General features: G+C 48.1%; 1 protein-coding gene across 1 annotated transcript; it reads right to left on the bottom strand.

The window, feature by feature from the left end:
- Positions 1-53,933: 53,933 nt before the first annotated feature.
- Positions 53,934-55,397, bottom strand: LOC131209413 (protein fork head). The gene has a single exon (XM_058202480.1). It carries the CDS (start codon positions 55,395-55,397, stop codon positions 53,934-53,936), a length of 1,464 nt encoding a protein of 487 aa, XP_058058463.1.
- Between the last annotated feature and the right edge of the window lie 16,692 nt (positions 55,398-72,089).

Raw genomic sequence — 72,089 nt, 5'->3', positions numbered from 1 at the left:
GTCGGAGGGGCATCACTGCAAACAGTGGCCAGAAAGAAGATTTCTGGCCGTTCGAAAGTGTGTCTCGAAGCCACCACGGTGAGGCGGAAAATGCCGCCACCCCCCGAGGCAGAGACAAAGTCACCCAGCATCCACAGCATCAGGAGCCGAGGAGCTGAGAGCAAGACAACAACCGAGCCGAAAAACAAAAAAAAGCAACAAGGCATAATAAAGCACCAGCAACACACACGCAGCGACAACCGCACACGCCGGAGCTTTCGCCGGAGCAAAGAATAAGGCGGAGCTAAACAAACAAATATGGCCGTTTTTATTTCTCCTCCTCGCACGGAGACGCACGAACCCGGGCGCACGAAACGTGACCACGGCCACGGGGGCCCGAGGCCCGGGGAGATGTTTTATTTTAATATCTCGGAGAAAATGTCGGCCGAGGAAAGTCGGCGTTGATGGGCTGGAAATTAAAGGCGGCAAAGCGCGACCCGCCAAGATTGAGCAGCGTGTTTTCATTATCGTGACGAGACGAGGAAACCCACAACCCGGGCCACCGGGAGTGATGTCGTTAATGGAGACTTTTATCATTATTACGAGGTGAGCCGTCGATCGGAGGGAACCGGGGAGAGTTCCTGGAAGCTGCCTCGTGTGTGTGGGAAATGTTATATATTTACTTCTTCGTAAAAAAATGGTCGTATGCAAGGAGCCAGAGAAAGAGATTACATATTAATTTGCTTTGACGACAATTTGTTCCCTTACGATGGAGTAAGCTGTCTTGGTGGATGTGAGGATGACATCAAATGTTTTTAAAATGTGGCATCGAATTGAAATCAAACACAAGACGCAACAATGTACCCACTAGCCAAAATTTGCCAGAAGCTTAAACGAACGTATCCGATAGAGTTCCCGACGAAAGAAACAGTCTAGATACGAGGGCTGTTCAAAATTGTTTGCGACATTTGCATTCTGATTTTCCATTTTTAAATGGCGTTAGGTTGCTACACATGTCAGTGACTTATAGTGAAAATTACGGCCATTTTTTATGCTCAGTTAATTTTTTGTTTTGCTTGAGTGTGTTTTGGCCAATCGTCGATTTTTTTGTACTCCAAAACTAATTGACCACGAAGAGGTAATTTCAGTTTTGAAAACAGGAAAATGTCACAAGGGGGAAAATCTGGGAAACACGGTATTGGTAGGCATCATTTGTGGGCAAAAAATTCGAGCAATACACTGTTTAAGCTAAAAATTCACGCAGAATCCACGATGCTTGAGCCGGGGCGCGACAGCCAATTTTCGGTTTCCCATATATTCCTTATTGACTGCTCTATCCTTTGGCAACGACTCATAATGCAATTCTGCAATCAAAGAAAACTGTAAGCAAAACTGTTCCCATTCGATCAAACATGGTTTTTCGACGTTCACATCTTCTAGGCATTCTAAAAAAAATTTGAAGCACCAATAAGAGCTGCTTTTGGTCTTAATAGCTTCACCATAAGCCACAGTCAACATTTCGCATGCGTTCGCGCTCCTAATTTCATTTTTCACAAAACATTTGAGAAAGATTCTGCGCCATCTTTTTTTCGGAGTAGAGTCAAAAATTGAGTGATTACTCAAAATGGCCGAACTTTGCACCATAAGTTACTACACAAGTCACCTAGTCGCTACACATGTCACCAACCTAACGCCATTAAAAAATCGGATATACGTAGCCCGCGGAAATGCAAATGTCGCAAACATTTTTGAACAGCCCTCGTACATGATAAATTTTCCTTTCTAATTCACCAATTTTTTTCACGCATTCTTATTGCGATTGACGGATTAAATCACACAGAATGCGCGTAACCCATTCTTTTATCGCATCAATTTGCAAAGGTAGCGCCCGAAGTGGCAAACGAAGGATACATAAACATTGAGCCTCCAAACAAACACGAACCTGTGCCCGGCCAAACAACGCACTTTGGTCTAGTCTCTTGCCGGCACAACAACTTCCGCTGAAAAAGGATAATGGAAACGGAGTGAAATGAAGTGTGTAGCTGCTTCTTAGTGTGGGAGAAAAATGAAAACATACAACAATCAGCAATCGAAAAAGGATACACAAAAGCACGAGAGCCGGAGAAGTGTAACAATCGGTTTTGTTGCAGTTTGCCAGCCCGTGCATCTTGCACCCTTCCGTTCCGAGTGGATTTACCGGCGGCACAAAAGGTCAATGAAAAAAATCGCACTTGGAACATTATTTATAAGCACACGCTCCGGCGTGAAGGAGCACGGAGCGAACGAACGCAAAGCCGGCACCACATGACGGGACACGCGGGACGCGGCAGCGAAATCGGAAAGCGCATAAGTGCTCCTTCATGCTACTATTGGCTACACTTCAGCGGCGAGCCTTCTCGTGGGCAATTGAAACTAATCGTTACAATAATGTTCGGCCCCGGGTTCGGTGGGAGCTCCGCTGCTCCTATTACTCCCTCGCGCCGCACGCCTCGTTTATGTTGCGTGCCTGTTGGGTGTGAGTTTTTTTGTGGTGGGTCGTGTGGGCCGTGTGGGCCGTTTGTCGCCTGCAGCATCCGGTGCAGATCGGCCTGAAATGGTAATAATGGCGGTTAATGTTTTTGGGCTATTTGTGAAAATTGAGTAATTCTCGGCCCAACGTGGCCCCGGCCGGCGAGGACTTTCGGTGGGAGATTGTACACATTTTAACTATCAATAAAGAAGAAGTGTGGAACTGGTGCAGTGCTGGTTGCCGGGCCCGGACCGTTCATAAAAATGAAAAGGGGTAGAGCGCTTGAGAGCATAAGAGACTTCACGCCGAACAGAGAACGGAAAGAGTGGAAAACGTACTTCAGGCGGGTCAAACGGTATCCCGGTTCCGCCTGGGCACACTGCCCGGGGTTTGGTGGTTCGGGTCTCGCCGACGAGAACTGTAAAAAATATGTTTACCAATTAAGATTCAAGTGCTTGTGGTAACAGTGGCAACGACAAGGGCCCCTTCGACGGCCATCGTTACAAAGAAACAAGGAAGGCCCGAAAGAGGTCGCGATCGGCGCGAGGTCGAACGACATTTAATTTCCAGTCGGTGGCCGGTGACAAACTAGGTTGATTCGGGAAAGTAATGAAAACAACATCCTGATCGGGCCACCGACGAACCTGCTTGCCACTAAAACACCAGGACAGACGTTAGAAAGCGGGCAGTGATTAGGAGTTGTGTTTTAGGACCCTGACGTGGCCTCCGGCTCCAAATAGTTATCTGCAGTGTGGGGCCTCGACTGCTCGACAGCGTAGTGCTTCTAATTGAAGGCCCACCTAAGCAAATAGTCTTTCGAGTACGACTCCGGCCGGGGCGGCAGCAACCGAAAACGGCAGCAGCATCTTTGTTATCGTCTTTCGGACCGTGACCAGGCGTCTTGGCAGCGGGCCGTTTTGGAGTGCGGCACCCACAGTTCCCAGTTAACACCCGGGGACCCGTCGAGACACAAGCCTACACGTCCGTCCTAGCTCCGGCCCCGCTGTATGATCTCGTGTGCTCCGTCCGGCCTAATGATGTTTGCTCAGCTTGATAATCGTTTCAGGCTTCGCCACGGTACTCGTATGTGTCGTACCTTTTTACCCGTTGCTCCTTGCTGCCACGGGCCACCAGGCCCGGTTACGGCCCCGAGTACACCGGACATCCCGGTCCCGGGTGCTTGCTTTCTTGCGCCGGCGGACACGACGGAAAAGCTCGTCTTGGCGAAGCGTCCGGGCTTTCGATTGAAGCCATCCATCTTGAAGGTGTTGGCCGCCGTTACAATGGCCTTTCGGAAGCCGGCATAGGACTGGTTGTAAACTGTTGTGCCTTTATGCCACAATTAAATGTAAAAGAATCGACCAGCGCCGTTCTGTTTGCTCAGATGCAGGGCACCGGTGCAGCGGCTTTTCCCTACACGGACAGCAGGGAACATAATGATTATCACTTTCACGCATCATTCATGGCTACCGAGGCCCATGCCTAGCTCATCTAGATCCTATTCCTTATTGCTAAGGACGCAGGAGCGACGCAATGACACCTTTTTCCCTTCCGAAGCCAAACGTCATGCCAAACGGTGACACAGGAAGTTGCCTTTGGCAGTAAGAAAAGGTCATTCTCCAGGAACGGCGTTTTCGGACACTGGACTACAAAATCAGGCGGGATCTACATCCGGTTCCTTGTGGGATGCGAGCAAAACATCTTTTATGTGGCAGACAAAACATGTTTTTCGACCAAAAACGAAGAAGAATAGCTGAGGAATATAATAAAAGTGTCATCTTGCGATGGGTCTACGAAGTTTGTTTTGATGTCCGAATGTAATGACGATGTGTTTTGGCACTCGTTCGGTCCAGCAAGCAACACGCCCGTCAAGAATACAAATAGTATATGCATTTTAAATCCATATATTACGCAACGCTGCGCAAGTGCTTTTAGCATATCCGGAACTGGATCCACGTAAAAGAAGGATGCGATTAATCCGAAATCGAATCAGTTAGTGAGAGCGTGCTTCGTGTTTGTTTTAATAAAGAATCCTACGCCTAGAGGGCCATGTTTTGATCCGAAAGGACTTCAAAGCCCACAGCACAGCACAACGCACGGTTCCGGGGGCAAATTTCGTGTCCTTTCTTCATTTCCGCCCGGAAGATGTCCTGAAAAATGTTCGTTACCCATTGTTCCCGCTCCGGCAGGAACCGTGTTGCCGGTGCTTGGTGAGCGAGTGAAGCCGATTCTTTCTCCCGGGGCAAAGGGAGCAGACCGCACCGTAAAGATTAACTCGAGTTTAAATTACTGAGGGTACGGAACGAATTGAAAAGGTATAAAGGGCGGACAGAGATTGTTACAGCGCTTGAACGATTAGAAATGGGCTCTGGCATGGAAAGCTTTGGGCCAATGTAATTTCTTTTATTTTACAGCTAGACACTGAACTTGTATCCTATGCTCCGTGCAGTGCCTCGGGCAACGGAAGCAAACAGAACTGCCTCGAGGCACAACCGATCAATCCTTTATAACAATCGGCGAGTATTAGACTGAGATTGTGTTTACATTACCGACTGTTGCTTAACCTGTTATAAAGTAAAGAACAGAAATTGGTAGCACAAAATAGTAGAGCTGCTCGAACAATTTGGTGTAAAGGTGTGGTTAGCTGAGACATGTCGACCTTGAAATGTGCGCCCCGAACGCTCATCGCATTTCAAATCGCTCACATTTGCCCCTATCCTAATCCTCGGTCCCGTTCACTCTTACCGGCCTGGGCTGAGGTTTTCCCATTCTCACCAAACCGTGCGTAAAGTTCTGGCCGATATAGACATTATCTGTAGCCAAAAAAGGTGTCTACCATTGAAGATAAATATGCTCCACGTCTTGGCACGCCGCCCGGCACCCACCCAGCGCCCAGTATCAGCAGGTTCTACATTACTGGCTGTTTGATGTACTAATATTTAGACTTACACGTACGCCAGCCACGCACCATATACACCACGCTACATTCGATCGGAATGTCATTTAGAGGGTTGACGGCTATTGAGGCCCGGCGTAAGGCCGGCATAATGCGCTCTATTGTGATCAAACACTTGATACTATCTGGTGCAGCTCACCACGGGTTTGTTTGCCTTTTTCTATTGAATTGACTTTTCACTAACCTACATTAATAGTATCAAATAGTACGGTGCTTGGTGTGGCGGGCATGTTTGGCGCTCTCTATATCTATATGCTTTCGGTTGTGTGTACTTTCCATGTATCTTAAACAAATCGTCAAATAATTTGCATGCTCGTGAGGCAAATACTTGCCGCGCGGCAACGGGTGCCAACGTTTGTATTTGGGCCTGTCGGCCGGTAGTCTGCTTCTAAATATTTACCACCACCGTCTTCATCAACCAGACTTTATTTTGGACCAAAAGCGTTGCTTCTTCAAAAAAAGCGCTCTTTGCCGAACAAATTTATTATTTTGAACCGAAAAAACTGATTCAATCAGTGAGAAGAGTTCAACTCGCTAATAATGTTGCACACGGCTGGTTCGGGTCCTTTAATCACCCGGCGCCAGTTAAATTGAATTGTAATTGCGAAACTGAATTATGCGCGCAGAGGAATCAGTTTTTGTACCGGCGCCTGTAATGCGATAATAAATTGCGCCGCTTTCGCCCGGGAGTGTGAATGAATTGTAATGCGATTTTCGTTGCAATGACGGCCCGGAAGTCCTGCCAGGTTCGGTGACTTCACGCTTGGCCCCCCGGAGAGACGCTTGCCAGCAAATTATATTAAATCAATTTCGTCCGGACAATGACGATCCGGCGTCGGAAGGTCCTTTGTCGCAGGTAACGGTGACGGAAGCGTAGAATTAATGCCATTAGTACAATGTAACAACTTCATAGCGCTTGCCGCTGCGGGCTCGATGTCTAGTCTAGTGGTTTCTCCTCTTCCTTTTTTTGTTCGCTCCTTTAGCCAGAAGGCTTAAATCCTTAATATCTGTAAGTTGCGTGGCCGGCCAGCGTGCGGTATCGGGGCCCTTCGGCGCGGGGTTGACGCATTGCGCGATGCTCTGCGATAGCGCCAGGGGACACATGGGCCAAGCGAACGAACGGGCGGACAGAAAAAAAGAGAAACCGAAGGTCCTGGCTGCGAGAGCCGGCACTGAGCGCGCCCGGCGATGAATTCATCCCTTTGGCCAAAAACCGAGCCTTCGAGCGTGCCCGGTGTGGGCACGCAGGCACTGTTTGTGTGCATAGGATGGATGAATGAATGGATGGATGTGTGGTACGATGGCAGATGTTTGATCATTAATGTTTGTTTGCTCTTCCCGACAACGCGTAAAGGTAAAAATGTGCTTTCGCCCGGCCAGGGGACACGCACACACTGGTAGTAGTGTGGCTGGTGACGATGGATGCGCTGCTGGTGGTGGTGGTAATTGGTCCGTTCGGCATGCGCCTGGGCCGGAGCCGGAAACTGTTTGCATGTTGGACCCCGCCGGTAGTGGGACTTCATAAAAATGGGCTTTTGAAAATGCAGGCCCGCTCCCGGTTCCGGGCCCCTGGCCGAGGATTTAAATCAAAAGAAAATTAATTTCCCTACGCGTTGCGCGTGGCCCGCCCGAAAGAAGTAAAGTTGTTAGGCCGAAAACTGTATTACAGCCTGACCGGTGGAGCGATATTAAATCGTTGCTCGATTTTCTCTCAACAAAAAAGGACCCCGCATCGTGATTGTAGCCTGCAAAGTGTCCTTTTCTTTGGTGGAAATTGTTTGAACAAAAAATGGATTTAAGGACACTCTAGCAATTGACAATCTGATTCGAAATTAATTGAGAAAAATGTTTCCACAATACCTACTTTCATTAAATACTTGTTTGGTTTTCCACCTTAATGCGCCACGGTGGGTTCGTGACGAGTTCCATCACTTTCCATCTGCAACAATAATCACCTGGACCGCGGCTCATATGGTGCTGTTTACCCAACGGTAATGTATTAGATTATCTCTCCGCGAAGCGACACGATATTATAATAAAAATTTTAATGCCTGCGGCTGTTCCGGGCCCTCCTGAATTTCTCACCGACCGGGCGAAAGCCGTCGCCGCCCCACCTAATGTGGACGTCGCGAACCGTGCGCCCGGTTCCATCTCATAAATAGAAATGGCCACTTGAGTTGCGCGTGCTTCGGGGCTTCATTACATTGAACTTTATTATCGGCGGCAACGGCCACAACTACGACGACGGCGTTGACCAACATTGGCGTACGGTGCGCCACGTGCCGTCAGTTTTAATTTAAAACTCAACCCCACCGTTGGGATCGGCCGAGGCACGGCGAGGCGCGGGTGCTCAGGTTTCGATCGTTTATTGTTTTATTTTATGCAGCAACACATGTCCACCGCCGGAAGGGGTGCGCACGGCGGGGCGTTATCAGCACTGCGCCATACGATCGACAAAGACGACGCGAAGGATGTGTGAGGATGTGATTTGTCACCCGGCATTAGACGCTAATGATTGATCATTACATGCGCATTTGGGTTCCGAGTCACAGAGGGACAGAGAGAGAGAGAGTGAGTGGTGCGGTCAAGAGCATAGCGAAGTAACACAACCCTGGACGGGGGCCTGTTTTGTTCACGTCGACAATAGCTCGGACCTCCGGATCGGTAGGCGAGATATTTCTCAGACCCCTGTGGTGCCCAAACACCCAAAAGGGTCCTGTAATGCTATGATGTAAGGCCTGTTGTCTGCACCGCGGGATGTCTCTGCTCCGATCGGTTGCTCGTTTGTGTTACAGAATTGACCATGAAGAATTGATTTACAGCACAGCAGGAGCAGAAGCTAGAGATCGCGTGGAGATACCGATGTGGCCATCGATGAAACCGATAGTGTCAACGAGGGGTGGCCTTGGCTGGTAAAGGTTAATTGAATTTACTCTCGACTCTCTGTCTCTCTCTCTCTCTCTCCCAGTAGTAGGGTGAAGGTATAGAAGTGAAGCGAAACGGAACGATTTAATGTTGCGCATTGAGTTATGGTTAACAATGCTCACACCTCACGCTCTGGATCACACCCAACGGCCAGGTATTGGGACTTTTCTAAAGTGCATTGTGAATTTGCTCACCGTTTCGGGCAGCACGCAGCTAGTCAATGTGTTCAGCTCGTGAATGTGTTCGACCGCAGCAGTTGTCCCGAGGCATTCGAGTTTTCACCAGACCGATCGGGCAGCTGGCGAATCCTTCGCAAATCGTTTCCAACCATCTTACCTCGTTATTCACGAAAACTAATATCATCGCGCCTTAAACGATCATCATCAAAGCTTCCCAAACGTTGAAATTTTGAATGAAGCAATTTAAAAAACGAAATAATTTAAAATAAGTAGTTTTCACGGTTTGAAATAAAATGTTATTATTCAGTATGGCTCTCCTAAAAATCAACACACTTGTTCCAAGGAGGCTCCAATTTATAAATTCCATCCCTGAAGCGAAAAACCGGAATGGATTCAAAATACGGTTCCACAGCTGTTATAACATCATCATTTGATGAAAACTGCTATTCATGCTTAATTTTTTTTGGGTTTGAAAACAGACGGAAGTCGCTAGCGGTCAAATCTGGTGAGTACGGTGGATACTGCACCGATTCGAACTTTAATTCATGTGTTTTAGTCATTTTCAAAATGCTCTAATCTAGTTTGGCTCTAGTTGAAGTCTAGTACGGCCACGTTTAAACTCAGAAACACCCCGTTTAACCGCCAAATAAAATACTTATACACTTTCAACATTCGTTCATAAATGTCCTTTGCCTTCAAACCGCAAAAAAAATCAATCACTATATGATACTTTATTTTTTCCGTCGTAAAAAATACTGCGACACGTCGATACTAAATGGCTTTAAAAAAAAATTAAGTGACCGATTGAAATGAAACTTCACATACGTTCATATGAAGAGTTTCCCAATATAATAACAACAAAATTAGCCTCGTAGCAGCGCCCTACGTTATCGAGGCTACGAACTTATTGAACACCTTAGTATGTCCTTTGTCTTTTTGTTTTCATGAGTCTGAAAGTGTAGAATGACTTGTAGAACGATTCTTTCGACCTTCCTTTGCGCTTCCAACAATAGGTTATCACAACTTACGTTAGTGACTGTCGGCCAGCGTTCGATAGTCATCCACATGTTTGATGCCAAACACTTTGAAGAAGGCGCGTGGCCTGCAGCATTGGTATCGAACGAATTTCACTCTAGCCCGGGCGTATCCTGGCCCTAACTCGTCAACTCGGGCTGGCAGGCCTAGCAAATTCATCGAGCAAATGCAAACAACGTTTTGCAATTTTCCATTTATGCATGTTTTGTTTAAACGGAACTAATATATGGAACACAGCGGGTCGACCGGTCGTCGAGTCGGGGAATGGAACGTGTAGCTCTCCGCACTCAATTTCACAGTGCCGAGACATTGCATGTTGATGAAGCCCGTCGTACTTGCCTGGACTTACGAACGCCTCCGTTTGACAGGATCCAACAGCGATCCGACCGAGACTGCATGATTGAGGCGAGTCCCGCATGTGCATCGTCCACGCACCGTCCACGGTAGAGTTTGTTTTCGATATAAAATCATTTTGTTTTATATTGTTTGTGCTGTACCGGGCAAACCAGGCTCAAACTAAGGCTCAAGACACATCCTGTTTGTACAACTGCGCAGCGCAGCCCAGCGGTCCGGATGTTCCGATGCGCCCAGGAGCGAGTGCGGACGGCCCGTGGAACAAGGAGTCCTCAAGTGAGGGCCGACAGCCGTGCGATGACGAATGTCCTGTCGGCTGCCGAGAGATACATTGTCGGTTTCAGAGTGACGAAAAAAAGCGACCATCCGGACGGAGGTAAAGCTGCGAAAGTGGTCAATACATACCGGTTCGATGTCGATGCCAGCCGATTGGGACCACTTCACTGTCACTAACTGACGGTGTTGGCAAGTAGTTTGCTGGAGCGCTTCAAAGAGCGAGGAAGGAACGGATGCAACCGAGTCCTGTACGTGCCTGGTATTGGTAGAAAATGGAATAAAATAATACATCACTTCACCGCGTGCGCCGTGTCGGTGCGGCCACTGCTTCAAGTGCCATTCACGTCAGGCTCAGGAGCAGCATGGGCAGAAAAGGTTGGCAGCAATATTTTCACCTTTTTCCGGTGCCAAGGCCCGAACACTCCAGCTGATTCTCGAGGGACACGTCGACATTGGCGTGGTGATGCTCGTCGGGTTCCGAAACAGTAGAATTGCACACATTTTATGACATGACCACTGATGCACCACTGATGTTGAAGAAGCTCAACATAACCAGCCATTAAACATCTGCGACGGGAAGCGCTTCGGAATGCCTTTCCAAATTCAGTCAATTGGATTGTTGCAAGATAATCAACTAATTTGGAACTAATTCTGAGTCTATTGTGTCAACACAACGCCAGTCACCACGACGGTGGCCAGCAGACATGCAGCGGCACTTTCACTTGCCCGATTCGATTTGCATCCGGACCGGCCAACCGAGACACCGTTCGAAGGACGTCAAACAGTTTGTGGGATAAATTTTTCCCCATCACTAACGGGGTCGAGGTCAGTCACGGGAACATCACTTTGCCGTCACCGTCATCATCACCATCATCAGCACCATCATCGCCGCCATCATCATCGGCCTGATCGACGAGACGCGTCCGCAGATAAGATGGTTTATGGACATTTTTCATTCAAGCACTCTAAAGATGAGCAAATATTGATGTTTGGCAAAGAACCACTGCACGCAGCCACTCGCGAACTATGTTTATGTGCGCCCTGTGTATGGGAGCATCTGTCGGTGTGCGGTGAAATGGAGCACTGTCCTTGCGGCCCGGCTGGCTGGCTGGCTGGCTGACTGGCTGCGTCAGTCAGCTCGAATCGGACTTATTCCTAGAAGGACCTGTTGTTTGTCAAGTCTTGCCGGTCTGTGTGTGAGCGTTATTTTTTCTGGCGCTATCGTCAGTGATTTTCCGAAGGTTGGCGAAAACACTGCGCCCCGATATCTGGCCAGCATCCGCAAAAGGACTTCGGCGGTTCTGGCAGAATGCGAGTTGTTTGCGAGTCGTTAAAAAAATCTCATTTCAATTTGGAACGCCAAGCCATCATTCCTCGCCGAGAACCGTAGCTTTTATCCGCGTTAATGTCTGCTTGGTTTGTAACAACACAAACCGTAATTTATTAAGTTTCACTCGGACTGATCGGAGCGAAATAGAAGCGCCTAATAAACAGTTCTCGTTCAGTTGCCGGATGAAGCGATTTTCCACTATCTAATGCCGGCCAAGATGCCGCTCGAGCTCGAGGCCGATGAGATTCGTCAAGTGTCGAGTGCGATACGTGGGGGTTTTCCCTGCCGAAAATTCCAGCTTATAAAAAGAGTGTACCAGATGTTGGAGTACCGATGGAAACACATAGCACAACTCGGCAACTCGGCCCGACCGTGCCGTGGTCCTGTGGCGCAAATGGGAATTGTTGTTCGTGCTAAATGCACAAACAACAATAATACACCCGTGGTGGTGGTAGGGACTTTCCGTAATTCTTCGGGGTTGAACTAAGGAAAACCACAATGGCTGCACAGCATCATGTCACCATGTGGTTTTGCACTTGACTAAAACAATAATCTCTTCTCGTGTTTTCGGGGTGTTCCGGGGGAAGCAGACTGTATAGCGTCTGCAAGGTGCTTGTCGATCTGCATCTCGCACCGAGGGGTTAGTCAGGTGGCCCTGCTGTGACCAGGCTGGTCTCTGTGGGCTGGAAGGCACTTTTTCTCTCTTTCCGTTTTCTAATAAAACATTTCCCCTTCTGGGCTGACGCAACGTGATACTTTTATTTAGTCGATAAATATGTTTTTCATCGAGTCTGCGAAAGCCACAGCTAAACTACCGCATGGTACATAATGAAACCGGTGGTAGGAGCTACTAGGCAGCCCGGCAATTCCCAAGGCGGTCTGGATCGGGACGGTCTGCTCGCTATAATCTGCGGTAATGATGGTTTGGTCCTTTTGGACCCTCTGACATTAATTCTTAGACCTAACAATGCCTCCGTTTAGAACCGAGTTCACTCGTACGGAACTGCAACCTAAAAAATAAAACGTTTGGCTTTCAGTGGATACATGCACAACAATAAATAACAGAATATGGTTATGCTCTGTTAGGGCTGTAGGTATCTAACTTAGAAATTAACAATTAGCGAACAAACAAAAATATATCAAGAAGTGTTTTTGACCTACAGGCCGGTTTCTTCAGTTTTAGTTTGCTTTTTATAACGTTACCGTTACAGTTACTGTTGAAATGTTTATTTTAAAAAAAAGTTTCTTTTTATGGTAAATCTTTCAGTAACATTTCAATTAAAAGTAAGATGTCAAAAAACAAGCTACAAAACATTTTTAAAAAGTTAGAAAAGATTTGAGAGAAAGAAAGTTCACGCTCTTACTCAAGCATTTTACCAAGCTTGGGCAGGATTCGCCAGCAGAAAGTTTGGCCAATGTGCTCGAGCGGTTTCCCGTGTTTTCCTACACTGCGCGGACTCTCCGGACGCACTGGGGCCGTGCGGACCGGCCGACAGTGTGGTCGTGGTTGGTTGGCAAAAGTAGTAGCATTATAATTTTAATTAACAAAGTTTTTCGGTACGTACGCTGTGTAAACGGCCAGAGTATTTTAATAGAAAATATTTTAGAAAGCTTACCTCCGGCGACGAAGGAGCATTAAGTCCGGCACGGCGAACGCACGAAAAGAAGCCGATCGGTCGGCGAAGCCGACGGCAGTGTTGGCAGGGTACGACGCGTAAAGGCTCCGTAACTCCCCAGCACAGCGAAAATTGGGCGAATTTTGCATCCTTTTCCCGTAGGCCCTCCCAGAAGCGCCTGGCCTCCGGCGGGGTGGCTCGAAATTATTCTATTACATTAGAAACGGAACCAAGCACCGGAAGGGTGGGTATGTGCGCGCGGGTAGAACCGTGTACCAAGACGGAAGTACAAAGTTTCTTAGCGGTCCGTACACGATGGGGCGCTCGCTGGCCACCCGGAACAGAATGGGAAGGATGATGCTGGTGATATGATGATGATGATGATGAAAATTGTTAATTAAGATTATGGCGGCCGTTGCAGGCTGAAAAGTTTGACGTCAAGGAGCTTTGTCAAGAAGATTCATCAAAACCGGCGCCATGTCGGACGATTTCGCATTTTCCTGTTTGACGTGAATGAAAAATGTAGCGAGCTCCAGAATTCATGAAACTTCGTGTTACGTCCTTAAAATTTAATTTTATTTCTATGCATCTCAAATTTTGCCGATTGAAATTGCGTCGATCAATAATTAGCTTATGTATCCTGTAATCAGTTTCAGTATAAGTTCTTTTCGCTATTCTTTCTTGAATGTTTCTATCTGCAAACATAATCTACTTGCATCGAAACTACTTTCGATAAGCATTGGTGTCTTATCAACTAACTTTCAATGAACTCAAAGACTATAATCGAATGATTCTTTAAAGGTCATACCCGTTTCGGGTTTTTGTTTGTAAGGGAGAGGAAGAGATTAGATAGTTTAAACTTAAACATATTTCAGTAAATTAATATAAAAAACTTGTTGACCAATCAAAGGACGTTGCAGTTGAGTGGTTGAGGGTTGAGTGGATAAATTAGATTGAGTAACATATAACCACACCCAAAACCACCAAAGACAATAATTTCCTTTATTGAGGTTACGCTCATGAGGCGTAATCAACATTGAATAGTTTACCTTTACATTAACATTTACAGTATTTTACATTTTCGTAACCTTTTTTAAACTATACCAACATTACCGAAATACAAAGAAGAAGCTTTGGATGTTTTATTTTGACATTTTTGGACGCTATTACTGTCCTGAAAATATTAGTATAGGGACACATTGTCTTCCAGGCTAAGGTGGATGCTCCGTGAATGATTTATCAATGTTATTTCCAACAAGATTGAAAGATTGGTTAGGTTAAATTCTTACCGATTGGTTATGTTGTTATTATTAAGGAGCATCTATTAAAAATAGACTCTTAGATCAACTTAAAATTGGGACCCAAATCACGCTCAGGCTCGTCCGAAGCGGTGTCGTCGTTATTATTTGAACCAGAATGAGCTGCCCTAGGTTCATTTGCTTTAAGATCTACGATGGAAATGCACTCATCTCTGTGCCATTCGCACCGTTCGGAGGTGCAAAAGTTGCAATGCTCCCGCCTCATCGGATGGCTCTTCTGTGGTGTGGGTGTTTCTTTCTGTGGTCGCGTTCAGCTAAACGACGGCCGCTGCACCGTGCCGCGCCGTTCGCAGGCTTTTCCGGGAAGAGAGCCCAGCAGAGGTCCTGTACGCCGGGACCCGGACGCAGAAAGTGTAAGCAAAGAAAGAGCAAGAGGAAACTTTACAAGTGCAAACAGTCGGTGACTCCTCGGTGTCCGCGGTGCACCAGGCACCGAACGTGACAAGGATGCGGCTGTGACTGAGCGAGCGTCGGTAAATATCTGACCACTCCGTGTGGCCGCATCCAACGCAGCGCCGGCCAAACGACAATTGCCGCAGTTTTCGGGGCGATGCGTCTCACGAGACTTGCCCTCCGGGCCTGGCCCCTCCCGCCAGCCGTCTTCCAAGCAGAGTTCTTCGCTGCGAAGGATGTGGACCACTGGATGATAAACCGGGGCCCACCCCGGGGGCGATCCATGCAGGCCGACTGCAGCGCCACCGTGAATGTAATCACTGAAATGACTTTTTTCGTAACTTACGTGTTTAGGCGACGGTGTCTGTCTGCCTCCCTTCCTGCCTGCGCCCACCGGGCTGCCCATTAAACAATTCGAAACGCCATCTGTGGGCACGCGGAAAATTCTTCTTGGAATGGCCTCCGCGAAATGGCCGTGACACGCCGGGTTGGTCGGGTTTTAATGCGGATGTGTGCCGTGGGCAAACCGAGCACGTTTTCTCGCCTGCAGAAAGCCGCTTTCGGAGGGCGCGATGCGTCGGCGGCCGCTGACGGCCGCATCGTGTGCACTTGCACCACTTAGTCGCGGGTGCAGTTTCACTTTTTGACTTCTCCTCGGAGGCCAGCCTTTCGAACGACTTGTCTCTGCTCCGGCAATCGCCGGCAAAGACAGCGTGCCAAGGAGAGGGTTACAAAAAGCGAACAGGACCGTCGCGCGGTTTGCTGTAATTTAAGTGAGCACACGGACCACGGGCGTATCCTGCGCCGTGCTCCAGTGTGTTGCTAATTGTGTAATGTATTTTTTTGCCAAAGCAGTTCTGCTGCAGTCAAAGGGGCTGGTTATGCGATCGTTTGCATTCCTTACGTTCCGTCCTTGAGAGTGAGCCGAGGTTCGGAAAAACTGTTGCACCAATTTTTCGTCGCATTTTGTTTGGCCAGCGTTCCGGAATGTCGAGTATTTCGCTGCCCGAGAAGTGCGTGCTGCTGTGTGGAAAATATGTAGTACGCAAACAGTGCAACGGTGGTCAGCGCAATGCAGTCACGGTTATTCTAAGCCATCGACGTTACCAACATAATTAACGTTGTTTGGAAGGTGCTTAAACGTTTACATACCATAGCACGTACAGTGGATAGCGAAAAGAAGTTTAGCTCAAGAACATAAAAGAAACAAAATATGGGGAAGAAGAATTTACTTTAGTCAACCAAAAATCAATCAAACACATAGTTTTGCTCTATTTAAGGATCATTCATATAAATGAAAAAAGTTCAATGCCTAATTGGAACTACATATAGTTTAGTATCCGCCAAATATTGACAAACGGTATGTTACTGTCAAACAGTACTTCCTACAATCCTCTAGTGATATTGTAGACTTGAATTGTATTGTATTGTGGACGAGGTTTCTTGAATGTTGCTGGCTTATTCTGTAAAATTACGTGGTGCCTTTTGAGCCACTCGATGTTTCACTAAAGCCCACAATTTTTTTAACAGGGGACAAGTCTGTGATTGTTTACATGTGGCAATTTTTTAGTTACGTGGTCGGATTTTCCTGCATCTTTCACCCTACGTCGGGTGCTTCTTTATTCTCTGATCGAAGCTGTTGTTGAATATTTGTGACGGATAGACGAAGGTTTGTAGTTGAGATGTTCGCTATATGTTTATGAATTCGTTTATCAACTAAATTTACTAAACTAAATTTAGTTGCTTTATTACCGTACAAAACGTACGAAATTTGTATGAAGATCTGGAAAATTGAAGCTCCTAACTTCAGCTAAATTTGTTTTCGTTTACGGCATTGTTTCAAATTCACCTCTGCTTACAAATGGCCGTGGAGTGTACGATATTAAATCTAAATGTCCCTTACTCGTCCCATCTTAAAAAAGCGATTCTAAAACAAGACTCATATTTTCACATATTATTCAAACGTTCCGTAGCTAAACTGCTTTTTGCTGTCCACTATACGTTGAGTTCCTGAAGAAATTAGTTTAACTTAAAGTGCTTTTTCTGATTGGGTTAGGTTCTCTGTTAATTTCGCAGAAAGAATGGTTCAAAGTGTCACAGAATTTACATCACACAAGTTTCGATCACTTGTCAATGGTTACATAACCCAACAAAGTTTCTACGACCATAGAGACATCCTCGGCAGCCAACCGTGCGTGTCATAGGATGACTCCGAAAATGGATTAAAAAGGATAGTGCACCCCGAACGAGCGAACGTGAATCGATCAAAGGCCGTAAAATGGTTTCACCGAACTGCCAGCAGGAGGATGCGGTCGTCGACAACGCATCGTAATATTATAAAACAAACATTTCCCAAATCCACTCTGTGGCCCAGCGAACCCCCGGCTCAGCCACCACCATCCTACGGTGTTCCGAACGAAACATGGACCCACGGGGCACTACAGAGTATGCGGCGCATCATCATTTTACCATCTTGTCAACGCGCCACTGGCCTCCGGTTAGTTTTTGAGTGGCGTTTCGTTGCTGCGGAATATTCGCCCGGTCACTATTTTCTCCTTGTACCGACGCCATTTGCCTTGACTTCCAAGTCTGCATGACTCAATCCGGGGCCCGATCGTTTCATCTGCCTCACCATCTCTGCGTCACGCGCACCCTGCACGATAGATAAGCGGGCGAATCCCTAGCTGCTACTTTTTTCCCTAGCTGACCCCCTCGTATCAGGCCCGACTGGGACGCCCGGTGGTGTGCATGCCACCCCGCTGTATGGCGGGACAGTCTGTAAACATTTTCCATAAATTATAATCCCAGCTAGTTCGGTGTGGAGAGACCCACAACGTGCGATGATGATCGAAGGTATGCAGATGGTGAGCATGAGCAGTAGTCTATCCGGTTGGTTATAAGCCGTGGTTTTGTTTTAGATGCAAAGTAGAATATACAGTTTTGGCAAACTTTATTCGGTTTAGTTTGAAAGACGAAACAGTTATTTTATTTTGTGCTTGGAAAGCATATTAAGCATTAACAAAAGCCGTTTTTGGGCCCTAAAATTAGGGGGCACGTTTTATTATTAGTTCTTACTTCTTTTATCTTGAACTTTGGTTGTTCTGATTCGTTTTATCATAGCACAAACCGTGGAGAAAGGCAGAAACATCTAGCGCTCATCCGATTGCAGCGCTTCGGTTTACCATGGCCAATCTCCGCAATAAACAAACCATTGAAAGTTAATTTGTTTAAATTTTCGTCATGCTTTTTTTGCGTGCGTACGCCGGCGCATAAAAGGGCCACGCGTGTGCTGATGCCGAAAGTAAATATGAAGTTCCGCGAGGTTCGCCCGCGGGGCGCGAATCGCGACCGACTTCCGCCGTCCGGAGTTTCGCCATATTGTGCGAAACTGTTTAAAACCGACTACAAAGAGTAATTTCCGCCGTGCCACGATCGAAGTTGAGCTCTCTCATTAAAAACTGCTCCTCGTGTCGTGTTGGCCTCATCCGTAGCCGCTGCTCTTTCATCGGCCGTGGCCATCTAATGGGCAGGGCGAGGCCAGGGAGATACGTTTATAAATTGCGTCTCCATTGCACGTCGGACGCTGAGGCTCGAATCGAACGAAAGACGGTACCTGGCCGATGGGCCGATGGAGTGCCATCATACTCGAAACTTATTAAAATTACTGCCATCGCCCCTGATGCATGGTGGTTTTTAAGTGAACCGAGAAACGCACGATAAATGTGCGCCACAACAAAGGCTCTCGATCCCGCTGGCCAGGTGAAAAGCTGCCGATGATGGCACTGATGACAACGCTGATGCATAAGTTAGCATCGGCGTGGTTGTATGTTTTCACTGAAGGACCCACTGAGGTACATCGATGCTTTGATCTTTACCGTCGTCGCCGTCGTCGTCGTCGTCAATTGACCGGCAGACTTTGGTGACTTCGTTTCGCGGAACCGGTTTCGTGTTTGCCAAAGGTGAAGTGGACTTAAGTGAAAATGCATTTTTCTTTACTTTGGAACCCCGTCGGAGGCCTCGCCTCTAAGTACCGGTAATGATAAACTGCAGTGGTGAGATGAGTACTTCGACGATGGCGGTGACGTTCGGATGGTTCGGATTTATGGTAAGATTTTTTGTAGAAACTTCGTTTTCTGTGCCGTGTCAATGTGAAAGGAATTGAAGTATGGAAACTCCATTAGAATATTACATAATATAAAAGTTGGACCAATGCAAAAATGTATAATAAATATTCCTATAAACTTCATTTCAAAATAGTATAAAAGCTTAAATTAGAGAACACTGATTTAATTTTGGCCCCCATCTCACGGGAAGGCTTCACGCCAAGCGAATGCAAACAATATTTCCGCCAGCGCGCACTTGCAAGAAACAAACTATCTTACAAACTTCAAACAGTCCGACAATTTAAATGCGAGTTGCTAGAGATTAAATTAGAATCCACGGCTGGTGAACGACAAACATGCACCCTAAAACAGCAGGAAAAAAAAGATTCACCGTCACCATCATCGTCGTCCGGGAAAATGGCGAGAGATTTCATTTTAAAAATCGCGCATTTGGCGCTCCCATTCGCAACCGCCCATCGCGCATCACTCGGCAAGTTCCACCCCGGAACGGGGAACGGTATTTTGCGTTTGCGAGACTAACCGCTTTTCCCGTACCTTTCCCTGAATAGCAAATGAGCCGCGCCGGGAGCCGAGTTGAAACGAGTGGCTTAAAAAACGGGTTGAAGAAAGGATACATTTTTAATTGAATTCGTGACTTCGGTACTAGAAATACGGAATGGTTCGCTTCGGAGCATAAAACTTAATTACTTCCAATGCTGTTGTTTTTATTTCATTAAAAGAAGATTTTGAGCGATAGATTTGTGGAACAATTTTTAAGACGAGCGTGGTCCGGAACCGGAAAGGTATGAAAGGCTCACTGAAGTTCTTACAAGACTTGATCGAAATTTAATTACAAGAGCTCCCACGCCAGAACGCCATTATCGCGCCCGGCCCGGTGATGGGCGTTTGTTTAACGAATGTTTGGAGCCTTTGTGCGTAGATTCACTTGAAAAGCATTCAGCTTTGATAGCATCTTTTTATGTATTTGTTGGGCAAAATTTCGAATAAAATTTGTGCAAAGAATTCGACGCGAAAAACACATCTATGTTATACAAAAGTGGAAAAAAATATGTCTAATGCAATAAATGAACTAACGAGCGCAACAGCAAATGGTTGCGACTACTTGCACTACTCCCGAGTAGAATGTACTAAACTCAACTGCAATTATGTTAACAGGGTAATCATTAACAATATCCAAACGGTGCGTGCGAGAGTGCTCCGAGGACAATCGACACACGACGGCCCGTATGGCTCAGATCATAAAAAAACTGAAAGTAAAGCATAAAAATCATATCTGTGGCACCCCACGGCGGCCGTGGCGAGCGCGTATTGCGCGATCGCTCTCTCGGAAACTTATTTGCCGAAAGATAATAATGTTGAGTATTTGGGAAAATATTGATTTAGATTTTCGGGATTTGCAAACCAATTAGGTAATTCAGGCGCGAGAGCAGCGCAACGCGATGCAGCGGTGGGCAGACGGATAAGGCTAACGCTGTGCGGTGGTGTAGGCGGCGCGGATGCCATGAAGGAACTGTGGTAGGCGTGCATAAAATGCGCACGGACCGCGAACCGTCCGCGAAGCCGCCACCGGAGGTGGTGGAAAATTGCTAATAAAGAAGCCGAATTTCACTGTTTATCGTAGGCTTTGGTCATCAAATAAACGATGTTTGCGTTCCGCTGCGATGGTGCTCGGTAAAATTCGGAAAAGTGAGGCTTCCGCTGGGTCGGCTCATGCTGGCGAGGCGAGGGTTTGTGCTATAGAACAAAACCATGCCAAAAACACGGAACTGGTGAACACTGACTTTATGGTTGTTATCATCGTTCTGGTATTCTGGAACTGACCGACGCTTCGTTAAAATAATGTTGAGAAAGTTCGGTTTTTATATAATAATATGAATAGAAAAACGCGTGTCCTAAAGTTATACATTTTTTATACGTATTAGGAGATGCACAATAGCAAAGCACCGGCCAAGGTTCCATACACGAGCACCCCCAGCATGGTGAATGTTTCACAAAGCACTTACATTTTCGATGTTTCTGCAACATAACCGAGAACAGGGGCTCAGCAACGATGAAACAGATTTTTGCTCCAGGCACTTCGGAATTCCCGACATCAGGTATCCTCGCCCGGTTTGAAAAGATTAAGGCCACACCCGACCTGGCCGATCCCGATGCTGGAACAGAAGTTATTTGCACTTATTCTTTGATTGAAAAGTTCAACGCATCACTGGCACTATCCATCGTGCACGACCATCCTCTGGCCGACGAACTTGGGAGCTTAATCCATTCACGTGATTTGTAGCGCCCCGAAGGCCGTACCGTAGGCTGACGGACAGGATGGACAGATGAACGTGGTGGTCGAGTCTCTATGAAGCAATGAATATTATATCGCATATGGTGCTAAAGAGAGGCACGGGGAAGATAGCGGTCGGTAGAGTAACTGCTCCCAGTTAAAACATATAACGGACATATGGCGTCGTTCTTGCATACCTAAACTATGTATGCACAAAACGAACCATACATAAGACAACTAGTTTTATGTGAATTGTATTATTTTGTATTGTGTTCTGCTTGAGTGGACTGATCGAACATTGCAAATGTATAATGTACACCGTTTTGAACTTTGATATTTTAATTCTTCAACAAATAAATTTTTTCGAAAGGTAACTAAAAATAAAATTTAATGTAATGCAGAATTTAAAAACGTCAGCAATCATTGAATCACGCCCTAAACTCTATTTGCAATAGGTTAAGAAGAATGATATTATTTTTTTCCAGTTTCAAATTATGATCAAAATGATTGCTTATTCGATGTCCTGGGAGCTTACACAATAATGATTTAAAATCACCTTATCTGGATCAATGCTAAACAAGCTCGAGGACCACAGTTGATAGAAAGACCGTAGAAAGACAGTTATTAACGACCGTATTAGGCGAAAATAATTATGAGTGAATTATAATGAACAACAAAAACAGTGAACTAAGTGGATTGAGTGAAGAGATTTTTATGGGAATTTTGGGAGTCCACTCCCAAGTTAACTAGAAAAAAATATAATGAAACTATTTTGAACAAATAATACGAAACGCAGCAACGCAACGAAAAGGCAACGAAAATTTTTGAACAAAACCCTCAGTAACAATCAAATTGAAATGAAATTGAGTACGTTACAGTATAAGATAAACGGTTTGTTGATTTCTGTTTAGTTTGTTTAATGGATTTTCTCTCCTCATTCAGTTGTTCGCTTACCTTTTCCGGTAATATACAACCGCTACATGTGCCTCGTAGGGAAATGTGCCGTACCATTGGCCGGATGGCCATGTTGTGCCAAGGCAGAGAAAATTGTTAAGATAAAGAGTCGTAAACTACAAGACAAGCTGTAACACTTCCTTTAACAAGACACTGACGGCCCATCCTCTACGGTCGAGGTCTTGTTACAAAGTGATCAACCCATCATCCGTGTTCCGTTCATAATCGTTTCTCATCGACAATGCGAAGCCTTCGCTAAGGAGGACACAGTGACGGCAAAGGTTGTATAATTTGTTTGTGCAATCGGTTTGCATCCAGATGCTAGATTTAGCCCCAGGTTGCTGATGGACGGCCGGACGACACTCCCGGATCAACGTTTCGAAGTCGGTTACTCGCCGTTGCTTTATCGCCGTTGACTACGGCATGATGGAAGCTTGACCCTATGATTGACCAACGTTGCCCGAAGTATCTGAAAAATAATCAAACGAATGACGAATGACGCGAAACGAATTAAAGACCGCCATTCAGTATCAAAGCATGATTCTAATGTATCACCAGATCATCATTATCCTCTGGCATTGTCGAGAAGAAACATGCTTCCCAAACTATTGCGCACTTAGCATGTTCCAATAGTCTTCAATATATTGGAACCTGCCTGCTCCATTGTTAATGCACCACCATCAACCTGAACGCTGGATATCCTGTCGCAAAGTGCATAAGCAAATACTCATCTCAATCGACCACAAAAAAGACAGCGAGGCCAGCGAAGCCACGCCCGAGCGCTGGTGCTCTTTTCCCAAATTACCGATGGCTGAGAAATGGGCCACTCAATTGTAGCCGCCACAACCGCCGGGCGCACCAATTTTCGGTTGACAGATGCGGTTCTGCTGCTCCGTGGAGCCCTGGAGACAGCAGAATCTTAAAACAAAATTTTTGTTCACAAATATTTGACGGGAACAAATGAAATAAAATATTGAAATATGATACGATATTCTCGCCGAACCGTGGCCTTTTCGGTCTGCATGCCGCTCGACCAATCGAAACCATTATTTTGAAGCGTTTCCTCTTCGGAAGGCCGCAATGGACACAGCGGCCACCCCGCTACCCTCGCTACCCCCGCGGTCCTCGGTACGGAATTAATGTGACCGACGGTGCTTTTTGTGATCTTGTGCAGGATTATTTGGTGAAGCAACGGATGACACGGCGGCAATGATGATGGTTGGCAGTATTTGGGCTTTTTTTTGGGATGAACTCGAATTGAAAACATTACCACCATCCCCAATAGCGAAAAAGAAAAAGAAACGGACACTCTTGGGAAACGCGATGCGACGCCAGATCAATATGGTTGGAACGAGGGAAACGTTTTAAAATAATGGATTCGTTGACGAATGTTTGATGAGCGGTCGCCATTTTGACGGTAGATTGGTTTTAGTTATTCGATAGTCTCGCCCTGACCGCCTCAAGGCACTCTTCCATCGCTCAAGACCCTGATTCGGGAGATGGTCGATCATTTGAATCATGTTTATTTTTGTGGTTAAAACGATTAACTGACGCGCCTGCATCGTTGAACAACGGAAAAAAACTCACATTCGCAATTCCGTTTAGCATAGTTGAAACAATTTGCGATACGTTTTTTTATTGTAAACTCATCACAAAAGAATATCGATAAAATATTTAGTTCCAATTCGTTTTTTACGGTATAAAAGGAGAAAAATTGAGATGGACTTTTCAGCTCAAGCCATTAACCCGGAATTTAATTTTAAACGCTCTCCAAAGCATTTTTTTTCGTCAAGCGACAATGAACTTTACATGTTTGTTGTAAGCTTACCGAAGGGTGTGGGCCCGAATGAGCGAGGCAGTAAAAATTCCGAAAAGAAATATCCTTTCGCCTTCATCGCGCGTTGGGATGGTACAATAAAGTTCATTTATTAATATGTCCGTCCATACGATTAACGAATCGGAGTATTTGCACTAGATAAGGCAATCCGTGTATCACGGAGCGTGCTTCAAACGGAACTTCTCAGCGCGTCTGGCACAGGCGCGTGTGTGTCTTTGTAGTTGAGTTTACCTTCCGAGAGATGCAATAAGAAGCGTCGAGTTTAAGACCGTCTTCTACAACGCCCGGCCACGTTCGTTCGTTCCATTCCCGGGGCCGGAATGGCAAAAAGTGCTATAAAATGCAAACGGCGCAGAGAACAGATTTTTCGCCCTGGCCGTGGCTCGTCCGGAGCGGACGCTGTCGCAGGAGTTTTTCTTGAAAGTTTCTTTTTTATTATTTGAAACGAAAAAAACGCGCTATTTGCACAACAGGCTACCGAGGCGGAGTGCCTGGGTTCGTGCTGATAACAGTTCCCGGTTCCCAGTTCGTCTCCGGGACCGGGGGCTTCGGGCCAAGGTTTCGCTCTCTCGGTTCCGACTCCAGCTGCATTCCGTACACCACGCGCGGATGCACATGGGGTGTGTTGCAGGACAGGGAGGCGCAGATATCACGCCACCAGCCCATCGACCGGGGCGTGTTGCGCTGAACGCATGGAGAACCTCGCACCGGACACACAGGTATCGCTGGCCAGACAGGCTATGCACCGAGTTCACAAACAAAACCTGGCCCCAACTAGCTCGCAAGCGTCTAGGCAAATACTTTCAAATAAAATAATTAATTAGATATAAAAGCTGTCAAACAACATGACGGGCCTTTGTTCCGGCGGAACGTTCGCATGCTCGTTGCACTCCAGAGCTGAGCCGAGCCGGTGGTCAGCTCAGGATCACCACATCAGTGGATGCATTTGAGGCCGTCGGTCGGTTGGTCGACCGGCTCATCCGTCGGGTTGTTGCGGAAAATCAGTGGGCAGAAGCATTTTGTGGCACATGCAAACCACCTCAATCGAGCCACTGGCCAGACCCCGTTCAGGCCACCGGACACACCGGTGCCGCCATTTTATCGGATGCGTTTGAGCAAATAACATAATTTGTTGATTAATTAAGCGAAGGTCCTAGCGAAATGCGAACCATTGACCGTTGACGAAAGAGTGCACAATTTAGTTTAACAATTTGGTAAGATCTAATCACAGTAAGGCGTGGCGAGTGACCTTTCACGCGTACGTCATCTAGCTAATGGACGTCCCCGGCGGCGTATTTCTTCAACAAAAATAACCGTTTAATCGATCATAATCTTTGATGCATGGGCGAGCGCTAGCGTTGAGCCAACACAATCGAAACCAAAATGGATTTTCCACCAACCAATTTTCCGATTGGGAAAATGATAGAACGTTGCCAGCCGCGAAAAATGGTGTGCTAGCTGCGGGGCCCTTTTTTATTTGCCTTCAATAAAGGCCACCGCCAGCTCTCGGTGGCGCGCTGCGAGTTCGGCGCACTCGGTCGCAGAAAAAGCTTAATCAATCAATCTAATCAACATCCCCGAAAACGATTTATGTATTTTTGGTTTCCATTTGCCCACTGAGCCAATTAATCGAAAAATGCATGCCAGGTTGTCTGACGGTGGCTGCCCGGTGCGCTTGATGGTGGGCTTGGCCAAATAGAAGGCTCCGCGGCACGGCACGGCCACGGCCTAAACAGTTGATCCCGGCCACATTAATCGACAGCGACCGACACCACCGACGGTATGTTGACACTGGCTACGAGGCAAACATTAATGAATGCCAAATGAGCGGCAATTCGTTTCGAGGCTGGCTGGCTGGAGGCTTTGGAAAATTTCAGCCCGGGAGCGGGCAAATCGGTTTATACCGATTGGTTTCCCACGCCAACGTTCGAGGCAGTGGCACGATTCTTTGAAGTGCTTAGATAAGTACCACAAAATGGGCTTTCTTTTCAATGTTTTTTGGTTTTTGCAGTTGAGCGTGAATCATTTTCGATTTCATGTAAAATAGTACGTTAGTACGCGACTCATTTCTTTCGAGCAATAGAACAAGTGGAAGCACTCTTCTCCGTTTGGCCGTCGTGTTGTTGGAGAGAAAAAGGTTTATCTTGCTTTACTTGATTCTTGGGCAAACTGTAGCCTTGTGTGCTAGAGTGTGCGGCGGTGTGTACAAGCCGCTAATTGGATAAACCATCATGTTTAATGTTGACCGACAAGCAATTGAGCATGGCGAGTGGTTTTCACAAACGCCACCCATTGCAGAAATGTCAAATTTGCTAGGCCGGTGGCACCAGTGGCCGACCATTACACATACACCATGCTACCGTTTTCGTCTTTTCTAAGTCGTATCTTAACGGAGGGCTGTTTGGCGGACCCCTATTTGCCAGCCGAAAGGTGATAAACATTATCTGCCTGCCTGCGTCTGACGCTTCAAACGATCGGGTGATCTGGAAAGATCCCTCAAGATCTGCCCGTGTCTCGTTGCGAAAGTGAACTAGTTTGCTGGGCAAACCGGGGTACCGGAGTGGCCGGCCTGTTGACCACAGATCAAATGTACCAAGTTTACCACGGGAAAATATTTTCCTACTCACCGAAGTATGTATACACGCAGTGTTGGCTCGTTTTTTTTTTGGTGTGTACACTAAAGCGTTCGCGCGACTCGACCGACATCTGTGTGCGTATCGTTTAAATATGATTAAAATGTTATTATAATGTGAACTGAATGTTGTCCAATCACAAATATTTATTGAAACATAGAAGCGGTGCAGAGGGCGGGAACGGCGACAAAGAAGGCAAAAAATGCACCTGAATGGCCGCCGCCGCCGTGGAATGGAACGTGCCGCCCGCCACTGTTGATACTTTTGATGTCGCTTTTGCTCAAATTGTATTAATCCCTTTTTTCACATGCATCCCAACCGTCCCAGCATCCAGCACCCATTACTACAAACAGCGGCGAGCGTGTTAGCATTTTACGGGTGGTTTTTCAGTCAATTTAACGACGGTTGGCTTACCAACAAGTCACTGTGACGAGGGGCTTCTCTCGATTTCGGTTTAAGCGCCTGCAGTTCAATTTAATTTAAAGAAAGCTCAGGTTCGTTTCTGCACATGATTATCATGTCTCACTTGGCGTTTTCGGAGTGCCCTCCAAATGATCATCAAAATACGAATATTATGTTGGAGTCACCATAAGACCTCACAATGGATCTGACGTAGGACAAGTGATCGATCTTTCCAGGATTGATTAGCCGAATGGTAGTTTCAATCTTTCACTTTCTTTCGGTTTGTTTCTCCCTTTAAGAACTGATCAATGTGCGTTGCCATTCGTGACTGAATCAATATAATATCTACCAGATCTGCAAGAACGGATCTACCAAAACAAGGTATCTATTTCTTTTGAAAAAGTCTTTAATGCGTCCTTTTGTTCATTTATGTCACACAAATATGGACCTTCTTTTTTCTTTTTAAAGCACGACTATGACTATGACGTATTGATTAATTCTATAGCTTAATTCTATCAACATATCTTACGCGTGGCGCGTGGTATTTCCACCAACGCGCGAACGCCTCCGAATCCCGACCTTGCTCGGTTTTTATTATAAACATCGTTCAAAAACAAAGGTCAAGTAAATTCACTGAAACATTAAATATACAGTTCAAACATGTGGTAATGGTTTCGTCTTTCGCACCTGATGCTCTTCATTCAAGCTAAAGTATTTTTTTTCAATAACTTTCAGATTTTTTTCAATAACAGCATAAACCAGAATAACATGTTCTTTTCACCGTAGTTTATTCACATATTCAGAAATGGTAGAAAAATATTCGTTCGCATTCAAAGCCTGTTCGAAGTAATACAATTTCACGCTATTTCAACTTATTAAACAGTCCAATGTTTTTTTTGACAATATTCAGCACTTGTTCAACATCTGTCTGATAGCGATGCTCATGATTTGAAGAATAGTTTCAATGTCGCCGGATTCTTGTTTCATTTCGTTTCGCTTACAGAATTCTGTCCCCAGTTGGCATCTTTCGCTTGAACTGTGTTATGATCCATTTTTAATTACTTTAACAACCATTTGGTACTAGTTAACGGTGGAATGTAGTTACCATTTAATACCATCATTTTTTTTTTAGTTGTAATGGAAAAATGAGTCTATGTTTTTCAATAGTAATGCGTTAGTTACTTGAAACATGTGTAACTTTAATTAGAAATCAACACCCTGTGTCAAAGGGATGGACAAGTTTTCACTGTGCCTTTTCTACAATACTGCGAGCAGCATATGTTTGCACAAAGTATGTAACAAATAGATTTAGTGGCGTCAAATTATTTCGATGGCAAACAATTAACAAAAGCGAAGCTTATGCAAACCGAGCGACCAAATGGCGCAACAACGATTCATGTGCCACCTGTGCGTAAACAAATGTCAAGCAAATTATTGTGACAACCGACCGGCAACGTTGTATGAGAAATGGCTTCGGGCATATATTTTTATAGTGCCTGTGTGCCTACCGCTCCTCAGGTGACTTAAATCCCTATTGCCTACGCGGTTCGAAACCACCCGGAACCGCCGCCCCACGGGGCCCTTTTTGCCGGTTCCGTTCAACAATAACGGTGCCAATTTTTGTGCCTATTGCGGTCGGGCAACGCCGGTGCGCAGAAAAAACGGGCCGACGGTAGAATAATTGCTGTCATAAATAAATTAGCTGCCCAACAGCAGTGCACGGCTTGTGAACTTTTATCCAATTTGTGCCCGATTTTACATGCAAGCCCTTTTTTTTATTTGTGTACACGCAACATGGTTGCAATGGGCGGCCACGCCACCGATTGTTGGTTGATTTTTGCGAATCCACGCCAAACAAGTTCGCACCATCCGGTCGCATCGATCGGATGGCGAAGGCATTTATTGGAGGAAATTTGTGTGTCGCGTAAATGTGTAACAATGTGCTTTTGAAATGTTTATGCAACCGCTCATTTCCCGGCGCGCCGGCTTTGTGGCCGCCCGTTCGCCGAAGAGCTGGCCAATCAGCGGACTAATGGAGCGTATATTTCCGACTGCAATTGAAGCATCGGCCGGCTGCATTGCTGCTCGCCGGTGGCTGGTTGTGCCAGCGAAGCCAGCAGAAACACTACAACGCTTGTTTGCCCAGGGTCGCATATATTTGTTGGCGGTGTGGCCCGACACGGGAATGCTGCTCATATGTGGTGCTCCTTGTTCTGCCTTAGTTGTCGTTGACTCTCCACAATCGGAATGATGCCTCCCGTGTGGTTTCTGTTCGCGGTAAAATTGTGCACGGTTAGAACAAACACGCATAAATAATTGTTTATCCTAATATTAATATTTATGCTTTTAAATATTTCATCTAACCAAATAGCTTAGGCTATTTTATACAAATATTACTTTTTCGCAATCTGAGTTTCAATCCCGCTTCCTGCCGGACTCGTTTCGAAGCTACCTGAAAGCATGCTGATTAATTTGTTACATTTTCCTAGTTATAACTGAGGGATCCGAATGCTATTTCTGTATTGTAACGATTTGTTAAAAAAATTTAAGCAATTGAAACTTTGCAGTAAGCTTAAAATTGTTCGTTCATTTTAAAGGATTTGTGTTCCAGAACATACTCGAGGTGTATTGAATTGCGCTTTGGTTGGTTCAAAATTAACTGAAAAATAAAGTCAAATTGAGGCTATTTACACTCAAGCGCAATATTCCTCATTCTTGGAAGCATAACACGGGGCTATAGTCTAACATTTCATATCTCAACCAAACCAATACCATTCTAACAAAAAGCGAACCAAAAGTCCTTACGGTGAGTTTTGGGATTGTAGAAATCGTGATTGTCCAGAAGCAAACCTGATGGGAAACCACAGTTCCAGCGAACGATCTATCAGCGGGTTGAAAAGGCCAGTTGACAGTTTATTCAAAGCAAACTGATTGTTCCAACGGAATGGGTTTGCAACTCGGCCCGCTCGGGTGCTGGTCATCAATAAGCGAAACGCTAAACGCACCGAGGTTTCGCCGTTGGCGAAGATCCTTGTACCGTTCCGTGACTTTTGGCGTACCAACCAACACGGCCGGTCGGGTGGTACACGCAATCAAGAAAAACGTGGCGCCCGATATGAAGACCATTGTTTGAGGATAAATATCATTAATCGGATCATTGACGACCGTTCGGTTGCTCGCTTCGGCCGGCCGGCCGGTAAACAGTGGTGGCATTATTTTTTGATTCGACTACAAATACGGCCGACCGATCGATTTTTCGGGGTGGAAAATCCGGCGCTCTTGTGGACGGTAAAAATATTTGCCTACGAATTAGCCGGTGCCGCGCTTTGTTTCTGATTTCGTTTCGACTTGACGCGCTACGCTGTGTTATGCTTTGCTATGTTTTATATTTATTTGCCAACCGTTTGCTGGCCGGTATTTGGTCAAGGTACGGTGCCGCGGTCGGATTCTCTCACCGGCGAAGATCTGCCCCGATCCGAAAGCTTAATGGCATCAGGAAATTGGGACTTTCCACAAGGGCCAGCGCAGACTCACAGCGCCCGGACAAACAAGGGCTCCACCGCTAGTGACAAGATTGGAAACTGATCGGAAGAAATGAAAAAAGTGGTGCCGACAACATCCCAATTGTTTCACGGGACCATCTTCACCGGCGAGCGACGGCGAGTTCGATCCGCTTCATTTGCCATTCCTGCGCTGGCGAACTTTTCGCATCCGGCTCCGGCTTGGAATGCTTCACGAGCTTGCCAAAGTCCTTCCAGCAGCGAGTGCGGATTGCGAGTAAGTTAAAAAATGAAGATAAACGAACTACGAACAAAAAGCGTGTAGAAAGTGTGCGATGATGATGGAGAAACAAAAAGGACAAAACATGGCCACCGACTCTTCGCGTTCCCCCCCCTCGGAGATGGCTGGCCGCTCCGCGACATCCGGAACGCCCTGCGCACGCCAGGCCAGGCCAGGCCGCGTGTATCTATTTATTTCGCTCTTTTCCTTTCTTTTCCGTCGTTATCAAAATCACTCATCAAATATTTGAAGATGACTCTATATATTATTAAGTTGTGTAATAAGACGAGTGTTTAGATTTCGATTTTTTGCCCTGCTCCGCCGAGCACTTCCTCTTATTGGAAGAGGAGCTTTTCTCGGATTGCTTTTGCCGTTCGGTTCCGTTCCGGATGTATCTACACGCCGGGCGTTCCGCTGGCCTGGAGCGGAACGACGCGTTCGAGGGACGAGCAACAGTCACCGTCGTAGGAGCCGTCTGCTTACATTCGGCGGAGCAGAAGCTCTCTCGCTCGCACCCGGCCATCTCGCTTGGTGGCACCGAAACTGCGCACAACGACCCAGCGAAGATCCTTCGGGCACACGACACTCTCGACTTTCGGGTGGCCATTCTGCTCGACGCCCGGAATTTCAAACGATTACACGAAGGACGCGACTTCTGCGACAATCTAATTTCATGCAAATTGCAAAAATGCCTCCTAATGGTTTACCATAAATCTGGCAAGAAAGTGGCCGCACTTTGTGCCCTCTAAAAAAACATGGAACTTGGAACCACGCTGCACCTGGTTTTGTTTAAATGGGACTGTCTGTCCGCATGGGGTTCTCTAACTATTTAACACTTCATTTACCACCGCGTGCCTTAGTTTCACATTATGGTGGACACAAAATTTAAAAATAAATAGTTCGCCTCGGCCCGCCAGTAACACGGAGCGCGAATGTTTGACGGCAGTGCATGAGCATGTTTACCGGGAAAATATTTGCCAGAAAATGGTATGTCTATATGATGACGGCAAATAATTTGCCTCTTGCGGCGCCCCCGACGGAACGATCCACTTTTGGGGCGGACCGAAATCGCGGGTTTATTGAAAATCGAAGGAAAAGCTCCGACCACAAGGCGGGAGTACCGCGAAGTACCACGATGGCAGCGAAGATTCGGGCGGCTCACGAAGCAATGAGCTATCGGAAAATATTGCACCTATCGGCCACGAGTTTCGTTTCATATTGGCAGATTAAAGTACAATATTGCTTATTTATTGCATCGTAGACTATTAGAGTGAAGTTCGTTAGTTCGTAAATTTTACCGCTTAACAGGCATAGCTGATGTCGCAGAGGGATTCAATCTGTTCAAGGCGAGCCCTTTTTTGACCAGCTGAGCACCGGTCGGTCGTACAGTTTTTAAATAACGAGCATATGTTGCCGTGGACCCGTGGCAATTGGTGCCCCAAGCTGGCCAGTGTTTAACCTTCCATAATTCATTACACGCTCTAAATTCATCGGACCAATCTAATAAACAAATCAACAGATTATAAATCACCGTACGAAATGTGGGCATGTGGGCCTGGCCCGGGAATCGGGCATGTGGCGCAGTGCGTGCAAGAACTTTAAACCTGATTATGCTGCCGCTGCGTCGTTGCATCGACGGGCGATGACGCGTGAGTGAGGGTGTAAACCCGTCACTTTGTCGCAGTTTGCTCTCGCCTCAGCGTTCTGGCCCGTTCTGCGCTCATTATCACCCGTGCGGGGCCGTGGTTCAGCGGGGCACAAGGAAAACATTGTCACCACCCTCCTGCAGGAAAACGGTTACAACTTTTCCCGTTCTCGATTCACCGTCTGGCTACGGTGCACCGACAGCGATCGAAGTGCTCTGGCCCTGGAGGGAAGTCTTAACCCCCGAGTGCTGCCAGGCCAGGCCCGGACATGGCACCCCTGTGCGAGGGCCGACTACACGAATCGTGAGCGTTTGGGGTTTGTTCGTTTGTAATCGCGACAAATCCTTCGGCCGGGGACTTGAAAATAACGAGCGGTGGCACCGGGCCGAGCTTAAAGATGACGCCCGACCAGACCAGGAGGGTGTGACGATGTGACGAAGCCGTGAGGCGGGAAGTTTTAGGCGACGGCAGCGAGGGGAAACAGCATAAACAAACAAATGCCGCAACAACAATTACACTCATTGTATTCTATTTAAATTAATCCACCCTCTACTGGGATGCGCGTAAATATGTCGCCCGGTTTTTGGGGCTTTTCGTCATACGTTCTGACGTTCGACATTTCAGTCTTGGTAGCAAATTAAGCTGCCCTGGCCCCTCGTCCTGTCGTTATTGTTCCAGTTTAGTAAGAGCTTTTGCTCAGCGAACATCGCAGGTTATTTTGTTTAATTTACCGCAAAAAGCCACACATCCAGCTATTTGCTATTTACAGGTTTTATTAAAGGTAAACAATTTATCTAATAACAAATAGACAACAGAACTGGAAAACTATACACAAAAAGTCACCATAACTCCGGCTCAATATAACTGGTTGGAGAAAAAGAAATCCATTATTTTCTCATGAGTTGGCTGTAGTGAGATATCGTAAAGTATCGATCACACATTGAGAACTTTATGCTCGTTCTGAAGATTACATTTCACATCAAACAAATTCTTTTTAATCCATTCGATGGTCAGTTAACAACGTCAAAATTCAGCACATTTTACAGGAAATTGCACTTACAGGAATTACATACATTTTGAATTCGCCGATCTCGTTCAAGCATTTTTCATGATAGAGACGCACTTCGTACAGTTGTCGTCGAACATGTCAATAAAATCAAAGGAATAAAATAAAGGAAGTTGATCGGCATGTTAGTAATCGTATCGCCCAGGAGTTAAAAATCGTACACCAAACAGTTTTAAGCCTTTCGTGCAAAAGTGGATGGAAAAAGAAGGGAGGCATACCAATTAACATAAGAAACATGATGGATCGAATTTTCATCTGTTAAGTTTTGGTCAAACGAAATAAAATCGATTTTTTAAACGAAAAGTGTGAGAAATGGCTCTCATATCACAATATTGTGCGAAAGTGATCGTGATCAAAGCGAAGTGAAGTAGCCCAACCGGTGGCCAAACCAGGATTAACCAGGGCCCAGGAAGATTCAACTATGTATTTGGTAGGAATTGAAAGGAATAATTTATTATGAGTTCCTTCCGTGTGGTCAAATAATTTCGATCAGCCCCTTTTTTCACATAGGAAAACTTCCTGAAAGATAAGAAATCGCCAATATACTAGAGTGTTTTGCCAATAAGAACCAATACTTTTATGAAACAGGCTTCAAGAAGTTTAAAGAGGCAACAGCTCGGATATGACGAAACTTTTTAAATGAAGTTTGGACACAAAAATAATGGTCTTCTCTTTCCGCAGACCCAAGTATGTTTGAATGATCCAATTTCGGTTCCACCGACTTTGACAACGGCGTGTTAGTGCTTGCCACTTGCCAGAACCTCCAGCTTCCAATATCTTACGCACTTCGGTGCAATAAATCCCTGCGTAAACTGCCCTGGCTTCCGCAGAACACTTTCGGTACGCGTTATCCTTCTCGGCGGCCGATGGCTTCAATATGTCTTTGCCTTATCTTGGTCGAACGAGCAGCCCCGGACCAGTGGCGGACCGATTTGTCTTCATTTGAGCGATCAGTCCAGCTTAACGACGTGCCACACTGATGGCGGTCGCCAAATCCCTGCCCATGCCGAAGCCCATGCGCTCCGGCAGGAGGAAAGCTCTCGAAACGAGATAAAGGATGTCGCCACGGATGGCCAACCGGTTTCGGTATCGGACGCCCCTGCGGCAGCCAGCGATGCGCAATCTGTCCGCAATCGCCCCGGCCCGCAGCCACGCGTACGCGATGCAGTGGCAATAAAATAATAATGACAGTTATCCAGCTTTAACATCCACCCTCCAGTGCCTGTCGCATTATCCTTCGTGACATGGCCGGTCGGCTAAGCGCGGCGGTATCCGCTTTGTTTTGCGTTTTTCCGAGACCAAACCGTTTTTTGGCACTCTCCTGGCGTTCCGGGGCGCCCTCGAGTTGCCTACGGAGAACCTCGAAGTGGAACGATTTGATTGCTGCATGAATTATTTCCAGGCCATACTTTCGGCCAGGCGAACGGGAAGAGTTTCTGCCCGCCAGTCCGTCAGGCACCGGGCTTCCAGTCATGGGGCTTCGACCGGGCTTTCGTCCTTTTTTGCCATTAGTGGTTGGCCCTATTACTACCATTTAACTGACGTTCGGCTCAGTGCGTTGTCCAGTTCGGCCGTAGCTCGGTCGAAGCAGAGACCCCATCAGACTCTACGCCAGCGGCATCAAGTGGCTCGCAAATTGAAGAGAAATGTAGTTTCCTTTCCGTTTTAATCCACTGCTTCCACGGCAAGGATCACTGGGCCCGCCTGGGGAGGAGTCGCTGGCCCGGGTTTCGGGTGCGTAACATCTTTCTGGTAGGCACAGTTTAACGGGGCCCTCGAGAGCTGCTCGTACTGCGACGTCAAGCCACGACCGAGCCACCACTAAGGGGCGACAGGCCCCGGCCGGGCGAGAAGAAAAACTTTTCAAACGCTAGAGAACTCAAATATTTGTTCAATTGACTATTTATAAACTAGAGCACCTGTTCAAATTTTTCGCTCGCCGTATGGCCCGTCCGCGGCACTCGCGACGGCGGCCACGCAGTGCCGTGTTTTTCGTCGTTCGGCGGCCGTCCAGCATAGGAGCCCGACGCCAGGCACGGCACGGCAATGTGTTTTCTTTGCCTTTCTATGTTGTTCTGGCCCGGCTGGCGGTTGTAGGTGGCAGCCGGGCCGGGCCAGGCCAGGAGCCACCATACCGTTGGCGTGCTCTACGCACCGCACATAACACACAAAAAGAAACATGCGCCACATCGAAAGACACGGCACCACGGGCGCAATAAACGGTGGCCGTCGCTTTTTTGCTCGCTCGACTTTTCATAAACTCACTCACAACAACGGCACAACCGCCCGGAACTCCCGGAGATGCTTGCGCGTGCCTCGAACACCCACTCGGTTTTTATGTGGCTCCCGGCGAAGCATATTTCATGGCATATTTCCGCTTGCTACGCTATTTCCGGCCACAGCTGATCGGCTTCCGGGCACCAGATGGTCAAGCACCGGGGCTGCTACTTGCAGCAGGTCGCTGATTAACTTTTGCCGCACGTACCTGCCGTGTGTGCCGGACCCCCAAAAAGTCCGCTCGAGTCCACGTTGCTGAAGTTGAGGTCTAGGACACGGCCCGGCCCGCCCGAAGATGACGCGGCCAATGGGCGCCGAGTGCTGAGTACTTTATGTCAAACGCTGATGTAGGGCTATTTGCGAAAAATATTCAATGTCCAACCTGTTTTTTTTTGTTGAGCCCAGTGGCCCGATCCGGAACCTGGGTGCCGGTCCTCCGGGGGACGGGATTTGAGTTGTAGTGACATGATTGCTCGGCGCTGTGCTGCGTAGTGGTGATATCTTTATTTGCTTTAATTAGAGTGCATCCGACAAGGATTGATGTGAAGGGCCGCGTATGGTTAACGGTGTTTGCACTCCGTTTGTAGATGGTATCGCGCACCGTCGTATGACGGATGTGTCCTTACGTTCGATTTAAAAATGCAATCTTCACCGGCACACGGCAGTGGGTGGCTGGTCCGTTGAGTTCAGCCTGTGTCTTGACACTGCTCTCGAACAAATGAAATGAAATGTACACGCAACCTTAAAACAAATATAATATTTAGGAAACTAATTTAATATTTAAAAAAAACACAGTGGCCAAATAGTAAGAGGAATTGCGATTTTCAACTTGTTGGTGGTTCTGATAAGGGCGAATGTTTCTATTTCTAAGTCGTAAACACTGTCACCAACATCTGTGTTTGCGAAATGGGTCCTTGTGTAAACAGTTAACAGTGACTCTATCTGAAACAAGAGTTTATGTTGTACAAAATTGTAGAAAAAGTTCAAATAAAGTCGGGGAAGCGTTGAAATTAATTACTGCTCCAAAATCATTGATCAATCAATTGTCCGAGACATTACTGAACTTGTTTGAATATCGACAGGATCACTGGAATCCGTTTTAAGTGTCCATTTGGGCCTAAGTAAAGTGAAATGTAGGACGTGATATTGAACGTTGGACGTTGGAACGATAGAACATTGGTCTGTTGGAAACTAAGTAGAGAAAAACGTTGGCACAAGTTTATTGCATCCGGGGCGTTACTACTTTAAGGGTGACGAAAACAATTTAGAAGAATAAATTTAAAAAAATGGAGTTAAAAACCAATTCTTGTTAGTTTTTGCCCACAGTAGTAAAGAGTTTTAAAAAAGGACCCCACGAAAAAGGCTAAATTGTCATTATGCTGCTTATTTCGCACAACTGTCAAGATAAAATTCCTAGTCATCATTCACTTGTTGGGATTTGAGAAAAAAGGCGTCTCAAATCTTAGTTGCACGTTTAGTATAGTCTTACCCACTATGCAACATTACTACAGCATATAATCATCCATTGTCTGTATTGAACTTTGACATATCCATTAACCTTAAATTATCTATTTCTTCACTTTCTGATCTGCTCTTTGTCTTTATTGTAATCTCTTTAATCTAGCTTTAAATTGTTGTTTCGTTAAGTCTGAGAGTCAACAAGAACGCTTAACCCGTTGACTTTAATTAAATTAATTAAAAAATAAACATATAAATAAAATAACACAACGACTGCTGCTGATAAACAATGTTAATTCTATGCTGTGTGCATCCGACACAAGTTTAAATAGCAAACTTCAAATCGAAAGAACGAAATGAACGAAAAAATCATAAGTTGGTCCGGGTTATCTTGTCTCAAATGCGCAATCTCGGCCTATGCCATGCTGCGCATCTAGAAATGATCATGGGATTCGTCCAATTCTATTAGCATCGTAAAAATAACTTCGTTGCATCGATCGTAAGTTACATTGATATTGAACCCACTGCCCTGATAGTCTCCGATAGGGACGAGGCCGTAGAAATTTACAATCGTTTCACAACAGCATATCGATTTCACAGTGCAAACGTCCGAATGGTCTTTTAACTGTGGCCAGATTAGCGCGAACGGTGTTGCAGTCACTGTAACTTTACAGTAATGATACTGCAACATTTTAACGCTTAAGCCTTTCGGGGCGTGTGCACGGGAACGAGATGCTCGGCTAGGTGCATGGCGTGCACTGAGGCCCTGGATTTAGCCAGCTGGGTTCGGTCGGGAGCCAGCCAACCCAACACAGAGCCCTGTTCCATTAGTTTGTAGCCACTATCAATTTACACCTCCGGTGGCGGCCGTTTCCGTTTCGTGAGCAATCGACCGTGAAATAGAGCACAATTGCACATTTGCAGCTTACTGTGACGTGTGCTGGCAGCTTTTCCCTTCACGGGCCCACCAATGCCCGGCCCGGTGTTTGGGTGTGTAGGATAAGGACCACAGCTCCCGAACGTCGGCGCACGACAGAGACGGAGCGACCGAACCGGACCGAAGGCGCAGAAGATTAAGACCCCGATTTATGCATTGTGACGGGATTATGGCTATTTAGTGGATCATTGGGAGGAATGTTTTTATTCGCGTTTTTATGTCAGCGCGCCGGGATTTCGGGGCGCGACTCACTCGGGGGTGCTGTGAATTCAATCGACTGGCAAAAGCGGTTCTTCGCCTTTGATTCGCTGCCCTATTGAGCACCTAACAAAGCACCTCCGTGGCTGTGATGCATAGAAGGACATCGACGGGCTCTCGGGAAGGACCTCGGGGGCCCGTACCGGCCCGCTGAACCACCAACATCAGTACACTCCCACCCCATTTGGGTCGATAAAAATCATGAACATATGATATAAATAAACTATCAAGGCGTCGCAGCATACCCTCGGTCCTGGCGACCCTTTCGACGCGGGAAGGGCACCGGCCGCGGCACCGGAACCGGAGGGTTGACGGGCTCTCTGTCGGCCCCTTTTCCGGATGACGGAGGATTTGCCAAAAAGCAGGAAACGCTTCATGATAATCGTTCCGGATCGCGTACCAGGGACCAGGGACGCGGTGGACAGTCCCGGCCCAGCACACGGAGGAGGTTTGATTTAATGTATTAATTATTTGCTGTAAGCGCGGGGCGGACGGGTGCTTTTCCCCCGAGGGGATGGCAAGGTTCTTCGTTCTGGTTTTCCGCGTTCATTCCACTTCTCACCCGTTCCTGGCACCGGTCTCCGGCACCGGTGAGGGTGATTTTAATTTGATTTTATTATTGCATCCCAATCCGGCGCCGGCTCGCGGTGTCGTGGCGTTTGCGGCAGGACTCTCACCGCTCGCAAGACCGGCTGTTGGACCTTCTTCGGCCCGAGGACGAGGTGATGATTGATCCTGCCAGGGGCTGACCGGCGTGCCGCGGACGGGGTCTATTTTTGTGCGGTGCGTTTTCTCGGTTTATATCGTTAATTGAGTGCTGGTTTAGCGGGGGTTGTTTTGGTTCCATTATTGTTATGTTTCACTTTGTGACGCACTTTGTGTGTGTCGGAGGGCGATCGACGGGGCGGCGGGACCACGTGAGGCGTTGAAAGGACCAATGCACGGAGGGGTGAGGGCGCACTGAAAGGTGAATGTGTGGCGGGAATTAGCACGCTTGTTTGGTTCTCCAAAGAGATGCGCTCCCGATGATAGTATTATTGATTGCGTGAGTGAATGCGTGGCCACGGAAGTGTGATGAATCAATTGGTAAAAGGTAGACATCACACATCAGATCAGAAACCAAACACCGAATTCAATTTATATTGATTCTAAACAATGATAAAATGGAAATGTTTGCCTTTAGCTGTTGAAGCCGGCTGTACAAATGTACGGATAAGATTTGGTGCACCACAAAACGCACCTGTTTGGCATTTATTTCTCCCCTATCAATCAAAAAATATACCTTATGATTATCCATTAAATTTCAATATTATTCAACCCATTATTAAATCTTTGGACTTTTAAAGTAACACATGTTAGTGAAACTAAAGCAATGACTTACCCGTTAATTGTTGGTTTAAGTAAATGAGAAGAACGAACTAATTTTGTTCAAATATGTATCGGTTTTAGATTTGCACTTCTAAGAACGGCCCAGTTCGTTCCCTAAGATCCCTAAGATGAACAAACAAGTTCTTAGCTCAATGTCTGGCCAGTATTCCAACGTTTCGTTTTCATTGGCAAGAAATGGAAAGGTCGAATACTGAGTCTTGGGCACACTTCTAAATTGGTTCAATGGTTAAAGGTTTGCTGTCACATCTGTGGCGACATCGATTAGTGATCGACTTGGATTGTTGCTCATAGTTTAATAAGAGACATTCATTTACATACCAACCTTCCACGGGTCTAGCCGTTTATTCAAACTGTGGTTCCTGCGTCTCCAAACATAGTACAGAAAATGATTACTCAAAGGATTCAGTAAATCTTTGGACTTTACAGGCTTCAGAACCATCAGAAACATCTTTAACATCCAAATACTGGATCGGAATTTACCAATTTAAAGTTGCTATATGGAAATGAAAAACTTGTTAATCAAAAAGAAATGAGAAAAATGTATTACTTGTTGTTAAACTTACTGGCATCTGGCTATTGTTTGAGATTTTTCAAATGTAACAACAACCATTTAAGCTTAACGATAACTGTTGACCGTAGATTAAGCTGCGTTCATCGTTCTCGTATTGCGGTGCGTATGATTTGTAAAATGGTTTCCCATGGCTAATGTATTTCTAATATTCAGTGGTACATTTATTTAATTGTAAACCAAACAAGTACTGTATGGTGGATCCCAGCTACGGACACCTAACCGCTTGAGACCGCTTCGCACCCGTGCTTCGTAGTGCTTCATATCCACATTTTCCACTGACCGTCGTTCCCTTACGTTCTGAAACAATCGATAAACGGATTGATTAATCACCCAATCAAAGAAGAGTCTCTCGTGCATGCTACACTCGATCAGCGGACTCAGTGCCTCCCTGGCGCAGAATCCTGTCGCATCGGTTCGCCATTGGCACCTTCTCCAATCCGCTGGCGACTTTCACCGTCACCGAGGGGGACACATCATCGTCTCGAAAAAGAAAACGTGTATATTGATTGAATTTGCTTCCAATGTGCAAACATTCGTTCATCATCATCATCATCATCGGCAGCGTCGGTGCGCTTGGTTCAATGACGTGCAAATCACCCGACCGATCGTGCGAAGCGATGACAAGTGTCACGGAATTGTGGAAGGAAGCGCTCGGCAGCAATCTCAGCTCTCGAACCAGCGGATGGCGCAAAAATCGAGCTGGAGAAAACATAAAATTAAAATGAGCTTGCCGGGGACAAAATGGCGCCCCGCGGGCACCGTGCGCGAATCCGGTTGGAAAAATGCCAAAACTTTCCGGTCCGGCCAAGCCGAGCCTCGGCGGACTCGGCCGGCTAGGAGTAGCTTCGAGCGAACCAATTTGCATGATGAAGCGTGCACCTGGAGCGTGCGGCAAATGTGCCCGTTCTGCCGATCCTTCGCAGCCTTTCGGAGCTCGGCCGCGCTCGGAAGGTTCGATCGATTGATGTCAATTTGACGCATTCCGTCCCCGTTCGGTGCGGCCCCCCTTGTTTGCCGGCATAATCAGACTTTTTGAATGCTTGATTTATCAATATTATCCAACGTTGATTGAGAGCCGCTCGGTGCCGGTTGTTCGTCCGCGAGGGACTAGGGATTCAGCATAAGTCTCGCCATCACTTTTCCACGAAGCAATCGGCCAAACACTCGAAGGTAGCGACCACCGATTGAGCCATCCGGAAAGGACGCACTAATTAAAACCGTGTTACTGCCAGTTCGATTTTGCCCGATTGTTTCGATAGTGCAGCCCCGGTGCACGGTGCCACGTGTAAAATTTCATATCATAAAGCGACACGCACTGCACGCGGGTCCGTCGGTTCCGAATTGCCGAAGTGCAGCCTGGGCCGTTGCAAAACGCCGTACAACAAACATCGAAAAACTGTCACTTGACCACACAGCCTTCGAACGGGCCAGCCTCGGACAAAGGATACCGTCGACTGCCGGTGGCCGACGGGTTGCTGCCAGCCATGGCGCTGGGACGGAGAAAACACGCATAAACGATAATTACTTGGGTGTTGGGTGTGTGTTTGGATAGTGTCCGGGACCGGGCGGATCGAAAGCTCGAGTCTGCCGGCCGGCCAACCGTCCAGCCGGTGACGTAGTCGAGACGGGCCGGAACGAGCATGTCCGGCCTGGGCGGGAAACACACAGCCTTACAGCGCTGTGGACGAACCTGGTGCTAAGTAAGCTTTTTCGTGCCACGATACGAGGAGTGCACCACGTTTCGTTCTTTGTTCGGAGACTCATTTCAAAATGGCGAATGGTAATGATGACTGTTTACCTTTCACACGTCGACTGTTCGACGAAAGACCCAGAGCCAAGAGCCAAGCGCACAAAAGTCTAGTCGATTCGTGCCAAGATGACTGATTAATTTCCACCCCAAGTAACGCACGGCGCCTGATTGCCTGATTTGCCAACAATTGTTCACGGAATAAGGGGCGGCTCAGTCGAATCGTTCGAATAAGGTGTGAAATTGTGACAATTTGCATGACAAAATATTTACGCACGAGAGACGCAACATTGTCGCTGGGAAAATATTCGAACGCAGACCGACAGTCTCAGTCCGTCGCGATAAACTGCATCGTTGCATACTTTTAACATCGCAAAGGAATTTCCCAAGACCACCCAACTCACAAGCGAAAATTCGACCTCTTCCCTGCATGCTCGTGAAAGTCCTCGTGAAATGAACCTCTCTATTTTAACGACACCGAAACGATAATGAAAATCAATCGAAATTAAATTACATTTTTTGCGGTCCATCCCAGCGATAGCAATCAAGTCCCAACAGCTCAACTCGAGAGACGCAACAATGCGTTGATGGAAGATCGAAAGAAATCGACAAAACTCTCGCTGGCAATGGACCGTGTAACCCGTGATGGCTGCCCGAGCTGCCCGTTTGCCGCATTCGAGTCGCATGGCGAAGCTGGTGAGGGTTGCTGGTGACAAAAAACGTCTCACCATCTTCCGACACGCCACGGAGCGCAAATTGAATTATTCTTGCTTCTTGCTAAAAGCGTAATTTTCATTTGTTGCGTTCGAAAGAACAAAAAGTAGTTCATTAGCTCGCTTAATCGATCACCAATTAAAAGGTTACGATAATGTTTGGTTTAATCTTGTCCGATCGAACGACCGTTTTCGATTATCGGTTGCAAACTTAATTTAAAACAAATTAATTCGACTCAAAGTTTTAAGCTCACCGGACCCCTCGCTCAATGTTTTTTCGTGTTTGTTCTTGTGCGTTTCTTTTATTCGATTGTCAGAGTAAAATAAAATACCGAAAATATCTATTGATAAAACAACTATTTTTCCTGCTCTTCCATTTTTGAGTATTTGTAAGAGCCTCTAGCTCGGTCGTTTTAACTCCACGAACATCCATCTAGTGTAAACAGGGCCAAGTTTCCCAACTGCATCGCAAACGAAGAATTTCACCGTCTTATCGGAAACGAAAACGGAAAACAAATACCCACTAAACGGCACAGATCTGTCCCACTTTCGTATAAAGCATCACCTCGGAAGTCCCTCGGACAGTCGGTCGAGACCCCGCTCGAGTTTGGGTAATAGATCGAGTAGGAAAGTCATTTTATAAAGATTTGGTTTATCACCTTTCCAGTTTATTTGGAAATTTTTGTTTATTGAACTAATATTTGTGTTGGAAATTTTCCTCCGTGCTCCGTGCCGTACATGCGGTCGTCCTTGTTCCGCCTCGATATCACTCCCTTAACCCGTTTCGCACACTCGGCCGGTCGCCAGGCGCTCCAGCGCCCAGCTCTATCTTCTCCTTTTGTTGACTTGTTCGACGTCTTCTGGGAGAGCGCTATGGAAATTCCGGCCGACCATGCCGACCGCCGTGACCAACTGATCAAACGAACGGTGCTGGCCCGGATAAGGACACCGGGGCGTCCACAAGTCCACACTATCAGCATCGAACACTATAAGCCAGGGCATTTGATGCATGCGATTAAAAGGAAAGGTAAACTTGACAAACCCCAAACACACAGCCAAAGCTGCCGGAGAAAACAACGTCTCGTGCCGGCGTAGCCTCGTGTTTGCGCACTAGTTGTTCAGCATTGTTGCGAATGCAGTTGCGGCAGGGAAGCTTTCGTATTTTACCGCTTTTGTGTCGAACAAGTGTCAGAAACATTTACTTAAACGGTGTGTGATTGATGCATTTTCCCGGTCTCTTTGTAAGCGGTGAGGCCACTCGTTTCAACACAAGAAACTAAACCTCGGCGTTTTTTTGCCCTGTTTGGTCTCTCAACTAAATCGACTTACTTTTTAATCAGTGAAGCTGTTCCGTGGTTCCGCTCGTGTCGAGATGCTGTCTTTAAAATAATTCTTCATGTTTTAATCATAACCATGGCAGCTCAACAGTTGTCCCGAAAGTGGCGAAGGAACAGTTTTTCGCTCGCTTGTTCTGAGTAAACCCCTGACACATCGCCACCACAGAGTTTCCGGTTAAAGGGATGCGATCGATTGCGGCCGGTGGAAAAAGCACCGGAGAAACAACCTGCCTTCTAGTGCCGTCGACGATAGTAGCGACTTCGGCCGCACCGGCAATCTACCACGGCGGCTGTTCGTCCTCCTAGACTGGTGACGACAGCCCCCAACGGCACCATCTAGAGCAAACAGGGCGCAAGATATGGACAGAAACAACTGCGAAGCGTATTTGTCGATAAACAACATTTTCTGTTTGATTTAGAATCGATTTTTGTTTGATTTCTTCATAAAGTTGCTGCTGCCACTGTCGGCGTTGTTGCTGGCGTAGCTGCGCCAGGCGAAGGACGCGTAAAGACGCGAGACATGTTGATGCGCCGGTGCCAGGCCGCAAACAGGCCGAAGCCATGACATTGGCATTGAATCTTCGATTCGGTTCAGCGCACGGCACCGGACCTCGGACCTGCACGAGCTCCGTTGGAGCCCAACGGCATTCTGATGCCATTCAAAGGTTCCACATCGACCACTAACCGTCGGTCGTCGGTCTTAATCGCCGACGGAGGCGGATTTGTTGACCAACGGGTGACTATTTACTAACGAAAGTGACAATTGGTGCCTTGAAGGCATGTTTTAATTGTCACCTTGCGACAACAATTGCGCCGATTGTACCGAGCGAAGGTGAAAGCTGAGGCGTTGTGCCTTACGGCACGATTTGCGGATTGGTACGCCGCGATTAGCCGATCCATTTGCTGTGATCGATGCGGCGGCTTGTGCTTTTGTTGAGATCAGAAAACAGGGTGTTGACCATTAATTGAACATTTCATAAAAATGGTTAAATCGACTGACATCTTTTGGGAGGAACTCCTGAAGTGCTATCGGTCAATTCAACGTGACTCCCACGGGGTACTGTAAAACGGAAATGCAGCCATTGACTGGGCAACGGAAGCAACCTCAACCAAAACAATACCTCTCGAGAGTGTCACTTACAGTTTACTCATCACACATCTTCGCTGACCATCTTGACTTTTTCAATATCCATCGAGTACTTTCTTTGCCCGCGACCGCTCGGTCCCGGACCTTCCCGGTCTCATTACCATGCACCACGTTTCGAAGACTGTCCATCTCAAGCCGAACCGCAGACGCGGATTGAATGAAACCACCTTCTTCCGCTGCCCGAGTGCTGCCCGCGCGCCAACACACTTGGCCCACGAAAAAACAGGTTTCAACCCAAGAAGTCCTATTTTTCCACTCCATCAACAGACGCATTCCGGCCCACGGAGGAAGCTGACCGCACGCCGAGCACGGCGGACAATGTCTCGCATAACGCTCGCGGTTTAATCACCACGTTTCTCGTGTTGAGCAGCGAACTAGGATTTTTATGAATGGAACCACCACTCGGCCGGGGGCAGCTTGAATGGATGCATTTGTCAGATCTGACGGTCAGTCAGATCACGGGGGTAAAGTGTCCACTTGACGGAATAAGACTGACCGGACCGAAGAGTTGACAGTTTTATCTTTATTCCCGCGGCCGCAAGCTTAAGCGCTGCGAGAAGATGCTCGACGCTGCAGGAGAGGAACAGCATTCGGCTAAAGGAATTCGGCTCGGATGTGGTCACCACCATTGCCATTGTTGTCCGGCCCGGGGATACGGAGAATAATTCGCGCACATAGCCGTCCTGCGGAATCCCGCCGTGGAGGTACTCACGGCGAACGTAAGTAGTTTCTCGAGATCAGTGTCTCAGTGTGCGCGTTTATTCAGTAAGGATGGCCCTCGAATATCGGTGCTAATTTAGCACGTCTGCCCGCGAGACCCGTGCCACACGCGAAGTTGAGGCGACGAAGACAAGAGCATGCCGTCTGGGAGCGAAAACCCGTTTGCCTAATTATCACTTCTGGGACGCACTTCGATTCACCATTGCGCGGCGGCGATCGGTGGCGGCGAATTACCGGTGCGGTTACGAATTCTTTTCCCATTACGCTCCACGTGAGCCATTTAGCTGACCTAACACCGTTTCTCAGGCTCATGCTGTTTTCATCGCTTCGCTGCCTTCCGAATTATCGGCACCGGAGCTGACGCTATAAATACGCTTCTGTTGTCATGAGCACACTTTAATCACTGTCTTTCGAATGTTAAACGATAGTAAATATGTTTATCATTGCTAAACAACATGCATGCGCGGTTCGGTTCCGTCGCTTGATGTTTGGAAAAGGCACCTGGCGTAACCCAACTCGGCGTGTAAAACATTTTCATGTCCAGCCGTTTCGGCAACTTTATTCTCGCAAAAGGTGAATTAATCAGGTCATCTCTCGCTATCCCCGTGCTGGCCGCGTAGGGGCCCGGAACAGCATTCACGCTGACGCGTAAATGGCGATCCGTTTACGATCCTTTTGGGGTGTCATAAAGTGCCGACAGCGTGGCGAAGAAGCCGTTTATCGCCCGCTAGCCAGCAGCTGCGGCACTGGTTCCCGAGATATGTTAATGGGTTTATGATTATGCATAAAATCAGTGACTTCGATTTTCAGCTTTTTCGGTTTCGCCACCGACGCCACGACATCGGCCACGTCACACGTCGCGTCGGACGGAAGTCGACCAGCGCGGGATCGAACACTTGCATACATTTATTTAAACGCTAACGAGCGCTCCGGTTTTCGGGTGGGCCCGGGGCCGCGGCGGATGAAGCGTCAGCACCGGCCCCAGCAGAGATGTCACTGGTATGGCATCCGCCGTTATTTCGGGAAATGGAAATTAACGAAATTTTCTTATCACTCCGCAAACACCTTCTACATTATTTCATGTGTATGTCATCATAAATTTTCGGGCGCGCTCGTCGGGGACCCCGGAAAGCAGCACTGCAATTTTGCGATCCCCGGCTGTCCTGCCGCAGGGGCTGCTGGCCGGTAGCCGTAAAAAGGTTTTTGGCAGAATGAGGGATGATGCTGGCAACGGTTTTTGAATAATGTTTCGCCATAAACCGGAACCGGACGTCGAAAGAGTATCGATAGCCGGTACGGGTAATGCGGAACCGTGACCCGTCGTTGATGCCGCAGTCCGGATCACGGGGCATATGTTTGGTTTCCGCAATCTTCCGGGGAGCCAACGATGGGCTGGGCTTAGCCCCCTCCCCGTTGGAATGCCGAGGACTTGCTAACAAACTGTCCCCTGGTTGCTATCGATGCTAACGATGAGTAGCCCATATGATATTCGGGCGGACAGGCCCATCACCGCCTAACGAGGGGCGCCTATCGTTTTAACATAAAATGTCACTTTCCGCAGGTCCACACGCAGGGGCTTATCAATCGATGCGACGTGTCCTGTTCAATGATACAACTTTGTCAACACACCCAATGGTTAGATAATTTTACATACTTTATTAAAATCGGTAAAACCATCTATCTAATCTGTTCATTCGTTGTTTATTAATTTATGAAGACTACTGAAAGGAAGATTTCAGAATGAAATCGATTGATTGTGGAACTGAATTAAATTAAAGACAGAAACACGACTGCCGTCCGCCTGTAGCCTGCCATCATAAGCTGCGAAGCCTTCGCGTTGGAAAGAAATCACGTAGACACGCGTCAGCAAGCGAAAATTTTCAACTTATCACTAAAGATGTGAGGAACTTGCTTACGAAAATCGAGTCCATCGATCGACCTATGCATTTTTCACCGTGCCTTCCCGTGCCTTCCCGTGTGTGCGTGCTTTCCACTGGAGCGGCAGGATTAATTCCACATCCTAAGCGCCCATGGCACATATCTTTAAACACCAAGCGTGTGTCCAGCCCGCAAAACCATTCATGGCTCGAAAAAGGCCGCGGAGGAATACTAAACTATCATAAAACCGCTCGTGCAGATAACGTGTATCGTGCTCTGTTTGTACATCACTCAAAATAAACTCCTTATTCCGGTGACTTTAAAAATGTTATTTTTACGAATAGTTCACAAAACACAATCACACAATTCAAATCAACTGTCCCGCGCTGCTGCAGTGTTTCTTTAGGGCATAATTTATGATACTTTGCGATAAGCGATGATAGTTAGGCACTCCGGTGCAACACTGCACCCCGGTGAACCCGGTCCATGATTCGAGCACAAAATCATATTAAAACGGAAGGTCCTTGTATGTATAGGCCCTCGTCCACGGACGACCCTTCCGCGAGTCGAGATAAGGGTGTACACATTCGAAAGCGACGACAACTTCATCTTGCTCCGGAGTCGAAAGGTATAAAATAAACGAAACCTTTAATATAAAGTATTACTTACATAGTTATTGTACAACCGAAAAGTAAATTTAAAAAACGGCAATTGAAGTCTGAGTAGACCTGCCAGAACAATGCCAAACCAAGTGTCTGTCTCCTGCGGCGGCTGAAGTGGCTCGATTTCATTCTGGACAGGATTGAAGTATTTCCTCGTTAAATAATTGGGTTGCACTCCATGCGCACTGTTTTCGTGCGCGGCCACTTCTTGCGACGGCCGGGACCTTGCGCCCGTTATCGATTGCGGTTTGTTGTATAATTGTGCCCATCGTTTCCTTGCCCCGCTGATTGTGTTCCGGTTAAGGGCGCCGATACACAATTACAGTGATAGATGCACTTCAGCGCATATGGCGCCGCACATATTTCCCGTACTCGATGCTATACGTTTGCGGGACCCCGATGAGGTGTACCGATATGAAGACGGTGCCCCGAAACCGGAGTTTTTCAGTAAAGCGATAGTTGTGATTAAACTATTCACAACAGTTTGATTAAACAAACACTAACTTTTCTGGATGAGCTCAGCCCTATGATGACATCTGGTTGATAAGCTCATATGCCTAACAAACAAAGAATGAACGCTGACATAATTTTAAGTTTTTCGTTTTATTCATCAAAAACGGGTTACGTCCGGGCAAATCGTAACCTATCGTAAGAAAGCGCTGCCCGTTATTATTTAGCCATGTTTAACTAGTTGCAACGTCCATGAATCCGAAAGTAATTTCCCATTATTTTGTACGATGTTTCATCGACCATCCACAGCCCACGGCGCTGCTGACGAATTGTCTCTTTTGGCGGGTTTTATTGATTTTTCCCATCAATATTTATACCGTACAGCGCCATCACCATCACAGACGATAGCGCGGCTCGGCTCGGGTTCCTGTTACGGCTCCGGGTTGTAACGAGACACACAGCTCTATCGGCCTTCCACCGATAGCGCGCTACGGTTGTGTTGAGCATACCACCAACACAGACGCTCCGTTTTCGCCCTCCCCAACTCGGCGTTCTGCCCCCCCGCATAAACCCTTCGAGGCGCACCGGGCCCAGCGTGTCCCTTGTCCCGATCCGCGGATGATACAAAATGGACGCGCGAGAGAAAATCCACGCCATTCATCGGCGTACGCCAACGAATGGTGCGGGTTTTCCCGGGAAAAATTCCTCCGTCCGTTCGAGGCCGGGAAAATGTGGGGCTGACGTTGCACCAATACTCGCGCACACGCTGGCTAGGCTCCGCAACTCATACACGCTCACAGAAGAAAATCTGTTCCTTCCAGGATGGCCACGTTCTGTGTGTGCAGCGTTAGACTCCGGGCTTATCCGGGATGCCACTCGCGTCCCAATGTCGCCGGATCCGGAAGCGGTCCGCTGAGAATGTTGGTCGGCTAACCCATCGGCCAAGGATAGGTTCAGTTGGTCTCGCTCTCTGGACTGCGTCCGTCCTTATCGTCCGTGGTCGTCTTTCCGTCGGCAGGGCAGAGGCTGCCATTCGAAATGGCACTTGCTGTGGCTGTGTAATATTAAAGTAAGATAAATTTCCGTCTCTTCACCGTCGTCGTTGTCTGGGTGACCTAAGGCCCCAATCGATTTACGGTCGAGAGCGGCACGGGAAATGTAAAAGAGTTTCCGGGCACAATCCGGAACGGAACACGGTCACCGTGACACACCAACAGCCACGCCAATAAATTGTTTCTTTCGTCCATCATTCTGAAATAATCGGAACCCCTTGCGCTCGTGGTGACCTTTTTCACTCAGTTTCACCCAGATACAGAAAGTAGAGCCATTTCGAAGAGTTATCTTTAGATCACTTTTTATTTTTATTATTATCTTTTATTTCCTTTCGCGAATGCTTCGATGAATGAAACGCATGATGCCGCTAAAGTTCGCAGTTCACTTAAAACGATAATGCCACGATTCCGGACCCGGACCGTTCAACAACATTTCGGGGTCCTGCTCTCCCTACACGGTCTTGCTATTTAGTGACCGCGGGCGATTAGGAGAATGTTGTTGTTTGTTGTGGGGAGGTTTGAAACGAATGGATGGAGTTCCTTAGCTTCCAAGTAACCGGCATAGCAGGTAATACACATCAAGTTGCATATGTATTGCGTATGTACATTGCACAATATTGGTCATAGCTTCCTTCCCCTATGCGCGCCCGTTCACGGAGTTGCTACGGAGTGGCCCCATCGGCGAACGTCTCGTCGCCTGCGCATTCCACTTGGCATTTAGTATTTTCCTAATATTATCAATAAATTGAAGTTTTTGCAAGTTCCGCCGCACATTCCGTTACCGAGAACGAAAACCGGCCAGAGAGTAGAAACCTAGAAACTAAACGCTATTAACAAACGTTCGCCTCAAAACGAGACGAGAGTCGGAACCGAAACCGAACCGGGGTTTTATTGTTTCCGCCTGTGTATTTTACCCTATTAGCTAATCGTATCGCACCAATATTGTTTCACCGCGCCCTGTCACAATGCTTCGCCTAGTATCTGCCGATCGGCCGATTTCTAACACAGTGTGTCTCGCCACAATTGCGCGTGCGCTCCTGGACGCGCCTCGCGGCTAGGAAATTGTTTGTTGCATTTAAATTTCTACCCTTTCTGGCGATGTCCGCTTTGATTTTTCTTTGCCTTGTTTGCCTTGTCTTTCTAAGTTAAAAGGGGGTGTGATACCTTAGCACGAGTGGGAAAATATCATAAATATGTACACAGATTCGTTGGAATTGCTTAAAACTGTACTCTATAGCTTGCTGCCGGTGTTCTGTGTGTTCTGTGTGTATGGTTTAGGTTGTCTATTTGCTATTTCAACTACCACCGTCGCCGCTGTGCACTAGGAATGTCCTTTTTAAAGGGATGTCGAGAACGAAAGTCTTGCGTTTTGTTGAAACGTAACGAGCTACCGGCTAAAACTAAAAGGGAGAACTACGAATTAAAGTATGAAAAAACACAAAAATGCTACCAAGCTCTGCCATCGCGATCCATCGCGATCCTGGAAAAAACGTAGACCTTAGCTAACCCTTCCTATAAATTCTTTGTTTCGCCGCAAGAAGCCGCTTTAACCGCTAGTTGGTGGAGAGCTTAATAGGTTTGCTGTATAAAATAAGGTTGTGTTGTGTTGTTTTTCTTCTGTTTCCTTTTACAATAAACTAATAGTCGATATTCGATTTGTGATTTTTCGTTTCTGCCATTGCGACGAGATTAATTGCACATTGCTTGCCTTTGTAGTGTCGCGCGTTTGCGTTAACCTATTCCCGCACACAGCACATCCTGCTGCCCTCCTTCGTCCACGATCCGTGAGTCCTTTTCGAGTGTTTTGTGTAATGAAGTTCCCTTTTCGATTGCTCCCGTTCGCTGCCGAGTTGCTTTAGCTCAACTACACCTGAACCTGACCTGACTGACCACCGGCCAGCTAATGGGGCGCCATCTTTTCGCGTTGTTAGCCCGGCTCAACACAGCCCGGACGGTAGACGGTAACAGACAGAGTGTAACATTGTGGTGGTAACAAACGTAACGCCGTCCGTCGTAACAAAGAAATAAAAACCCCAAACGGACAGCATATAATTTTCACTAGACCTTGCTCACGTTCGCTCGAAAATTCGGGCGCTCCGGTGGCCACGGTGGTTTTCGGTGCTTCTCGTTAGCATCCAGCAGCTAAACATCATCGGTTTCGAGCTTTTTCGGACACGCTGGTAACCTGGTCCGGTCTGGGCCGGGGCGCGTCGGCATCCGAATTTACACCTGGCAGCCCCCTGGCCAGACCCGTTTTCTCTTCTGGGCCGAACTCGTGGACCTTTAGTTGCACCCATTCGCCGGGCAGAACCAATAGCCGCAATCGCATCATGCATGTTTAATTTCTAATTCAACTCGTCGAGCCCCCGGGAAAGTAAATCAAAAGCCCATCAGCGCCTCGCTCTGTGGAAGTTGGGATTGAATTTCTTTCCAACTTCCAGCTGACCACGAAGGGCCAGCTGGTCGTAGGGTGAAAACTTTTCCACCGATCCCAGAAACCCTCCGTGACGCCGCGAAACAAGTGTTCCATCGAATCTTCCGAAGGAGCCCCGGCAAGGTACCGCATAAAATTGAGGTCATCCGTTCGAAAACCAGACCCGCGCTGTGCGGCTGCGTGGCTGGGTGGCCACCACCACCACCACCACCCCAGTGTGTCCCCAGAGTGGGGTGAGTGGCGACTCCGACAGACACACGACACACTCTCGACCACGCCATTCCAAAGTGACTTCCATGCTCCACCATCCGACAACAAGGTCCGGAGGTTAACGACGGGGCCAAACCCCGAGGGCGCGCGCGAGAGAGAGAGAGAGGGAGCGCCAAAAAGGGGTACAGCATGAACCGCTGCTCACCGGAACCCCCGGTGGGTGAGGGGGCCGAAAAGGAACTACCGGGCATTCCGGGGGCCGTGGGTGAACGTGAAATTTATTCAAGCCGCGCTTCGACCGTGACGCGAGCGTAAGTTTGGTTAGCTGGACAGCACTCGAGAGCCGATCGACGACGGGGACAAGAAGCCGGATCGGGTGGCGTTGTTGAGTTTACCCGTTTTTGCTCCACCGCTTCTTTTCGGGCCGATAGTTTGGAAAAAATGGATGAAGGACCAGAAGACCCAGAGACGAGAAAAAGTGAGGCCCACGGCTTGTGATTATGATGTGATCGTTTACATCCTCGCCGGATCGGTGCACTTGTGAATATTCCGAAACCCTATCATTGCTTGACCGTCCCTTGAAGCCGGGTTCTGAAGGTCGTTTCTTCGGACAGCCCGGCACAAGTGTCATCTGCGCTGGTGCGCCGCACGCTCCACTCTTTGCGAGCGGGGTTTTTGGACACAAAACCACAACAACTCGAAGGTCCACTCGAAAACTCGGCCAGGCGGTGTCTTCCGCCACGCGTCACCTCGAGGGCTCCCGAAATGGAGCTGCTCAATCAGGCGGGGCGGCTGAAGGTTAGAACGTGACACTTTGCGGTGTGGTGTCGTCACTTTGGGAGCACGTGGACGAGGCGCTGCTGCTACTGGGCTGCTCCTGGTACAGCGACTCCGGCTGCTCCTGGTAGCGGAAGAGCTGCCGATTGATCTGCTGCAGTTGCTGGTGAGAGAGATTGTGGTGCTCTAGTTGCTGCTGCTGCTGCTGGAGCTGGAGCTGGAGCTGATGGGGCTCCGGTTCGGGGAGCTGGTGGTGAGTGGTGGTGGATCCGGTGGCATCCAGAAGGTGGTAGTAGCTCTTCAACCTCACTTATGCCAGCGGGTACTGATGTCACAAGCTGGTCGTGCCGGTCGACGCGTGGTGGTAGCCGAGGCTCTGGTGGTAGTACGAGTCCTGGCCGAGGGCGGCGGCCGCTGCGTGCGAGTTCGGGAGCGGGCTGAGCCCGTTGTAGCCGGCGTACTGGCTCATCTCGTACATCTTGATGTCCGCCTTCGACTCCGTCGGCAGGAGGCGCGTGATCGAGAACGGGTGACTAGAGGGCGTATATCCGGCCGGCTCCTGCTTCAGGTGCATCGCCGAGTGGTAGTCGCCGAGCAGCGACGGGTGGCACCGGTTCACCATCGCCGTCAGCTCCTCCTGCTGCAGCTGCTGGTGGGCCGCGTGGTGGTGGTGGTGGTGGTGGTGCGTCGGGTGGTGGTGCGTCGGCCCTCCGTGCTGCGTGTGCTGAGCCTGCTGCGCCAGGCACAGATCCGCCGTCGCGTGCAACATCGCCAACGCGTCCGCATCCTTGCCATGGTGGTGCCCGCCACCACTGTTCAGCATGCCGCCACCGCCACCTCCACCGCCCCCATGGGTGTCGCCAGTGCCCAGCTTCACGTGCTCCCCGGCACCCCGGTGATGATGGTGACTGTGGTGGTGACTGTGATGGTGATCCTCGTTCGGATCCTTCTTGTCCGGGCTGTTGACCGCATCGAGACTGCCGCCGTGCGCCGGACTCTTGTGGAGCGACCGGAGCACCTCCTTCTTCTCGTCCTTGAACCGCTTCTGGCGCCGCAGGTAGCACCCGTTCTCGAACATGTTGCCCGAGTCCGGGTGGAGCGTCCAGAACGAGCCCTTGCCGGGCTTGTCGGGCGTGCGGGGCACCTTCACGAAGCAGTCGTTGAAGCTGAGCGAGTGGCGGATCGAGTTCTGCCACCGCTGCTGGTTCTGCCGGTAGAACGGGAACAGGTCCATGATGAACTGGTAGATCTCGGCCAGCGTCAGCATCTTGTGCGGGTTGTTCTGGATCGCCATCGTGATGAGCGAGATGTACGAGTAGGGGGGCTTCGCGTGCGTATAGTTCCGCCGGTACGTGGCCGCCGGCTTCTCCGTCCGTGCCCGCTGCAGGGCGGCCGAGTTCGGGGAGCCGGGATCGCCCAGGACCTCGCGGCTGCCGGCCACGCTCGAGTACCCGGCCGACATGGCCGCCATCGAGCTCATGCCGTTGCCGCCCATACACGAGCCCATGTTGCTGATCGGCGAACCCATCGAGCTGTACCCGATCGGCGTCGACGTCAGGCAGTTCCCGGACATACTGTTCATGGCCGCCCCCATCCCGCCCATGCCCGGGCTGCCCAGGACGGACGCTCCGAAGCCGGCGCTCTGGGGCGACACGGATGTCATGCCGCCGACCGCCATCCCCGCCATCGGGTTCATGCTGCTGTACGTGGACGCCATCGGGCTCATGTTGCCGCCGACCGCCACCATGCTGCCACTGCTCACGTTGATCGCACTCTCCGGATATAGTTTCTGCATTTTGCTACACAACAACACACACGCGGGTGGCGCTTGCTCTTCGCTGCTCACCTACACCCAACACGCGTATCCTTTTTCGAACACTTAGCCAATTAGCTCCGTTTGGGGGGCCGGTGCATGAATCATGATCCTTCGGTAGCCACTGCACGTCGTGATCGGCCCATTTCGAATCACTTCACTCGGTATGTTCGTATCACAGCACGCACATCCCTCGACCTAGTGTTATCAATTCCTTGCCGAGCGCTTCCTTTTTTCACCGAGATTTTGCTCAGGGACCGTTGCACACTTCACTTCAGGCAACAGGTTTTCTTGTGTTTGTTTCCTGGCCACTAGTTTTCGGTTTTCTCGGATCACACAACTTTCGAACACTGCGGAACTGCGGATTGAATCCTTGGCCGCTAGCACATCACCCCGACGGTTGAAGTCCGGACTCGCGAACTCAGTATTTGTGGCTGGCTCACAAACGGAACGGCGATCGCTCGCTAGTCGATCGGCGGCGGCGATCGGACCGGATCGTTCGCACGTCAAAACACATCACATCACCCGCTGGATGGCCACTCGATAACGCGCGTCCTGCAGTCCTGAAAAATCGGCTGCCCGAGCTGGCCGAAAACTCGCTGCACCAGCACCGCTCCGCAGTCCGGCGAGAGCTTTATTATATTGATGTTTATGTATTCTAATGTTGAACAAACTCTGGCAAGGCGGGCGGATCAGCCAAACGACCGGAGCGAGCCTCTGACACGGGACCGATGGAACCGTGCGCGTGTGGAACCGATACGAGCGACAAGCTGCGACTGTTTGCAGAGAGGGGAACAGCAACTATTTGGCTTTCAAACAATATTTCGAACTGAAGTGGTGCCTTAAAGCCACACACCGCCTTGCCATCCGATGCATCGGGCGCCCGCGTTGGTGTGCGTGGCATCCCCGGCTGGCTCCTTCGATTCGGGTGATTGGTGGGTTTCCTCTTCCTTCTCACTCACGCCCAGCTTGTGCAAACGGATGCGCCCTTTCGGTGTGCGTGAGAGCGCGAAAACCTCAGCCACCAACACCAACGCTGTCGCGTGTTCCACCAATCAGCGAGTGCGCAGAAGCAACGCTGCGTGGCGAGCTCACGCACACACTTGCCCTGCGAGCGCTATCTTATCGGCACGCACACACCGCCGCCGCGAGCGCCCGTGGAGCTACAGAAAAAAGGGGCGGAGCTTGCGCTGTTGGCGCGGGCGAGAAAGAAACTTTCGGCGATGGACGCGATGGGCGATTCGGGGCGCCAAACGACCAGGAGCCCAGCGAAACTTCCGGTGCACGGACCGGAAGCTTCCACACCGCGAGAGAGAGCGAGCGAGAGCGGCCGAAGAGTGCCGTCGGCTTTTTGGGAGGATGAAAGGACGCCTCAATGTGACGGCTGCTGACGGAGTGCCGTTCTTCTGGCGAAACTGGCCCCGGTGGCCGCGTCCGACCGACCTACTGCCGTTTGATTGAATGACAGCCGCAGCGGCAGTGCCATGGGTAAGGCTCGGCAGGACTTCGGACGACTCCCTCCGGATCCCAGGCGGATCGAGTGTCTCGCGACCGGATGGGCCCCGAGTCGTGTTTGTGTGTTTGTGCGGAAGATGGCTGTCGGGTGACAAACAATACCCACACACACACTCGGCGAGACAGGATACGGCCACCCGCCCCCCCACCCACCGGGGGCCCGGCCAATACTTCGGCAAAGGCCGAAGGGCGCAATATGGGCGGGGTGTGGGCTCTGGGGTTGGTAGTGGCGGGGCCGCTTCCCGCTTCCTGCCTCGGCACGTCGGTACCGGCTGAACCGGCCGGCTGAAGACAGGCTGCGGGTTCGAGGAATTGACAGTTTATCGATGGAAAAGACGTCAACCGCACTCCGGCGCAGTGACCATTTTTACGGTGACAAAATCGGCCGCACCACAATGCAACCCAGCGGGATCGCTCTCGCCTCACCATCCTGAAATCCGGATTTTCGACGGCGCCTGAATATTACATTTCACTCACATCCGGCCACCCGTGGCGCGGTTCTAAGCCTTTCTGAGCCGTGCGTTGGCGTGCGTGTGGCAGTTCCGGTGTAAGACACAAAGTGGACGCAAAGTCGAAGCCGGCCGGTCCGGCGTCGGAATGGTGCGGAAGTGCTCTAGACTCGATCAGCGACGCTAGTAATTACGGCCGGCGGCGAGATGGCTCACTGATGATGGCTGGTGTTGGGACGATACAGCTAAGAAAAATGCGGTAGACCGGGCCACGGGTTGTTGAGATGGTAAGTGAAGTGTCCGCGGCCAGTATGTGGTGACGGGTTTGTGCGCGTAATCTTTATCTTATCGGTGCTCCGGTGCTCCAAGACACGAGGTGTTGAGGGACGGGCAGACGGGTAGATCTGTCATGATCATGTCGCGGAGCGGAATGAGTGTCAAGCTGTGGTGCCAAGTCGTCCCCGACCTACCATTTCGGTAGGGGACCCGATGCCGGGAACTCATGCTTTAAGATGTAGCAGCCTTTTCTCCAAAGGCAAATTCCTGAATCTACTTCGAGGACTAACTACTAACCTGCATGGCACACCCATAAATGGCTAAGTTTCGAAAAACGCGCTAAATTCTAGCTCTTTGCTAAGGGCATCGATGGACTAGGCAGCCTTCAGAGCTTCATGTGAACTTGAAGTTGACAGAAATTCGACAGAAATACAGTGAACGAGAGCAACATCCTTATAGGATGTGGTATCAGAGAAGTTTCTGAAGCATAAAAGATTGGATATGCGGATCGTATCGTAGTTTCGATTTATTCGAACCCTGACAGAGCATCAACTTGAATGCCAAACTTAAGTAAGGTTGGTTACTTAATACAGCTTTGCCCGTTCTAATAGTAATTATAAAAAAAAAGGTTGGATAAATAATCCTCAGTTCATTACATTGATTTGAATGGTCCGCAACGGAACCTAAGGAACTTACTACTTTTCTGGTGTAGTACATTTTGTACTAACATTAAATCGTTTAACTGTTTGACTCGGACATTATGTTAGAACACCCAATGGTTTCATCTAATGCTGTTCATCCCACATTACAAAGAGGCATGAATTACTCACCCAAACGTGTTAGCTTTGGGTTAGTTATCTTATCATAAAATTCTCGGAAGCCCTGACTACGACCTCGGAGAGACAGAGAGAGGGAGAGAAAGAGAGAGAGAGAGGGTAACGGAATGATTCTATCCCTAAGGTCAGAGCATGGAAAATATTCCTCGAGTTGAGTCGTTCGCCCGGCCAAACCGAAAGCCAAACAAAGCGGAAACGATTACGGATGGCCACCGGAGGCCAGGACCGAGCCGTGTCGACCATCTTGGCGATGCATCGCGTTCTGGTTCTATCGTGCTCCGCTTATCATTGAGCATACAGTACTGCGCAGTACTCGGTAAACAGCTACGCCAACCTACCTGGGAGCCAAGAAATCGGCTCTCTGTCCAGCGGCTGGTGGACGGATGGTGGACGGATGTTGTGAGGGGGAGCCATCGGCATCGACCGTTTAAAGCTGTGCCGCGTCTCACCGATGCTTATTTGGATGGTCTTGGACCGGACCGAACTTATTTGCCGAGCGCTCCGCAGCCCCGGTGGCCGGCAGTCCTTCCTTGCGTCCTGGCAACAAGACGGCAGCCGCGTCCCAGAAGGGAGCCCATTTGAATAAGGATAAGGTCATCAGCGTTCGTCGGCCTTTTTTCGGGCCACGCTGGTGGTGTCAGGCTTCGGCTTTGGCTTGGCGTTGTCTTCAAGACGTTTCCGGTCCGGTCTGTTTGGTGGTGGCCATTTTATTGTGCGTGCGTACGTGTGTGTGTGTTCGGGAAGATGGCTCACTGGCGGCAGAAAACTGATAAGAAAGTGAATCAGAATCACTCGCCCGGGGAATGTGCTTTGTGTGGCGGCTTCACATCTGCTCACTGGGAAGGCTTCATGCGTGCCGTGCGGAACGGCAACCCGATTTAAGGCCTATCTTCGGGAATGCAGGCAAGGCAGGAGAGAGAGAAAGAGATTCGGTTGGACTCCGACGCAGCCGTTTGCCGTTGTTTACCGAAAGTATCATATAGCGATAATACGTGCCCGTGCCGCTGACGACGTTGGCCGACAAAGAAAGTGTCGCCCGTTCGCCTTTGTCAGCATCTGCAGCAGCCGCAGGACAAAGAAGAAGCAATGGCGGCCAAGGAGGAGATAAAGCTTAGTCATCGTTCGTGACAAACCGAATCGTGCGGTGCGGCTGCTGACTTCGAAATGGCGCCCCAGTGCTGTGTACCTTCGCCCCCGTAGCCGATTGTCACACTTTCGAATGTTGCGTTATCAGCCATTTTGTTTCTGCTGATAGCCGGTTCCGCTGGTTCCCTGGTGCTGCCCAGAATCCTTTTACAATCTGCAGATGGGCGCAAAAACGTTGCTTTACGAGCAGATTGACCTGTTTCGGAGTGTTCCTCGGGGACGGCGTGTTTTCTTACCTTCAAGTGACACCGGTGGGATCCTGCTGCCGGAAAGCGGAGTCATTTTCTACTTTACGAAGCAAACTTAATCAAGCGCAGATGACTGACTAGTCTCGTGATAAGCTGAACACTATCAAAACAAGGGGGAAAGAGGGAGAGAAAGGTTGTCGTGTGCCGTCGTGTTAAGTGGAACTGGGTTTGATTTAAAGGAAAATCAATTTCTCTGGAAGAGTGGAGGATTTCGATGGCCGAAGAATGGCGTCATCATTAAGAGCGAGAAGCGCAAATCAAGTGCGCCGTACACGCGTGGCTACTTTCTATCTAATTTGTTGATGTTTGTCGTTCATAACGAGGGAATGGTCTTATCAAAATCACACACCTTTCTTTTGTAATATTTTGATGAAACATTTTAAAAAAGTATTCAGCTCAGCTTCGTGACTTTAATGTGTCGCTTAAACAGGGTCGTGATGATTTTGCTTTAAAGTCTTCTGAGTAACTTTTCCGCTATTAGTCCTGTAAGTATTCAATCAGGATACGTTGCCCGTTGACTGTGTTTTGTAATAAATAAACTCACATAATCGGCTTAATAAAAATCGTACTAAGGAATAGGTCAGAAATTCCGACTCGCTTGAAAATGCAGAAAAACTTGCACTTTCTAGCCATCCGTAGCTTCTCGGTCGATGTGACCAAATAGTGGATGCTCCATAAGACCGTCAATGGCGATGGCGCCTCTTTTTTGCCCTTTTTGGTTCCCGTTCGTTCACCCAATTGTTTATCGCTGTTTGGCACTGATCATCGACTCCGCGCTGTAAACAATAATGGATGTTTTATCAAACCAATCAGGTTTGGTGTGCCGGGCTGTCGCGTGCCGGGCGCTTTATCAATCTGCTGTAACCGGATTGTTAACCGGTAGCTATCGGTAACATCAGTTTTGAAGTTGGCCTCGGTTTGGGTTTCTTTTTGCTTGAGACATTTTGTTTTGCCACCGATGTCTAATGGGGGCTTAAGTGGTGTCGGTAGCTTCGGAACCGTGCCACCGCCACCGGGCGGTGACGTCTCCGGGTCGTCTGCCAACAGCTGATTTGGAGGATTTGATAATTTTTCGGATCGATAACTGACCGACATCGAGCACCTGTACCGCCGGCGTACTATCAACAGCGGTGGCGCGTGACATTTGGGCACTGTTTCGAGCGTCACGTTTCACGAGACCCCGACACGCGACATGCGTACTGCACGCGAGACACCCGTGTTTTTGGGGGGCGTCTACGTCGACGGCTGTGGGTTTTTATCTGACCACGCCGCACCACGGTGCGTAACGGTTTGCCGACGGCACTTTCGAAATGCTACTCTTTTCGCGCCGACTGGCGCTGTTCGCTTGCTGCTTCCTCAACCATCATTGGCGGCAGCGGAAAATCTATTGCGATTAATAATTTTTGCAAAATATTTACAGTATTTTGGGGATCAAATCAGTCATTCGTAGAAGCGTTTTGAAGCATGAAATAATTTTGTTTCCAAACCAATTCTTATAAACGGCATTTTTTATTTCAACTTAAATTCAGCTACACTATATTGTAACTGGACCAACGAAATCAAACGACTATTATTAAGTTGCTACTCTGAAATGGTTCAGATAATTTTACACGAATCCCATTTGTACAATTCATTGTTCATTCATTCAATATAATAGTATTCATTCGTCCTGTTGAATTCAAATGTCGTCCAAGTTTTCAACTTTAATTTTGCCGACGAACCAGTCGACCAACATTTGTCGGTAGCGTATGCCATCGACGGTTACGGCGGCTCTTTCTTCATTTTTGAAGAAAAATGGGCCGATGAACTTTAAATACGATAATTATTATTATTGGCTTATTAACATAATCATCGAGCTTTTCAAATTTCGTACAGTTACAAATTTCGTCGAACACACACCGCTTTGGAAATAAGTTTTAAATATTTCCCAGTTTTCTGCAAGCATTAAGTTTGACGTTTTAAAAATCAAGTAATTGGTAGTCAAAAATTCCAGATTGATCACCTTAGATGTGTCGCCAGAAGTATACGCTATACAAGGAAAGGTCATAGGAGTTGAAACTGAGGCCTATGCATGGCCTCTTCATAATGCTATTGAACTAAAATATTAACTATTCGTTAACTTCCTCAGCATTTTTGTGAATATTTTAAACTTTCATTGGCCGATTGCAGCGAACCCGGGGCGATAATGAGCTGCCCGATGACGTGTGCTGCATTGTGCAGCAGAGGCCACCACCTTCGCCATCACCACTGTCGTCGCGGACGCTGTTTACCCGTTCCATTCCATTCCGGCAAATGTTTGTTTTCACAAAAAATCATCGTATCATTACAATAATCACATACCATTTGACTCCACGCCGGGTGGCTCAGTCCCCCGGGAAGTCCCCAATCCGCCGGGCCGCCGGGCCCCCCCGAAAGCAAATCCGACGCTCAATCCGGGCCCGGGTGAAAACCGTAAAACGGCCTAGCGGCCGTGTCGGGTCGGAATTTAAGGCCTTAAAGTGCCTTCAACCCCGAAAACCGCAGTTCCACCGCAAACAAACGTCGACCGGGGTCCGGGTCCGGGCGCTGGGCCGGCTCACGGAACTCCGACTCCCGCCGGGGACCGGGTGGACCGAGCGTAAGGTAAGTGAAAATGTACATAAATCCCATCGGCATCGCAGCGCGCATCGAAAAACCATCACCTCCGAAAAGTCACAGCTAATAATTAAGAAATAAACATTGTTAAAGCTTATCGGGCAAACAGTGTGTGGCCGGGCGCGCAGGCCGGCCGGATGGGGAGGGAAGAATAAAAATTGTTTGTCTAAATATTGTCTTGTTTTCTCGTTTCACCGGGGCCGAGTGCCGGGGCCGTCGCGTATCCGAAAGCTGGCCGCAGTGAGAAAGGTAAGACAGGGCTTTCGTGAAGCGCTGAAGCGATCGTGCGATTTAACGCAACCACCTTCACGTTGGTGGCCACCTTCCGCTTTCCGCCTTCGGGGGCCTCGTTCTGGGTCCTTATAGAACCGTAGACACAAGAGTGATTACCACTTTTCACAACTCGCTGGAACTGGGTAATGGATAAGACAATAAATCGAAATAGGAAAACCCCCGACAGGCGGGTTTTGGTGTTTTCCACGGAAACCACTCATAAACAGGATGACCGTGTGGTGGGGTGGAGGTGGGCTGGGGGTCGTTTAGGGCACACATCAGGCTGCGCGGTGGCGTCAAAAGTCACACAACGGCGGGCGAGACGAATGCGGTTGCGCCAGCTTGACAGTTGCAGCTGGCCTGTCAGAGTGTCTTCCGGCCGGGGACCAGCCCGGGCCCAGGTCCGTCCCTGCAGACCCTCTTCTTATCGGGCGTGCCGTACCGTCGTGTAACCGACAAAAGCTGCAATTCAATTGCTGTTCGCCGCGCGGCCCCGATCAGGCTGTTTGCTTTGACAATCTGCCCAACACAACTACCGAGGGTGACACGGCCGTTGGCCGAGTGATCCTTGGACCCGCTAGGACCCGAAACCCCGTAGGCCCCGGGTGTGACGTGTGTGCACCAATTATGCTGCAACACCCAAACAACACACAAGCACAATGCTCGGCACTCGGCTCTCGGTACAAAGAAGTCCAGTTGCGGTCCGAGAGCTTCGAGAATCGAAAACTGATCTGTCATTGTGATTACGGATACCGTGGTCACCGTTGACCACCACCCGACGGCTGGCTGGCTGGCTGGCTGGCGGACCGTGCCCGTTGAACCCACCGCTCCGGAGGTCAAACCTTCAGTTCGGCGCGACCATAAATCGAGGGGCGGAACACCTCGATGACTGGGCACTAATTTCTTGGGAGTAACGGACCCCTTGGCGCACTGCATCGGCGGTGCCAATTCGTATCCCTCGTCGTCCTTGCCTCGGTTAAGGTGGTCAAGGAGCAATGCAAGAGGTTGTTCGATAAGTGTAGTGGTACGATATGAAAAACCCAATTGTACAGTTTAAAATATATTTTATCATTCAGTATGGTTTCCGTGAACATCTATAACACTTGTTTCAACGGGACTCCAATTAATTCCATTCCAGAAGTGAGAATCTGGAAGGGCTTCAAAATACGTTTCCACCGCTGCTATGACCTCATCGTTTGTAGAAAAATACCTTCCTAGCATCATTTTTTAAGGTCTGACAGATTGAAGTCGCTAGGAGCCAAATCTGGTGAATACGGTGGATAGTCCAATAATTCGAATTTTTGGGGGATTTTCTAAAACGAAGAAAAAGGATTTCTTCTGCTGCATATTGGGTATTTTTTCACGATTTTGTTCCAATGTTCCAATAAAAATCGGAATGTATTGTTTTGCGTCTTGGGTGATTTCTGGTCACGAACTTGTTTCGGAACCGAAAAATCACGTTCACACCACGCTTTGGCCTCTTGTTTTGATTTAGGATCATAGTGATAGTGATAGAAATTCCTCTTTATCCTTTCGAAAACGCTCCAAATGTTTTAGTCGTGTTTGACTTCGTTTGAATTCCGCAGCCCATCTTTTTACTATAATCATTGAATGCGAAGAGTTCTGATATAATTTCAACATTCGTCCAAAAAATTCCTTTGCTTTTGAGCCTTCCAAAAATAAAAATTCAATAACTGCACGATACTTTTTCCAATTAAAAAAATACTGTAACACGTCGAAACTAAATGGATGGTAAAACAAGAATGAATTGACAGATTGAAATTAAACTTGACATACGTTTACATGACGAGTGTAGCAACACAACGAAATAAATTTAGGTCAGCAGCAGTGCCCTGTGTCATTTTTACTATATTATTATTTATTTTTATGAGAACGGCCAGAGCTGTATTAAACACCAACTCAAAGTTTTGCATTCACGCTGATGACTCTTTAAGTGTTCGAACTGACGTCTTTCGCTTAGAAACCGATTAAATGAAGTAGCGAAACGGATGATCTACGGACGAGCCACAAACCACTCTGTTATTGAAACACAAAACTAATTGAACAACCCAGTAGAGACCTTAGGCGGACCCTCTATTTCGCCGCTGACTATTTAGAGTTTAATTGATGTTGTCTGCGCGTTTTTAAACGGATTTAGTGGGTTGTCTGACTTTCGTGGTACAGCGTTTCCCAAATGCCACAACCTCATCTGCCATACGATTGCTATCTCCAACACCTTGAGCAAATCCGGGGCCATAGGCTCACTTCGGGCTACGGCAGGCCGGACGTTTGGCGTTTTACATTTCTTATTTCAACACTGCGCCGGCCTCTGCACCGACGAAGCGTGACACCTGAAGTGAGCAGCTTCTCACTCAACAACTTCGGCGGCTTCGTCTCGAGACGTGCTTAAACGCCGATTGCATTGAAGCGTGGCAAGCTTGTGGACCACCCAAAACGATGTCTCATATCAGAACCGGACCCAGTGACATCATAGGTGGTGTGGGGAACTCGCATATCCCCCGGGTTCAGCTTCTCAGCTTCTCTACTTATCAGTAAACTTCCTCGCCCTAATGGTGGTCATGTTTCGAACGGACAGTCAAGTAATTTTAATGATATTGAAATAAATAGAAAATTGGACCCAAATTTCGATCAGAGATGAGCCATAATTTGTCCCAAGCATGATGACAAAGAAACACAACTCTTATGGACCGTGCACTGCGTTAGCGTATTGACATGTAAAGCATTCGATAATTGCTAGCTGTGTGCTCAAAGAATGACCGAAAAGTGAGGAAAAATCTAAGCGCGGCCGGGATCTTATCCGGCAGTAAAAAACGAAGCAGATACTTGTGAAGTCTATCATCAAGCTAAGTAAACTAGGCCTCTTTCGAAGGATTACGGAGATAATGTTATTGACACACTTCAGGGCCGCTCAAGGCCCTATTCAGCTCAACTCGATTGAGAAGCGCGCCATTTCCAGATTGGAGTGAAGAGGGAAAGAGAGACAGAGAGAGCCCGAACAGTGCTTCGCATTTGTCATGCGTTGTAAAATAGAACAATAGACAACCCAATTGGCTCCGCCAGTTCCGGGCGGAAGTTTTTATGGCCCGGGGCCACAGGTCTCCGGTGTAATCCTTCGAAAAACACCTGTAACCCCCGAGGATACTGTGTTCTTTCGACGACCATTTCCCATTTCCACGCACCGACGGCCGCTTTCTGGTGAATAATGAATAATAAAGTAGCATTTTGTTGCTCGGAACCGCCGCTCACCGTTCACGTGGGACGCGGAAGAGGCGATTGGTTTCTTTTCTCTCTCGTTTGCCCCGAGACGTTCGGCGATCCTGACCCGGAACGGCCGCGGCCCGGGTGATCGTTTCATTCATAACTAGTGCGCCTTTGTCCGCGCCATCGTCGCAGGAGCCCTCCTTCCGCAAAAGGATAACAAGGAAGTGCGGCTCCTTGCGCTCCGCTCCGATGCCTCCGATTGCCGTCCGCTTTCCTTGCCCAGAGCTCTTTTATGGTACTGCACTGGGTCAGCCGCGATGGACAGTTTGTGTTTGGCCGCGATTTGGATGTTTGTTATTATTTTCTTTTTTAGAATGCTCCGAGGGGAACGTCTCAACGTCTCGATCGAGCTGTCCGGCCTCGGTAAACCGCCACGTCTCAGGCTTGTGATCCTTCCCCTGTGTGCTTCCCTTCCCGTTGCTCTTTTAGGGATTGAAAAATGGGAAATAAAACCTCTTTCGAAGATGCCACTTAGCAGCATTGTAACCGGCGGAACAGTCCATGAAATTGAAGCCAGGATATGGGCGGCCAGCGGCGGCCACACCTGCGAGCGGCGATACGCGGGATGGGATCCCGCGGCACCAGGGCTGCCACTTTTCCGTGACCCACTGATCAGTCACCGACACCCGGGGTTGGGACGGCTTTCGGTTTCGTTTCCTCCGCCAGCCAGACATTACAGCCAGTGCGTGTACGGGTTTATCAAATTTAATTAGCATGGGATTGTTAAAAAGGAATATTTCCGTTCGAAGCCGTGTGGTCGGGCTGCACCATGGACCTACGCCGGGCCAGAGCACACCTTCCACATTCTGCTGCGTTCATTACAATCTGCGATCGGTGGACCTCCGACCGAGCTGAGAGCTTGGCCTTCGACACCGAAAGGGTGTGAATTCATGTGAATAGGAACAGAAGGGTAAGTGGTTTAACTATATCTGCCGTGTTGCTTAAGATAGTCTACTGTTCGTTGCACTCAACGCTCGACACTTTCGTTCAATAAAGTATTGAATAGCTCGTGTACGTAGTGATCGAAGTGTAAAGGTGAGTACAAGTCATTTTTCCGCAGAATAAGGCTCTTAAATACGAAACAACTGAGAGGTTGTTATTGTGTTATTTTCGTCGGAGAAACGACTTTAACAAAACATTGCAATGCAAGGTAATGCGTAATATTGACTTTAATCTAGTCCAAAAGGTCGCTTAACGAACTTAAAATAGGTAATATAATTACAAATGTAATTTGCACATAGACATAAAACATATTTACGATCACTAAAAAAATATATCCAACCATTTTAGGAAGCCCTGAAATCCAAGTCTCTTAGAAAAGAGACATTCTCGGAAAACAAGAGGAACATCTGGTTATTCAATAAGCTCCTGGAAGGATGTTGTTTTTTTAGGAGAAAACCAGGCACGCATCGATGGTATGTATGACAAGTTACAATTAATTTTAACAACATCTTCGATTCGTAAGACCCACCGTCAATCGAATGGACAGAATTAAAGACTAACAGACAATAAATCAAGCATTTTCTTCGTTAAGGTCCATGACCCCTTCATGGTTTTGCATGAAACGTCGCATCCCTCTGAGTAGGAGATAGCTAGAGAGAAACGATAAATTGAAGGCAATGACTGTCCTATTGCCTAGTCTAAGGAAAGAGCGCCCAGTAAGTAGGAGCCGCGACAAATAGGTCCTTTAAAAGCAGCAAAAAGTCAGATGCTCCATAACCGGAATATGACTTAAAAAATCGTAAATCTCATTGTTTCAATGAACATGAACCGCTTCACTGGCACGATGGAAGAGCCATAACCATAATTGAGTTTTAACAATAAAAAACTATATCACGGTACAGAAAGCTTGACTTTGTTCACACACAAAAAATATGTAACTTATTCCCGGCTGGCATGGCAAAGATCAAGACCCTTCGCCCGGTGCCGCCCGATCCAGTTGATCTGCCCCCATTGACGGTAGCACCGGCAGCACTCGATCACCCGAATCACCTTCATCGGCATTGCTCGCGGATCATAACCCGGCCACCGGCAGCATCGGTCGGCACCGATTGATTCGGCACCCCGGTGCCGGTCCGATCGGTCCGCTGCTTGTGATGATCCGAGCCTCAAGAACCCTTGCGGCCGAGGCTCAAGTGACTCATCAAGATAAAGATTTACCTAGTGAAATGCGGGACAAGTATCCACTCCTGCCTGGGCACGTATGAAGGCACCCCAAAGTGATCCCAAAGGCGATGTAAACAATCGCTGTGATTGAGCATCGAGCACAATGAGTCCCAGCGCTTCCTCTAAGGCTCTAAGGGTTCGTTCTTCTGGAGGGTTTCGGACCACCCAGAAGGACGGCGTCACGATGGGGTTTATTGCCGGCTCTTCTCGCTTCTCGCGCGCCTGGAATGCAAATCGCTACTGTGGAGCGCCATGGCCGCGGCCGCAGCTTTTTTCCGTGCTTTGCAAAAGCGCCTCAAAGAAGTTCATTCACTCGGCGGACCCACTGTCTGCGGCTGGGCGTCCCGTTTGAACCCAAGGTTGCGTTTCCGTTTGGGTGAGTTATTCGAACGACCAGCACACGACCGACCGACGGGACAGTTGACTCTGCAAGTCCTCGGACGTCGGGCGTTAAATGCAGTTCGATGATCGGACAGTGCGCGGTCTTCCTCAATGGACCCGTTTGTTGCTGCAGCATATCATCGGTGACCTCAAATATCGTTAAATGGTTTCAGAGACCGTCGTGTACCGTTGACCTGTCGGAGGTCGCAAATTGTTCCGTTATTTGGATAAAGGGGCCTCCATTATTTTCTGCCGGAGTCAAATACTGCAAACGCACTTTAATATCTTAACAATTTAATAATTAATGTAATATTTCTTCAGATCAAGCCCTTCTTTCACAGCGAACTACAACGATAACTACCAAACTCCAATCCAGCTTGTCGTCGTCGCCAAAAACGGTTCGATATTTTGCGGTCGTTCCGCAATCTCCAGAACATCTTACAAAACGTGTGGCCCATCCTCACTTACCACCCGAGGAACGTGATAATCTCCAACCTCTTCAAATCACGACTCATAGGGTCTGTCCCGTGCCTGGAGCGATAAATCAGCAACCAGCCGCAAAGCGGAACCCGCAGCCGCTCCGAGGGAGGCAATCTGTTTTCGGGGCTTCGAATGCTAATAAACGTACCGAAGGATTCGGCCTCGCTCGGAGGGGTGTTTTGCGTGAGGCGAATCTCTAAGGGTTGCGGAAACTTCCTCGCCAGGAACTCGTGCGAGGGTGGCCGCTCTTTTGTTCCTGCCAATAGGGGTTACACACTTAACCCTCGCTGTTTCGGGCTTGGTTGCTTGATCCAGTGCGCCAGGATATTAATAAACGTTTACCGGCAGCGACCAATTGCGACCGGTTGGGCGACGACGTTGGGCTCAAATCAGGATATAAATGCGTGACGCGTGATGGACGCTCCCTGGAGGATGAATGCTGGTCGTGGTACTAGAAAAGTACAAATAAACCGCCACAGGGGTGCACTCGGTGTTTTTGGGCTGGTGCAGCTCTGACGAATCATACCGTAATTGCCATAGGTTTACTACATTAGGTTTGCCAATTGATTATCATGTGTTTCATAGCGTTTACTTAACGGGAAGCTTCGGAATATTCCGTCAAACGGACGGACTCTAGGAAACAGTCCAAACTTTTCTTCCAATTGTCTACAAACTGTCATAAAAAGGACTGTTGCACCAATTTTGTCCATTCCCGAGTTGAATTATCGTAAATCGGAACGCAAATTTTCATTCTTATATTAACATATTTGAAAAATCGGAATACATTACCATACTCTTAGATTTGATGACGTCATGAGGCATTGCACAACCTAAACATTGGAATTAACAAATTCACTTTACTGCCTTATCCGGCCTGTAATGGAAGGCTGATAATCAGTGTCGGAACGGTGCCTCAATTTCCCATGAATAATGCAGACACTCCGAGAGGGAACTCCTCAAGGGGTGTGGGTTAGATTGGCCGCGGCACTGTGTCGCGGCTCGTGGTAACAGGTTCATTTTGGGCACGAGCTACGATGAGTATCTGCACTGGTCGGGCATCTACTTTCTTGCGGTTTATTTGCGGCTGGGGACGAATATCTGAGTGGGAACTGAGTTTCCATTTGGTTTTCCCATGAATATTGAGACGAGTCATGTCGCGTCATGCGAGAGCTGTGTTTTGAGTGTCGATTTGGGTACATGGGCCGAAAGTCTCGCAGGAATTTAAGATTTCTGAAGGGCGTTGGGATCGATCGATGTTTGTTCTCTTGGCCAACGTGGCGTTGTTGCAATTCTGTGAGAAATTTCGCACATTCTAGACGACCGCGCCAGAGGGATGCATAAGCAACGGCGTCGTTAAATGAGTGATAATATCATAATCATGTCTAAACATAGCTGCGGAAAGTCCGGTGCCGCGACCCAGGAAACACACCAGGTGTTTGTGTGGTCGGAACACAACATGGAGCAGCGCTCGGCGGCAGACGCAGGTTGGTCACCGTAATCGACGCGCAAGGTGTTGGCTACGTATACCCAATTACTACCATGATTTAATTCTAATAACATTCGCAAATAAGCGCTAGAGTACCTGTGTTTGTAAGTGATTGCGCAAATATGTATTCGTTTGTCGAGCAAACGAGCGTCAAGTTTATGCGAGGCTCCCTTTCCTTGACGAGCCGTGGCTCGCTAGTTGGCTGGTTGGTCGCTTTCGGGGAAGCGGGAAGCGAGATGAGGTGGCCGCATGCCGGGAGGTCAACATGACGGGCGAATGGGTGGCAAGTGGCATGTAGCAAATATTTTGGTGTCAAACATCGACATTTTTATGACTGCGTTGGGTAACTCCGGCAGCTGCACGGGAGAAATGTCAAGGTCGGGGGTCCGGTTTTTGAGGGAAATATCATTATTTTACTTAACTTCAGCGATTTCGATTAAACTCGGGAACGAGACAAACAATCGAAGGATAACACCAGAACGATCATCGGAATCAGCGGAACTCATCAGGGCATTTAGTTCTTGTGTTGTGGCTTCCGGCGCCAGTTCAGGACATTTACGGGCATTGTTTTTATTTTATTCAGTAATTAAAATGTCAATAATTTGTCAAAGATTAAAGTCTTTTTTAAATACATTTTGATCCTTTATCTCTTCAAAAGAGTACCTGTCAACAATTATTATGATGTGTTATTAAATATTTGAACTATTTGGGAATTTAATCTGTCTTTGTTACTTCACCGGATTCAATTATCATTGTACTTTGTTATCAATTTACTCACCCGCAACGGCCACTCGCCATCCAGTCAGGGGAAGTATATTAATTTCGTGTACAAATCGTTTTAAACAAACAGAGACCATCGGTTCGGCACAAGTGACTAACGCTGAATCCCGTCGTGCGTGACACGGTGGCCGTAAGTTGGCGTAATGCTGCGAGGGCTTTCCACCGGCGATTTGCGGGAGAATCCTTTTTTAAGTTTCCTACCTTCACGCACCAGACCCGTGAGGAGAGGGGTTCGGCCACGTGTTTTTACTTGTGCACGTTTTTTCCCATCCACCGAACGCGGCCGATGCCGATTGTTGTTTTTAACGTTTTACTCCAATCTCTGCACCGTGCTCGGGGATGCTGTGGCAAGTGCGCTAGGAAAACAGAACGCCCATAAGAACACTCCGGCCACGTTTAACAACCCTTGATGATAGTTGTCGGCAGTTTGGTCTACCAGGGTCGAGATTAGTTTCCCCTTCGGCCAGTCTTCCCGGTTGGACAGTTTTTGGCTGCCGTGTTTCGGCATGGGAAATGGTTTTCGGTGATGGTTTAGATTTCAACGCGAACGTAATTGTTGTACGATCCCAACACGCGATGGTCAAAGTAAGTGAAGACTTATACCACCTTCGGTTACGGTGCGAATGTTCCGATCCGTTGACCGATCTTTAAAAGGGAGCGGCGCTGTGGTTGGGAAAATATTATTGTACCATCGTTCTGTTTCCAGCACATTGTGTTTTATG

This window comes from Anopheles bellator, chromosome 2 (assembly GCF_943735745.2).
Source record: "Anopheles bellator chromosome 2, idAnoBellAS_SP24_06.2, whole genome shotgun sequence".
Classification (NCBI taxonomy): Eukaryota; Metazoa; Arthropoda; class Insecta; order Diptera; family Culicidae; genus Anopheles; species Anopheles bellator.
The sequence above is the reverse complement of the archived record's forward strand: the minus strand, read 5'-3'. Positions and strand labels throughout refer to the sequence as shown.

Coding starts and splice junctions, on each gene's coding strand:
- LOC131209413 (XM_058202480.1), bottom strand. CDS start 55,397: ATGCAGAAACTATATCCGGAGAGTGCGATCAACGTGAGCAGTGGCAGC.